Source organism: Lissotriton helveticus, chromosome 1_1 (genome assembly GCF_964261635.1).
Source record: "Lissotriton helveticus chromosome 1_1, aLisHel1.1, whole genome shotgun sequence".
Classification (NCBI taxonomy): domain Eukaryota; kingdom Metazoa; phylum Chordata; class Amphibia; order Caudata; family Salamandridae; genus Lissotriton; species Lissotriton helveticus.
Window position 1 is genome coordinate 2,102,541,224 of NC_136057.1, and position 72,089 is coordinate 2,102,613,312.

Sequence of the window (72,089 nt, forward strand, 5' to 3'; positions counted from 1 at the left end):
CCATTTTTTAGCTCATTGCACCATCCCAGTTTCAGAACCTGGCTGTATGCAAATTAGTCTGTCCCTGGCCCAGTGCATCATGGGAACAGGGCAGACCAGACTACAAAAGCCAATTCTTACACTGGGAAGGAAACAAGCTTCCGGGGACCGGTTTCTGGCATTTCAGCCGTCTTCGGCCCGGCTTGCTTGAATCCTGATGGTGCAATGAGCAAGGGACTCACATCTGAGTATACCCTTCCACACTTAGGGTGGACAAAATTATTTAAAACAAGGGGTGGTGATGGACAGAGTCTCTGAATTAAGCAGAGTACTCTCACCCAGTCAAGAGATCAGGGCTAGATCCAACACCATTTTTTAGCTCATTGCACCATCCCAGTTTCAGAACCTGGCTGTATGCAAATTAGTCTGTCCCTGGCCCAGTGCATCATGGGAACAGGGCAGACCAGACTACAAAAGCCAATTCTTACACTGGGAAGGAAACAAGCTTCCGGGGACCGGTTTCTGGAATTTTAGCCGTCTTCGGCCCGGCTTGCTTGAATCCTGATGGTGCAATGAGCAAGGGACTCACATCTGAGTATACCCTTCCACACTTAGGGTGGACAAAATTATTTACAACAAGGGGTGGTGATGGACAGAGTCTCTGAATTAAGCAGAGTACTCTCACCCAGTCAAGAGATCAGGGCTAGATCCAACACCATTTTTTAGCTCATTGCACCATCCCAGTTTCAGAACCTGGCTGTATGCAAATTAGTCTGTCCCTGGCCCAGTGCATCATGGGAACAGGGCAGACCAGACTACAAAAGCCAATTCTTACACTGGGAAGGAAACAAGCTTCCGGGGACCGGTTTCTGGCATTTCAGCCGTCTTCGGCCCGGCTTGCTTGAATCCTGATGGTGCAATGAGCAAGGGACTCACATCTGAGTATACCCTTCCACACTTAGGGTGGACAAAATTATTTACAACAAGGGGTGGTGATGGACAGAGTCTCTGAATTAAGCAGAGTACTCTCACCCAGTCAAGAGATCAGGGCTAGATCCAACACCATTTTTTAGCTCATTGCACCATCCCAGTTTCAGAACCTGGCTGTATGCAAATTAGTCTGTCCCTGGCCCAGTGCATCATGGGAACAGGGCAGACCAGACTACAAAAGCCAATTCTTACACTGGGAAGGAAACAAGCTTCCGGGGACCGGTTTCTGGCATTTCAGCCGTCTTCGGCCCGGCTTGCTTGAATCCTGATGGTGCAATGAGCAAGGGACTCACATCTGAGTATACCCTTCCACACTTAGGGTGGACAAAATTATTTACAACAAGGGGTGGTGATGGACAGAGTCTCTGAATTAAGCAGAGTACTCTCACCCAGTCAAGAGATCAGGGCTAGATCCAACACCATTTTTTAGCTCATTGCACCATCCCAGTTTCAGAACCTGGCTGTATGCAAATTAGTCTGTCCCTGGCCCAGTGCATCATGGGAACAGGGCAGACCAGACTACAAAAGCCAATTCTTACACTGGGAAGGAAACAAGCTTCCGGGGACCGGTTTCTGGCATTTCAGCCGGCTTCGGCCCGGCTTGCTTGAATCCTGATGGTGCAATGAGCAAGGGACTCACATCTGAGTATACCCTTCCACACTTAGGGTGGACAAAATTATTTACAACAAGGGGTGGTGATGGACAGAGTCTCTGAATTAAGCAGAGTACTCTCACCCAGTCAAGAGATCAGGGCTAGATCCAACACCATTTTTTAGCTCATTGCACCATCCCAGTTTCAGAACCTGGCTGTATGCAAATTAGTCTGTCCCTGGCCCAGTGCATCATGGGAACAGGGCAGACCAGACTACAAAAGCCAATTCTTACACTGGGAAGGAAACAAGCTTCCGGGGACCGGTTTCTGGCATTTCAGCCGTCTTCGGCCCGGCTTGCTTGAATCCTGATGGTGCAATGAGCAAGGGACTCACATCTGAGTATACCCTTCCACACTTAGGGTGGACAAAATTATTTACAACAAGGGGTGGTGATGGACAGAGTCTCTGAATGAAGCAGAGTACTCTCACCCAGTCAAGAGATCAGGGCTAGATCCAACACCATTTTTTAGCTCATTGCACCATCCCAGTTTCAGAACCTGGCTGTATGCAAATTAGTCTGTCCCTGGCCCAGTGCATCATGGGAACAGGGCAGACCAGACTACAAAAGCCAATTCTTACACTGGGAAGGAAACAAGCTTCCGGGGACCGGTTTCTGGCATTTCAGCCGTCTTCGGCCCGGCTTGCTTGAATCCTGATGGTGCAATGAGCAAGGGACTCACATCTGAGTATACCCTTCCACACTTAGGGTGGACAAAATTATTTACAACAAGGGGTGGTGATGGACAGAGTCTCTGAATTAAGCAGAGTACTCTCACCCAGTCAAGAGATCAGGGCTAGATCCAACACCATTTTTTAGCTCATTGCACCATCCCAGTTTCAGAACCTGGCTGTATGCAAATTAGTCTGTCCCTGGCCCAGTGCATCATGGGAACAGGGCAGACCAGACTACAAAAGCCAATTCTTACACTGGGAAGGAAACAAGCTTCCGGGGACCGGTTTCTGGCATTTCAGCCGTCTTCGGCCCGGCTTGCTTGAATCCTGATGGTGCAATGAGCAAGGGACTCACATCTGAGTATACCCTTCCACACTTAGGGTGGACAAAATTATTTACAACAAGGGGTGGTGATGGACAGAGTCTCTGAATTAAGCAGAGTACTCTCACCCAGTCAAGAGATCAGGGCTAGATCCAACACCATTTTTTAGCTCATTGCACCATCCCAGTTTCAGAACCTGGCTGTATGCAAATTAGTCTGTCCCTGGCCCAGTGCATCATGGGAACAGGGCAGACCAGACTACAAAAGCCAATTCTTACACTGGGAAGGAAACAAGCTTCCGGGGACCGGTTTCTGGCATTTCAGCCGTCTTCGGCCCGGCTTGCTTGAATCCTGATGGTGCAATGAGCAAGGGACTCACATCTGAGTATACCCTTCCACACTTAGGGTGGACAAAATTATTTACAACAAGGGGTGGTGATGGACAGAGTCTCTGAATGAAGCAGAGTACTCTCACCCAGTCAAGAGATCAGGGCTAGATCCAACACCATTTTTTAGCTCATTGCACCATCCCAGTTTCAGAACCTGGCTGTATGCAAATTAGTCTGTCCCTGGCCCAGTGCATCATGGGAACAGGGCAGACCAGACTACAAAAGCCAATTCTTACACTGGGAAGGAAACAAGCTTCCGGGGACCGGTTTCTGGCATTTCAGCCGTCTTCGGCCCGGCTTGCTTGAATCCTGATGGTGCAATGAGCAAGGGACTCACATCTGAGTATACCCTTCCACACTTAGGGTGGACAAAATTATTTACAACAAGGGGTGGTGATGGACAGAGTCTCTGAATTAAGCAGAGTACTCTCACCCAGTCAAGAGATCAGGGCTAGATCCAACACCATTTTTTAGCTCATTGCACCATCCCAGTTTCAGAACCTGGCTGTATGCAAATTAGTCTGTCCCTGGCCCAGTGCATCATGGGAACAGGGCAGACCAGACTACAAAAGCCAATTCTTACACTGGGAAGGAAACAAGCTTCCGGGGACCGGTTTCTGGCATTTCAGCCGTCTTCGGCCCGGCTTGCTTGAATCCTGATGGTGCAATGAGCAAGGGACTCACATCTGAGTATACCCTTCCACACTTAGGGTGGACAAAATTATTTACAACAAGGGGTGGTGATGGACAGAGTCTCTGAATTAAGCAGAGTACTCTCACCCAGTCAAGAGATCAGGGCTAGATCCAACACCATTTTTTAGCTCATTGCACCATCCCAGTTTCAGAACCTGGCTGTATGCAAATTAGTCTGTCCCTGGCCCAGTGCATCATGGGAACAGGGCAGACCAGACTACAATAGCCAATTCTTACACTGGGAAGGAAACAAGCTTCCGGGGACCGGTTTCTGGCATTTCAGCCGTCTTCGGCCCGGCTTGCTTGAATCCTGATGGTGCAATGAGCAAGGGACTCACATCTGAGTATACCCTTCCACACTTAGGGTGGACAAAATTATTTACAACAAGGGGTGGTGATGGACAGAGTCTCTGAATTAAGCAGAGTACTCTCACCCAGTCAAGAGATCAGGGCTAGATCCAACACCATTTTTTAGCTCATTGCACCATCCCAGTTTCAGAACCTGGCTGTATGCAAATTAGTCTGTCCCTGGCCCAGTGCATCATGGGAACAGGGCAGACCAGACTACAAAAGCCAATTCTTACACTGGGAAGGAAACAAGCTTCCGGGGACCGGTTTCTGGCATTTCAGCCGTCTTCGGCCCGGCTTGCTTGAATCCTGATGGTGCAATGAGCAAGGGACTCACATCTGAGTATACCCTTCCACACTTAGGGTGGACAAAATTATTTAAAACAAGGGGTGGTGATGGACAGAGTCTCTGAATTAAGCAGAGTACTCTCACCCAGTCAAGAGATCAGGGCTAGATCCAACACCATTTTTTAGCTCATTGCACCATCCCAGTTTCAGAACCTGGCTGTATGCAAATTAGTCTGTCCCTGGCCCAGTGCATCATGGGAACAGGGCAGACCAGACTACAAAAGCCAATTCTTACACTGGGAAGGAAACAAGCTTCCGGGGACCGGTTTCTGGAATTTTAGCCGTCTTCGGCCCGGCTTGCTTGAATCCTGATGGTGCAATGAGCAAGGGACTCACATCTGAGTATACCCTTCCACACTTAGGGTGGACAAAATTATTTACAACAAGGGGTGGTGATGGACAGAGTCTCTGAATTAAGCAGAGTACTCTCACCCAGTCAAGAGATCAGGGCTAGATCCAACACCATTTTTTAGCTCATTGCACCATCCCAGTTTCAGAACCTGGCTGTATGCAAATTAGTCTGTCCCTGGCCCAGTGCATCATGGGAACAGGGCAGACCAGACTACAAAAGCCAATTCTTACACTGGGAAGGAAACAAGCTTCCGGGGACCGGTTTCTGGCATTTCAGCCGTCTTCGGCCCGGCTTGCTTGAATCCTGATGGTGCAATGAGCAAGGGACTCACATCTGAGTATACCCTTCCACACTTAGGGTGGACAAAATTATTTACAACAAGGGGTGGTGATGGACAGAGTCTCTGAATTAAGCAGAGTACTCTCACCCAGTCAAGAGATCAGGGCTAGATCCAACACCATTTTTTAGCTCATTGCACCATCCCAGTTTCAGAACCTGGCTGTATGCAAATTAGTCTGTCCCTGGCCCAGTGCATCATGGGAACAGGGCAGACCAGACTACAAAAGCCAATTCTTACACTGGGAAGGAAACAAGCTTCCGGGGACCGGTTTCTGGCATTTCAGCCGTCTTCGGCCCGGCTTGTTTGAATCCTGATGGTGCAATGAGCAAGGGACTCACATCTGAGTATACCCTTCCACACTTAGGGTGGACAAAATTATTTACAACAAGGGGTGGTGATGGACAGAGTCTCTGAATTAAGCAGAGTACTCTCACCCAGTCAAGAGATCAGGGCTAGATCCAACACCATTTTTTAGCTCATTGCACCATCCCAGTTTCAGAACCTGGCTGTATGCAAATTAGTCTGTCCCTGGCCCAGTGCATCATGGGAACAGGGCAGACCAGACTACAAAAGCCAATTCTTACACTGGGAAGGAAACAAGCTTCCGGGGACCGGTTTCTGGCATTTCAGCCGGCTTCGGCCCGGCTTGCTTGAATCCTGATGGTGCAATGAGCAAGGGACTCACATCTGAGTATACCCTTCCACACTTAGGGTGGACAAAATTATTTACAACAAGGGGTGGTGATGGACAGAGTCTCTGAATTAAGCAGAGTACTCTCACCCAGTCAAGAGATCAGGGCTAGATCCAACACCATTTTTTAGCTCATTGCACCATCCCAGTTTCAGAACCTGGCTGTATGCAAATTAGTCTGTCCCTGGCCCAGTGCATCATGGGAACAGGGCAGACCAGACTACAAAAGCCAATTCTTACACTGGGAAGGAAACAAGCTTCCGGGGACCGGTTTCTGGCATTTCAGCCGTCTTCGGCCCGGCTTGCTTGAATCCTGATGGTGCAATGAGCAAGGGACTCACATCTGAGTATACCCTTCCACACTTAGGGTGGACAAAATTATTTACAACAAGGGGTGGTGATGGACAGAGTCTCTGAATGAAGCAGAGTACTCTCACCCAGTCAAGAGATCAGGGCTAGATCCAACACCATTTTTTAGCTCATTGCACCATCCCAGTTTCAGAACCTGGCTGTATGCAAATTAGTCTGTCCCTGGCCCAGTGCATCATGGGAACAGGGCAGACCAGACTACAAAAGCCAATTCTTACACTGGGAAGGAAACAAGCTTCCGGGGACCGGTTTCTGGCATTTCAGCCGTCTTCGGCCCGGCTTGCTTGAATCCTGATGGTGCAATGAGCAAGGGACTCACATCTGAGTATACCCTTCCACACTTAGGGTGGACAAAATTATTTACAACAAGGGGTGGTGATGGACAGAGTCTCTGAATTAAGCAGAGTACTCTCACCCAGTCAAGAGATCAGGGCTAGATCCAACACCATTTTTTAGCTCATTGCACCATCCCAGTTTCAGAACCTGGCTGTATGCAAATTAGTCTGTCCCTGGCCCAGTGCATCATGGGAACAGGGCAGACCAGACTACAAAAGCCAATTCTTACACTGGGAAGGAAACAAGCTTCCGGGGACCGGTTTCTGGCATTTCAGCCGTCTTCGGCCCGGCTTGCTTGAATCCTGATGGTGCAATGAGCAAGGGACTCACATCTGAGTATACCCTTCCACACTTAGGGTGGACAAAATTATTTACAACAAGGGGTGGTGATGGACAGAGTCTCTGAATTAAGCAGAGTACTCTCACCCAGTCAAGAGATCAGGGCTAGATCCAACACCATTTTTTAGCTCATTGCACCATCCCAGTTTCAGAACCTGGCTGTATGCAAATTAGTCTGTCCCTGGCCCAGTGCATCATGGGAACAGGGCAGACCAGACTACAAAAGCCAATTCTTACACTGGGAAGGAAACAAGCTTCCGGGGACCGGTTTCTGGCATTTCAGCCGTCTTCGGCCCGGCTTGCTTGAATCCTGATGGTGCAATGAGCAAGGGACTCACATCTGAGTATACCCTTCCACACTTAGGGTGGACAAAATTATTTACAACAAGGGGTGGTGATGGACAGAGTCTCTGAATTAAGCAGAGTACTCTCACCCAGTCAAGAGATCAGGGCTAGATCCAACACCATTTTTTAGCTCATTGCACCATCCCAGTTTCAGAACCTGGCTGTATGCAAATTAGTCTGTCCCTGGCCCAGTGCATCATGGGAACAGGGCAGACCAGACTACAAAAGCCAATTCTTACACTGGGAAGGAAACAAGCTTCCGGGGACCGGTTTCTGGCATTTCAGCCGTCTTCGGCCCGGCTTGCTTGAATCCTGATGGTGCAATGAGCAAGGGACTCACATCTGAGTATACCCTTCCACACTTAGGGTGGACAAAATTATTTAAAACAAGGGGTGGTGATGGACAGAGTCTCTGAATTAAGCAGAGTACTCTCACCCAGTCAAGAGATCAGGGCTAGATCCAACACCATTTTTTAGCTCATTGCACCATCCCAGTTTCAGAACCTGGCTGTATGCAAATTAGTCTGTCCCTGGCCCAGTGCATCATGGGAACAGGGCAGACCAGACTACAAAAGCCAATTCTTACACTGGGAAGGAAACAAGCTTCCGGGGACCGGTTTCTGGCATTTCAGCCGTCTTCGGCCCGGCTTGCTTGAATCCTGATGGTGCAATGAGCAAGGGACTCACATCTGAGTATACCCTTCCACACTTAGGGTGGACAAAATTATTTACAACAAGGGGTGGTGATGGACAGAGTCTCTGAATTAAGCAGAGTACTCTCACCCAGTCAAGAGATCAGGGCTAGATCCAACACCATTTTTTAGCTCATTGCACCATGCCAGTTTCAGAACCTGGCTGTATGCAAATTAGTCTGTCCCTGGCCCAGTGCATCATGGGAACAGGGCAAACCAGACTACAAAAGCCAATTCTTACACTGGGAAGGAAACAAGCTTCCGGGGACCGGTTTCTGGCATTTCAGCCGTCTTCGGCCCGGCTTGCTTGAATCCTGATGGTGCAATGAGCAAGGGACTCACATCTGAGTATACCCTTCCACACTTAGGGTGGACAGAATTATTTACAACAAGGGGTGGTGATGGACAGAGTCTCTGAATTAAGCAGAGTACTCTCACCCAGTCAAGAGATCAGGGCTAGATCCAACACCATTTTTTAGCTCATTGCACCATCCCAGTTTCAGAACCTGGCTGTATGCAAATTAGTCTGTCCCTGGCCCAGTGCATCATGGGAACAGGGCAGACCAGACTACAAAAGCCAATTCTTACACTGGGAAGGAAACAAGCTTCCGGGGACCGGTTTCTGGCATTTCAGCCGTCTTCGGCCCGGCTTGCTTGAATCCTGATGGTGCAATGAGCAAGGGACTCACATCTGAGTATACCCTTCCACACTTAGGGTGGACAAAATTATTTACAACAAGGGGTGGTGATGGACAGAGTCTCTGAATTAAGCAGAGTACTCTCACCCAGTCAAGAGATCAGGGCTAGATCCAACACCATTTTTTAGCTCATTGCACCATCCCAGTTTCAGAACCTGGCTGTATGCAAATTAGTCTGTCCCTGGCCCAGTGCATCATGGGAACAGGGCAGACCAGACTACAAAAGCCAATTCTTACACTGGGAAGGAAACAAGCTTCCGGGGACCGGTTTCTGGCATTTCAGCCGTCTTCGGCCCGGCTTGCTTGAATCCTGATGGTGCAATGAGCAAGGGACTCACATCTGAGTATACCCTTCCACACTTAGGGTGGACAAAATTATTTACAACAAGGGGTGGTGATGGACAGAGTCTCTGAATTAAGCAGAGTACTCTCACCCAGTCAAGAGATCAGGGCTAGATCCAACACCATTTTTTAGCTCATTGCACCATCCCAGTTTCAGAACCTGGCTGTATGCAAATTAGTCTGTCCCTGGCCCAGTGCATCATGGGAACAGGGCAGACCAGACTACAAAAGCCAATTCTTACACTGGGAAGGAAACAAGCTTCCGGGGACCGGTTTCTGGCATTTCAGCCGTCTTCGGCCCGGCTTGCTTGAATCCTGATGGTGCAATGAGCAAGGGACTCACATCTGAGTATACCCTTCCACACTTAGGGTGGACAAAATTATTTACAACAAGGGGTGGTGATGGACAGAGTCTCTGAATTAAGCAGAGTACTCTCACCCAGTCAAGAGATCAGGGCTAGATCCAACACCATTTTTTAGCTCATTGCACCATCCCAGTTTCAGAACCTGGCTGTATGCAAATTAGTCTGTCCCTGGCCCAGTGCATCATGGGAACAGGGCAGACCAGACTACAAAAGCCAATTCTTACACTGGGAAGGAAACAAGCTTCCGGGGACCGGTTTCTGGCATTTCAGCCGTCTTCGGCCCGGCTTGCTTGAATCCTGATGGTGCAATGAGCAAGGGACTCACATCTGAGTATACCCTTCCACACTTAGGGTGGACAAAATTATTTACAACAAGGGGTGGTGATGGACAGAGTCTCTGAATTAAGCAGAGTACTCTCACCCAGTCAAGAGATCAGGGCTAGATCCAACACCATTTTTTAGCTCATTGCACCATCCCAGTTTCAGAACCTGGCTGTATGCAAATTAGTCTGTCCCTGGCCCAGTGCATCATGGGAACAGGGCAGACCAGACTACAAAAGCCAATTCTTACACTGGGAAGGAAACAAGCTTCCGGGGACCGGTTTCTGGCATTTCAGCCGTCTTCGGCCCGGCTTGCTTGAATCCTGATGGTGCAATGAGCAAGGGACTCACATCTGAGTATACCCTTCCACACTTAGGGTGGACAAAATTATTTACAACAAGGGGTGGTGATGGACAGAGTCTCTGAATTAAGCAGAGTACTCTCACCCAGTCAAGAGATCAGGGCTAGATCCAACACCATTTTTTAGCTCATTGCACCATCCCAGTTTCAGAACCTGGCTGTATGCAAATTAGTCTGTCCCTGGCCCAGTGCATCATGGGAACAGGGCAGACCAGACTACAAAAGCCAATTCTTACACTGGGAAGGAAACAAGCTTCCGGGGACCGGTTTCTGGCATTTCAGCCGTCTTCGGCCCGGCTTGCTTGAATCCTGATGGTGCAATGAGCAAGGGACTCACATCTGAGTATACCCTTCCACACTTAGGGTGGACAAAACTATTTACAACAAGGGGTGGTGATGGACAGAGTCTCTGAATTAAGCAGAGTACTCTCACCCAGTCAAGAGATCAGGGCTAGATCCAACACCATTTTTTAGCTCATTGCACCATCCCAGTTTCAGAACCTGGCTGTATGCAAATTAGTCTGTCCCTGGCCCAGTGCATCATGGGAACAGGGCAGACCAGACTACAAAAGCCAATTCTTACACTGGGAAGGAAACAAGCTTCCGGGGACCGGTTTCTGGCATTTCAGCCGTCTTCGGCCCGGCTTGCTTGAATCCTGATGGTGCAATGAGCAAGGGACTCACATCTGAGTATACCCTTCCACACTTAGGGTGGACAAAATTATTTACAACAAGGGGTGGTGATGGACAGAGTCTCTGAATTAAGCAGAGTACTCTCACCCAGTCAAGAGATCAGGGCTAGATCCAACACCATTTTTTAGCTCATTGCACCATCCCAGTTTCAGAACCTGGCTGTATGCAAATTAGTCTGTCCCTGGCCCAGTGCATCATGGGAACAGGGCAGACCAGACTACAAAAGCCAATTCTTACACTGGGAAGGAAACAAGCTTCTGGGGACCGGTTTCTGGCATTTCAGCCGTCTTCGGCCCGGCTTGCTTGAATCCTGATGGTGCAATGAGCAAGGGACTCACATCTGAGTATACCCTTCCACACTTAGGGTGGACAAAATTATTTACAACAAGGGGTGGTGATGGACAGAGTCTCTGAATTAAGCAGAGTACTCTCACCCAGTCAAGAGATCAGGGCTAGATCCAACACCATTTTTTTTTTTTTTTTTAGCTCATTGCACCATCCCAGTTTCAGAACCTGGCTGTATGCAAATTAGTCTGTCCCTGGCCCAGTGCATCATGGGAACAGGGCAGACCAGACTACAAAAGCCAATTCTTACACTGGGAAGGAAACAAGCTTCCGGTGACCGGTTTCTGGCATTTCAGCCGTCTTCGGCCCGGCTTGCTTGAATCCTGATGGTGCAATGAGCAAGGGACTCACATCTGAGTATACCCTTCCACACTTAGGGTGGACAAAATTATTTACAACAAGGGGTGGTGATGGACAGAGTCTCTGAATTAAGCAGAGTACTCTCACCCAGTCAAGAGATCAGGGCTAGATCCAACACCATTTTTTAGCTCATTGCACCATCCCAGTTTCAGAACCTGGCGGTATGCAAATTAGTCTGTCCCTGGCCCAGTGCATCATGGGAACAGGGCAGACCAGACTACAAAAGCCAATTCTTACACTGGGAAGGAAACAAGCTTCCGGGGACCGGTTTCTGGCATTTCAGCCGTCTTCGGCCCGGCTTGCTTGAATCCTGATGGTGCAATGAGCAAGGGACTCACATCTGAGTATACCCTTCCACACTTAGGGTGGACAAAATTATTTACAACAAGGGGTGGTGATGGACAGAGTCTCTGAATTAAGCAGAGTACTCTCACCCAGTCAAGAGATCAGGGCTAGATCCAACACCATTTTTTAGCTCATTGCACCATCCCAGTTTCAGAACCTGGCTGTATGCAAATTAGTCTGTCCCTGGCCCAGTGCATCATGGGAACAGGGCAGACCAGACTACAAAAGCCAATTCTTACACTGGGAAGAAAACAAGCTTCCGGGGACCGGTTTCTGGCATTTCAGCCGTCTTCGGCCCGGCTTGCTTGAATCCTGATGGTGCAATGAGCAAGGGACTCACATCTGAGTATACCCTTCCACACTTAGGGTGGACAAAATTATTTACAACAAGGGGTGGTGATGGACAGAGTCTCTGAATTAAGCAGAGTACTCTCACCCAGTCAAGAGATCAGCCAGGTTCTGAAACTGGGATGGTGCAATGAGCTCAAAAACGGTGTTGGATCTAGCCCAGATCTCTTGACTGGGTGAGAGTATTCTGCTTAATTCAGAGACTCTGTCCCTCACCACCCCTTGTTGTAAATATTTTTGTCCACCCTAAGTGTGGAAGGGTATACTCAGACATGAGTCCCTTGCTCATTGCACCATCAGGATTCAAGCAAGCCGGGCCGAAGACGGCTGTAATGCCAGAAACCGGTCCCCGGAAGCTTGTTTCCTTCCCAGTGTAAGAATTGGCTTTTGTAGTCTGGTCTGCCCTGTTCCCATGATGCACTGGGCCAGGGACAGACTAATTTGCATACAGCCAGGTTCTGAAACTGGGATGGTGCAATGAGCTAAAAAACGGTGTTGGATCTAGCCCAGATCTCTTGACTGGGTGAGAGTATTCTGCTTAATTCAGAGACTCTGTCCCTCACCACCCCTTGTTGTAAATATTTTTGTCCACCCTAAGCGTGGAAGGGTATACTCAGACATGAGTCCCTTGCTCATTGCACCATCAGGATTCAAGCAAGCCGGGCCGAAGACGGCTGTAATGCCAGAAACCGGTCCCCGGAAGCTTGTTTCCTTCCCAGTGTAAGAATTGGCTTTTGTAGTCTGGTCTGCCCTGTTCCCATGATGCACTGGGCCAGGGACAGACTAATTTGCATACAGCCAGGTTCTGAAACTGGGATGGTGCAATGAGCTAAAAAACGGTGTTGGATCTAGCCCAGATCTCTTGACTGGGTGAGAGTATTCTGCTTAATTCAGAGACTCTGTCCCTCACCACCCCTTGTTGTAAATATTTTTGTCCACCCTAAGCGTGGAAGGGTATACTCAGACATGAGTCCCTTGCTCATTGCACCATCAGGATTCAAGCAAGCCGGGCCGAAGACGGCTGTAATGCCAGAAACCGGTCCCCGGAAGCTTGTTTCCTTCCCAGTGTAAGAATTGGCTTTTGTAGTCTGGTCTGCCCTGTTCCCATGATGCACTGGGCCAGGGACAGACTAATTTGCATACAGCCAGGTTCTGAAACTGGGATGGTGCAATGAGCTAAAAAACGGTGTTGGATGTAGCCCAGATCTCTTGACTGGGTGAGAGTATTCTGCTTAATTCAGAGACTCTGTCCCTCACCACCCCTTGTTGTAAATATTTTTGTCCACCCTAAGCGTGGAAGGGTATACTCAGACATGAGTCCCTTGCTCATTGCACCATCAGGATTCAAGCAAGCCGGGCCGAAGACGGCTGTAATGCCAGAAACCGGTCCCCGGAAGCTTGTTTCCTTCCCAGTGTAAGAATTGGCTTTTGTAGTCTGGTCTGCCCTGTTCCCATGATGCACTGGGCCAGGGACAGACTAATTTGCATACAGCCAGGTTCTGAAACTGGGATGGTGCAATGAGCTAAAAAACGGTGTTGGATCTAGCCCAGATCTCTTGACTGGGTGAGAGTATTCTGCTTAATTCAGAGACTCTGTCCCTCACCACCCCTTGTTGTAAATATTTTTGTCCACCCTAAGCGTGGAAGGGTATACTCAGACATGAGTCCCTTGCTCATTGCACCATCAGGATTCAAGCAAGCCGGGCCGAAGACGGCTGTAATGCCAGAAACCGGTCCCCGGAAGCTTGTTTCCTTCCCAGTGTAAGAATTGGCTTTTGTAGTCTGGTCTGCCCTGTTCCCATGATGCACTGGGCCAGGGACAGACTAATTTGCATACAGCCAGGTTCTGAAACTGGGATGGTGCAATGAGCTAAAAAACGGTGTTGGATCTAGCCCAGATCTCTTGACTGGGTGAGAGTATTCTGCTTAATTCAGAGACTCTGTCCCTCACCACCCCTTGTTGTAAATATTTTTGTCCACCCTAAGCGTGGAAGGGTATACTCAGACATGAGTCCCTTGCTCATTGCACCATCAGGATTCAAGCAAGCCTGGCCGAAGACGGCTGTAATGCCAGAAACCGGTCCCCGGAAGCTTGTTTCCTTCCCAGTGTAAGAATTGGCTTTTGTAGTCTGGTCTGCCCTGTTCCCATGATGCACTGGGCCAGGGACAGACTAATTTGCATACAGCCAGGTTCTGAAACTGGGATGGTGCAATGAGCTAAAAAACGGTGTTGGATCTAGCCCAGATCTCTTGACTGGGTGAGAGTATTCTGCTTAATTCAGAGACTCTGTCCCTCACCACCCCTTGTTGTAAATATTTTTGTCCACCCTAAGCGTGGAAGGGTATACTCAGACATGAGTCCCTTGCTCATTGCACCATCAGGATTCAAGCAAGCCGGGCCGAAGACGGCTGTAATGCCAGAAACCGGTCCCCGGAAGCTTGTTTCCTTCCCAGTGTAAGAATTGGCTTTTGTAGTCTGGTCTGCCCTGTTCCCATGATGCACTGGGCCAGGGACAGACTAATTTGCATACAGCCAGGTTCTGAAACTGGGATGGTGCAATGAGCTAAAAAACGGTGTTGGATCTAGCCCAGATCTCTTGACTGGGTGAGAGTATTCTGCTTAATTCAGAGACTCTGTCCCTCACCACCCCTTGTTGTAAATATTTTTGTCCACCCTAAGCGTGGAAGGGTATACTCAGACATGAGTCCCTTGCTCATTGCACCATCAGGATTCAAGCAAGCCGGGCCGAAGACGGCTGTAATGCCAGAAACCGGTCCCCGGAAGCTTGTTTCCTTCCCAGTGTAAGAATTGGCTTTTGTAGTCTGGTCTGCCCTGTTCCCATGATGCACTGGGCCAGGGACAGACTAATTTGCATACAGCCAGGTTCTGAAACTGGGATGGTGCAATGAGCTAAAAAACGGTGTTGGATCTAGCCCAGATCTCTTGACTGGGTGAGAGTATTCTGCTTAATTCAGAGACTCTGTCCCTCACCACCCCTTGTTGTAAATATTTTTGTCCACCCTAAGCGTGGAAGGGTATACTCAGACATGAGTCCCTTGCTCATTGCACCATCAGGATTCAAGCAAGCCGGGCCGAAGACGGCTGTAATGCCAGAAACCGGTCCCCGGAAGCTTGTTTCCTTCCCAGTGTAAGAATTGGCTTTTGTAGTCTGGTCTGCCCTGTTCCCATGATGCACTGGGCCAGGGACAGACTAATTTGCATACAGCCAGGTTCTGAAACTGGGATGGTGCAATGAGCTAAAAAACGGTGTTGGATGTAGCCCAGATCTCTTGACTGGGTGAGAGTATTCTGCTTAATTCAGAGACTCTGTCCCTCACCACCCCTTGTTGTAAATATTTTTGTCCACCCTAAGCGTGGAAGGGTATACTCAGACATGAGTCCCTTGCTCATTGCACCATCAGGATTCAAGCAAGCCGGGCCGAAGACGGCTGTAATGCCAGAAACCGGTCCCCGGAAGCTTGTTTCCTTCCCAGTGTAAGAATTGGCTTTTGTAGTCTGGTCTGCCCTGTTCCCATGATGCACTGGGCCAGGGACAGACTAATTTGCATACAGCCAGGTTCTGAAACTGGGATGGTGCAATGAGCTAAAAAACGGTGTTGGATCTAGCCCAGATCTCTTGACTGGGTGAGAGTATTCTGCTTAATTCAGAGACTCTGTCCCTCACCACCCCTTGTTGTAAATATTTTTGTCCACCCTAAGCGTGGAAGGGTATACTCAGACATGAGTCCCTTGCTCATTGCACCATCAGGATTCAAGCAAGCCGGGCCGAAGACGGCTGTAATGCCAGAAACCGGTCCCCGGAAGCTTGTTTCCTTCCCAGTGTAAGAATTGGCTTTTGTAGTCTGGTCTGCCCTGTTCCCATGATGCACTGGGCCAGGGACAGACTAATTTGCATACAGCCAGGTTCTGAAACTGGGATGGTGCAATGAGCTAAAAAACGGTGTTGGATCTAGCCCAGATCTCTTGACTGGGTGAGAGTATTCTGCTTAATTCAGAGACTCTGTCCCTCACCACCCCTTGTTGTAAATATTTTTGTCCACCCTAAGCGTGGAAGGGTATACTCAGACATGAGTCCCTTGCTCATTGCACCATCAGGATTCAAGCAAGCCGGGCCGAAGACGGCTGTAATGCCAGAAACCGGTCCCCGGAAGCTTGTTTCCTTCCCAGTGTAAGAATTGGCTTTTGTAGTCTGGTCTGCCCTGTTCCCATGATGCACTGGGCCAGGGACAGACTAATTTGCATACAGCCAGGTTCTGAAACTGGGATGGTGCAATGAGCTAAAAAACGGTGTTGGATCTAGCCCAGATCTCTTGACTGGGTGAGAGTATTCTGCTTAATTCAGAGACTCTGTCCCTCACCACCCCTTGTTGTAAATATTTTTGTCCACCCTAAGCGTGGAAGGGTATACTCAGACATGAGTCCCTTGCTCATTGCACCATCAGGATTCAAGCAAGCCGGGCCGAAGACGGCTGTAATGCCAGAAACCGGTCCCCGGAAGCTTGTTTCCTTCCCAGTGTAAGAATTGGCTTTTGTAGTCTGGTCTGCCCTGTTCCCATGATGCACTGGGCCAGGGACAGACTAATTTGCATACAGCCAGGTTCTGAAACTGGGATGGTGCAATGAGCTAAAAAACGGTGTTGGATCTAGCCCAGATCTCTTGACTGGGTGAGAGTATTCTGCTTAATTCAGAGACTCTGTCCCTCACCACCCCTTGTTGTAAATATTTTTGTCCACCCTAAGCGTGGAAGGGTATACTCAGACATAAGTCCCTTGCTCATTGCACCATCAGGATTCAAGCAAGCCGGGCCGAAGACGGCTGTAATGCCAGAAACCGGTCCCCGGAAGCTTGTTTCCTTCCCAGTGTAAGAATTGGCTTTTGTAGTCTGGTCTGCCCTGTTCCCATGATGCACTGGGCCAGGGACAGACTAATTTGCATACAGCCAGGTTCTGAAACTGGGATGGTGCAATGAGCTAAAAAACGGTGTTGGATCTAGCCCAGATCTCTTGACTGGGTGAGAGTATTCTGCTTAATTCAGAGACTCTGTCCCTCACCACCCCTTGTTGTAAATATTTTTGTCCACCCTAAGCGTGGAAGGGTATACTCAGACATGAGTCCCTTGCTCATTGCACCATCAGGATTCAAGCAAGCCGGGCCGAAGACGGCTGTAATGCCAGAAACCGGTCCCCGGAAGCTTGTTTCCTTCCCAGTGTAAGAATTGGCTTTTGTAGTCTGGTCTGCCCTGTTCCCATGATGCACTGGGCCAGGGACAGACTAATTTGCATACAGCCAGGTTCTGAAACTGGGATGGTGCAATGAGCTAAAAAACGGTGTTGGATCTAGCCCAGATCTCTTGACTGGGTGAGAGTATTCTGCTTAATTCAGAGACTCTGTCCCTCACCACCCCTTGTTGTAAATATTTTTGTCCACCCTAAGCGTGGAAGGGTATACTCAGACATGAGTCCCTTGCTCATTGCACCATCAGGATTCAAGCAAGCCGGGCCGAAGACGGCTGTAATGCCAGAAACCGGTCCCCGGAAGCTTGTTTCCTTCCCAGTGTAAGAATTGGCTTTTGTAGTCTGGTCTGCCCTGTTCCCATGATGCACTGGGCCAGGGACAGACTAATTTGCATACAGCCAGGTTCTGAAACTGGGATGGTGCAATGAGCTAAAAAACGGTGTTGGATCTAGCCCAGATCTCTTGACTGGGTGAGAGTATTCTGCTTAATTCAGAGACTCTGTCCCTCACCACCCCTTGTTGTAAATATTTTTGTCCACCCTAAGCGTGGAAGGGTATACTCAGACATGAGTCCCTTGCTCATTGCACCATCAGGATTCAAGCAAGCCGGGCCGAAGACGGCTGTAATGCCAGAAACCGGTCCCCGGAAGCTTGTTTCCTTCCCAGTGTAAGAATTGGCTTTTGTAGTCTGGTCTGCCCTGTTCCCATGATGCACTGGGCCAGGGACAGACTAATTTGCATACAGCCAGGTTCTGAAACTGGGATGGTGCAATGAGCTAAAAAACGGTGTTGGATCTAGCCCAGATCTCTTGACTGGGTGAGAGTATTCTGCTTAATTCAGAGACTCTGTCCCTCACCACCCCTTGTTGTAAATATTTTTGTCCACCCTAAGCGTGGAAGGGTATACTCAGACATGAGTCCCTTGCTCATTGCACCATCAGGATTCAAGCAAGCCGGGCCGAAGACGGCTGTAATGCCAGAAACCGGTCCCCGGAAGCTTGTTTCCTTCCCAGTGTAAGAATTGGCTTTTGTAGTCTGGTCTGCCCTGTTCCCATGATGCACTGGGCCAGGGACAGACTAATTTGCATACAGCCAGGTTCTGAAACTGGGATGGTGCAATGAGCTAAAAAACGGTGTTGGATCTAGCCCAGATCTCTTGACTGGGTGAGAGTATTCTGCTTAATTCAGAGACTCTGTCCCTCACCACCCCTTGTTGTAAATATTTTTGTCCACCCTAAGCGTGGAAGGGTATACTCAGACATGAGTCCCTTGCTCATTGCACCATCAGGATTCAAGCAAGCCGGGCCGAAGACGGCTGTAATGCCAGAAACCGGTCCCCGGAAGCTTGTTTCCTTCCCAGTGTAAGAATTGGCTTTTGTAGTCTGGTCTGCCCTGTTCCCATGATGCACTGGGCCAGGGACAGACTAATTTGCATACAGCCAGGTTCTGAAACTGGGATGGTGCAATGAGCTAAAAAACGGTGTTGGATCTAGCCCAGATCTCTTGACTGGGTGAGAGTATTCTGCTTAATTCAGAGACTCTGTCCCTCACCACCCCTTGTTGTAAATATTTTTGTCCACCCTAAGCGTGGAAGGGTATACTCAGACATGAGTCCCTTGCTCATTGCACCATCAGGATTCAAGCAAGCCGGGCCGAAGACGGCTGTAATGCCAGAAACCGGTCCCCGGAAGCTTGTTTCCTTCCCAGTGTAAGAATTGGCTTTTGTAGTCTGGTCTGCCCTGTTCCCATGATGCACTGGGCCAGGGACAGACTAATTTGCATACAGCCAGGTTCTGAAACTGGGATGGTGCAATGAGCTAAAAAACGGTGTTGGATCTAGCCCAGATCTCTTGACTGGGTGAGAGTATTCTGCTTAAGTCAGAGACTCTGTCCCTCACCACCCCTTGTTGTAAATATTTTTGTCCACCCTAAGCGTGGAAGGGTATACTCAGACATGAGTCCCTTGCTCATTGCACCATCAGGATTCAAGCAAGCCGGGCCGAAGACGGCTGTAATGCCAGAAACCGGTCCCCGGAAGCTTGTTTCCTTCCCAGTGTAAGAATTGGCTTTTGTAGTCTGGTCTGCCCTGTTCCCATGATGCACTGGGCCAGGGACAGACTAATTTGCATACAGCCAGGTTCTGAAACTGGGATGGTGCAATGAGCTAAAAAACGGTGTTGGATCTAGCCCAGATCTCTTGACTGGGTGAGAGTATTCTGCTTAATTCAGAGACTCTGTCCCTCACCACCCCTTGTTGTAAATATTTTTGTCCACCCTAAGCGTGGAAGGGTATACTCAGACATGAGTCCCTTGCTCATTGCACCATCAGGATTCAAGCAAGCCGGGCCGAAGACGGCTGTAATGCCAGAAACCGGTCCCCGGAAGCTTGTTTCCTTCCCAGTGTAAGAATTGGCTTTTGTAGTCTGGTCTGCCCTGTTCCCATGATGCACTGGGCCAGGGACAGACTAATTTGCATACAGCCAGGTTCTGAAACTGGGATGGTGCAATGAGCTAAAAAACGGTGTTGGATCTAGCCCAGATCTCTTGACTGGGTGAGAGTATTCTGCTTAATTCAGAGACTCTGTCCCTCACCACCCCTTGTTGTAAATATTTGTTTGCAACCAACGGTTGAGTGAGCCTGCAGACAAGTTCAGGGATCACTGACAAAATATCGACCAAGAAAATATCGACCTACAGGAATATCGATGCAGAAATATCGAAGGCAAGAATATCGACATCCTATCTACAACATGGTAAGTACAAAAATATCGGAAAAAAATATAGATGTTAAAAATATCGATGTTAAAAATATCGGTATTTTCTGTAAAAATATAAATGTAAAATAAAGTAAATAACACTAATAAATCAAATAAACATAGTTAAAAATATCTAATAATGTTTAAAATTAATAAATAATACATATATAATAATACATTAATTAAACATATACAGAAAATATATAATATATACATACTTAACAATAACTTGTAATATCTATTTTAATAATTTATAAATTAATACAAAATATTATCAATTACAAATACATTTACAAACATAAAACAAAAACATAAATAAAAAATAAAGAATTATGTTTCATAAATAAAAAATATATATACTTTCAATATTTTTAAAATGAATTATATACTACATTATCTAAATTTATACAAAAAAATTAAATAGCTAAATAAATAAAAATATTATTCAAAATCCATAAATTAAAAAAATACAGTAATAAAAATTACTATTAGCGTAGGGGTAAAAATTACTATTTCAACTCCAGAGAATGCAACAGTAGGGAAAACGTTGGATAGCGTAGAAGTTAAAATTACTATTCCAACTCCAAAAAGTGCAACAGTAGGGAAAGCGTTGGATAGCGTAGGGGTAAAAATAACTATTCCAACTCCAGAGAGTGCAACAGTAGGGAAAACGTTGGATAGCGTAGGGGTAAAAATTACTATTCCAACTCCAAAAAGGGCAACAGTAGGGAAAGCGTTGGATAGCGTAGGGTTAAAAATTACTATTCCAACTCCAGAGAGTGCAACAGTAGGGAAAGCGTTGGATAGCGTAGGGGTAAAAATAACCATTCCCACTCCAGAGAATGCAACAATAAGTCAAGCGTTGGATAGCGTAGGAGTAAAATTTACTATTCCCACTCCAGAGAGTGAAACAGTAGGGAAAGCGTTAGATCGCGTAGGGGTGACAATTACTATTCCCACTCCAGAGGGTGCAACAGTAGGGAAAGCGTTGGATAGCGTAGGGGTAAAAATTACTATTCCCACTCCAGAGAGTGCAACAGTAGGGAAAGCGTTGGATAGCGTAGGGGTAAAAATTACTATTCCCACTCCGCAGAGTGCAACAGTAGGGAAAACATTGTATAGCGGGAGGGTAAAAATTACTATTCCCAATCCAGAGAGTCCAACAGTAGGGAAAGCGTTGGATAGCGTAGAGGTAAAAATTACTATTCCCACTCCAGAGAGTGCAAAAGTAGGGAAAGCGTTGGATAGCATAGGGGTAATAATTACTATTCCCACTCCAGAGAGTGCAACAGTATGGAAAGCATTGGTTAGCGGGAGGGTAAAAATTACTATTCCCTCTCCAGAGAGTGCAACAGTAGGGAAAGCGTTGGATAGCGTAGAGGTAAAAATTACTATTCCCGCTCCAGAGAGTGCAAAAGTAGGGAAAGCGTTGGATAGCTTAGGGGTAAAAATTACTATTCCCATTCCAGAGAGTGCAACAGTAGGGAAAGCATTGGATAGTGTAGAAGTTAAATATAACATACTTTTAAATAATTGTTGTAAATAAAATAATAAAAAATTTAGGGGCCGATTATGATGGCGGATGGACCTGAGTCCGTCCGCCACCATAGAGTAGGAGGGAACCTCCGCATTGCCTGCCTGCGGAGTTCCCTCCTGTGCAATTAGGATGTGACCGCCACCCTGGCGGTCATATCCTCTATTTTTACCATTGCGGCGGGTGCGGCTTCAAGCTGCATCCGCCTCAATGGTAAAAATGCATACATTGCATTTGTATGCAGAAAGCGGCAGGCATAGTGCGGTGCCTGCTGATTGCTGCATACAAATGCAGGGGGGTACCATAGGTACCCCCCATGTGCACCCCCCACCCACCTTCACCCAGGGGGCCCGCAACGGGCCCCCGCAGTGAAGTTACACATGCTTTTCCACGGCGGAAAACCCGCCGCGGAAAAGCATTTTTTACAGCCCTTCCTAATATGGCGGACGGTGTCTGAGAGACACGGCCACCATATTAGAGCTTTTCCGCCGCAGTTGTAAGCCAACCGCGGCTGAAAGGCTGCGGATGGAAACCAGGACCCACCAGCCATCCTAATGTGGCGGTGGGTCTTTGGTGGGTCCGCTGTGGTTTTTCCGCATCCTCCGGGCCGGCGGTGGCTTCCGCCGGCCCGGAGGATGCGGAAAAACCGCAATTGTAATAGGCTCCTACATTTTTAAATAACTCTACATCATTTGCAAATACCCATTAATAATTACTAAAAACATAATTACAATTGAATAATTAATTACCAATAAATATTCATTAATAAATATAAATTACCAAATAATTAACTATTAAAAATATCAATTAACAATTAAAAAAAAATAATTACCAATCAAAAAAATGAATTACCAATTAAAAAACATAATTGCCAATTAAAAACCTTAATTAACAATTAACAAAATTATTTGCCAATAAAAAATGTAATTACCAATTACAAACCTTAATTACCAATTAAATTTTTTTTACCAAATCAAATAATTAATTACCAATTAAAATAATTAATTACCAATTAATTAGAAATAAAATAATTATCAATACCAATAACAAATAATTAATTACTTAATTACAATTAAATTACTTCCGACCCAATTCCCCTATAAACCCATAACCCGCTACAGAACTAAAACATAAAAGAGAGGGTTCCGAAGTGTTAGATAGTGGCAATAGTGGCAATGCTCTGCAGTGGGACTACTCCTTTACAACTGATACTGGCATGGGCGTTGAGGCAGCTAAAGAAGATACATCAGGTCCGCCGGAAGAGATATCACTTGCCTTGATTTACTAAACTTTAATGACCCATAGGGAGGAGACACAGTCAGAAAGTCAGTGGGTACAGAGCTGTTGTCGTAAGATTCAGAACTCGGTGTGCCGCATTGCCAAGACCTGCACAGACTTTACCACTAGATTTAGTGAAGCAGAGGCACGGATTTCTTCTTTAATAGATGAACTTGTAGTACAGAAGGCTTTTACGGAATCTCTGCGATCTTTAAAAGAGAACACTCAGTGGAAACTAATGGACCTAGAAAATTGTTCCCGTAGGAACAATCTTAGAGTACTGCAGGTCCCGGAAGGCATGGAGGGGCAAGACCCTCACAAGTTTATCATTGAATTATTCACCGAAGCCTTCCCTGAACTATCACAATGGGACTGGCACAGAGAACTGCAGAGGGCACATTGTTTCTCCTTTTCCATCCGTCCTAGTCCAGGTCAAGGATCAGCTAGACCAGTGATTCCCAATCTATGCGCCGCGGCACCCCAGTGCGCCGTAAAAACTACCCAGGGGCACCGCGCACCAAACGCACAGTTAGGGAACCAAATTCATTTGTTAATCCCGTCCTGTCAATAATTCAAGTCCGTGATCCACAGTAGCATTGCAAGCCTGTTTACAGGGAAATACTGCCGAGGGGTGCAGTACCTATATGGGCCGCCGGGGGTTGGCCAGCATCACTCCTAGAGTTTGTAAATAATCTCCGGTGGCAGCTGCTGCGGGGAGACCTGGGCTGAACCTGGTAAGCTGGGGTTAAAAGAGCAGGCTGAGTCTGAGGAGAAAGATGCCTGGGTGGAGAGAGGGGCTGACAGGAGAGGTTTTACAAGGGGAGCCGGGAGGTAAGAATTCTACAAAGCTTCCCGATTAAATACCATAAGCTCAAACCATAAAAGACAATAAAAACTGGATTAACACACTGACTAAAGTACTTCATGTGCACAGATTTGAAGATTCAAATAGGAAAGACAGGCACGTCCCTCCCCCCCCACCCCCACCACCCCCTCCAAAGAACTTGTTGGGTACACAAAGATGTTGGTTACAGGCACCTTAAACTCATTTTATTTTAAATTGCAGCACATTTGCAACATTTAAACATGCAAGAACACATTTACTAGCACATTTGTTCTTTTTGCAAATTTAGTTGCAGCAGTTGTATATAGATCCTGCAAAGGCCCACTATTTAACAAAAAAAGCACTTTAAACAAGATTTTTCCTTTTAAAACAAATATGTTCAAAATCTTATAGTTTAAAAACAGTAATGCTTACTGTTATATTTGGTAATTGCATGCTCATTCATTTGTGGTCTAAACTTGTGCCAGCACTGGCTCAACCTACTTAGAACTGGAGCTCTGCGTTATCACCTGAGCAGTTTCTGCAGGTGATCACTTTCTGTGTGTCTCCGGGTCGCAGCTTTTGCTTTTCTCTGCTGTAGGGGCAACAGTGCCCCTGTATTGGTCCTACCAATCCGCTTGTAGTAACACCACAGGGCAGCGAGTACCTGACCCAGATAACAAAGAAAACTGCAGAGAATATGTCCTGGCAGCATCTTGGTAAAGTGAGTAATGCACTGCACTGGACAGGGAGAAAAGTAGAAGTACTCCCGAGGCTGGGATTACATCCTCCCCACCTGTCCAATAAAAGTAACATGATGGGTAGCCGTGGCCAACGGACAACAGGTCAAGGGAGCCGGGGGTCAAAAAAGTTTGGGAACCACTGAGCTAGACCCAGAGCAATTTTAATATCCCTTAATAACTTTTTGGCACGGGAAGCGGTGCACGAGTTGGCTCGCCCTGATAGAAAGAGGGCTGGGAAAGGGATGGAGTTTTTTGTGTGCCCAGATTACTGTCACTGTACTGTAGAAAAGCATTGGCAGCTTTGTCAGCTTTTTTTTCATTTCAAGTGAAAGGGGCTCAAGCTTTTTTACTTAACCTTGCGAAACTAAAAGTGCTATATAAAGATCATACCAGATTTTTTATATCTGAGATACAAGCCAAAGAGTATTTGCAATAATTGTAATATCCAATATGTAGTCTTGGATCTATTTGGTGAAATGGAGCGTTTTTCTGCGTGATTATAAATGATGGGATAGGTCATGTCAGGTGGTATGCTCCGACTCCTTGTCTGGGTTTTTTCTATAGCATTTTGGGGGTTGTGTATTTGTGTATAAGAAAATTAGATACAACACTGAAAATTGTCAAGAGCTATGTGCTATGAAGAGTTGATGTTTTTTTTCTTGTTCTATTCTGTGACGGGTCTTTAGCACATAAGGATGTATATTGGTGTGGGCGTGGTTACCTGGGTGGCGGGAGCTTAGCATCAGTGGGAACTTGGTTCCCATTGTCTCATTAAAGGGTGGGGGAGAGGGGCAGAGGGAGGGGAGATCTCGGGAGTCGGGTCGGTTCAGGGTTAGGGTTCCGGTGGGGAAGGTAACTGGGGGTAAAAAAGAAAAATATTCCACAGTATTGTTAAGTTTGTGAAATTTAGAGATATTAAATGCTACTTAAGAGAATTAAGCATGGGATGGTACCCATCTCTGCTTCATGGTTAATCTAGGGCTCCAAATGTGTTCAATCAATGTCTGTGGGCTTAACAACTATAATAAAAGGCAAAGAGTTGCTGCAGAGCTTAGGGTGATTCACCCAGATCTTGTATGCATTCAGGAGACTCACATACCTTGGGGAAAATGCAAGGTTCTATCAGAGTTGAGGTTTGCAGTTTTAGCCACCTCACAGCAGACAACTATGAATCGTGGGGTTGCTGTGTTGGCTAAATCGATGATACAAACTTCTGCACGCACAGCTGTAGACAGCCAAGGGCGATGGGCAATCCTGGAATGTATTTCGTGGTGCTCTAGATTCATGGTCTGTACAGTATATTGTTCCAATCTGGATGAATCCCCTGTACTTGAACATTTAAATCTTGAACTTGTGTTATGTGGGGATTTTAATATCAATCTGGTACAGGGTGAATCACAAACAAGCATTCAGAGTTATAGTGGTAGGAAACCTAGGGTGTTTAAGGTACTATGGGCCCGATGTAGGTCGCCAATTACCGGTCAGTAACGGCCGATTTTGGCCGTTACCGACCGGTATTTGGGTTTTGCTATGTAGGGGGCTGAAAATTACAGAATCGGCATATTTAGCGATTCGGTAAAATTACCGATTCGGTAAATTACCGAATCGGTAAATATACCGATTCTGTAATTCCAAATGTAGGTGGCACAGTTTACAGTGCCACAGGCCCTTAGAAATTCGTTATTTACCATGTAATACTGTTATGTTATGTTATGTTCTGTTAAATGGGATTTGTAAAGCGTGCTGACACCATGGGTTTCCTGGCGCTGTAGGACAGAGGTGAGGCTGAGGACGGAAGGAGCGGGGTTTAGCAAGGTGAGGGAAAAAGGAAGGTTTTGAGCAGTTTCCTGAAATGAAGGAGGGAGCTACTGGATTCGATGGTCAGGGGCAGAGGATTCCAGAATTTAGGGGCCAGGAGGGCGAACCGACGGCCACCGAATTTGTTGGTTTTGGTTTTGGGGGCAGCAAGCAGGTCGAGGTGAGCTGAGCGGAGGTTGCGAGTAGGGCGGTGTGGGTTGATGAGTGAGGTCAGGAAAGCAGGGCTGGTACAGTGGAGGGTTTTGAACGTGAAGCAGCCTAGTTTGAAGGCCGCCCTCTGTTCTATAGGCAGCCAGTGCAGCTTGTGCAGTAGGGGTTTAGCCAACTGCCATTTGGGGGTTTTGTAGATGAGACGGGCTGCTTGGTTCTGCAGGACCTGGAGGCGGTGTAGTAGTGATTTTGGGAGTCCGTGATACAAGGAATTGGAGAAGTCCAGGCGGGATAGCACCAGGGAGATGATGACCTGAATCAGAGCGGCTGGTGGGAGTAGATGACTAACTGTGCGGATTTTGCAAAGCTGGAACGTACATGATGAGATGACTGTGCCAACTTGGGTTCTGAGGGAGAGTTCGGCATCGATAGTCACACCGAGACTCTTTACCGATTTCGCAGGCATCGGGGGGGCTAGTTTGTTGGGCCAGAACTGCGGGCCCCAATGGGAGGAGCTGGATCCGGGAAGAAGGAGCTCAGTTTTTCCCGGATTTAATTTTAGTTGATTGCAGTTCATCCACTCCTGGATGTGTATCATGGCGGAATGGAAATTGACCACAGCGTTCGAAGAGTTGAGTGGAAAGATGATCTGCAGATCTTCAGCGTAGTTGTACACTGTGATGTCCCAGTTTTGAAGCGAGTGAATCAGGGGCCGAAGGTAGAGGTTGAGTAGTGTGTTCTGCCGGTCAAAAAGGACTGAGTCCATTTGAGGGCAGGACCCTGGAAGCCAGCCTGCTCAACACGGTGAAGAAGGATGTTGTGGTCAACCGTGTCGAACGCGGCTGACAGATCCAGGAGTACGAGGGCCTGGGGGATCCCTGTATCAGCTTTCCTCCTTAGCGTGTCAAGGACTGCCAGAATAACGGCCTCGGGGGAGTGGGCTGGCCTGAAGCCAGCCTGGTTAGGTTCCAGGTGGCGGGAGGTCTCGATGAAGTTGGAGAGACACCGGGTGAAGTGGGCCTCCATTCGTTTTGAAAAGTATGGCAAGAGAGATATGGGGCGGTAGTTGGCGAGTTCCGCTGGGTCCGCGCCAGGTTTCTTCAGGAGGGGCACTAAGATGGCCTCTTTGAAAGAGCTGGGGACAGTACCCGTGCTGAGGGAGCCATTCAGCAGAGGTAAAATGCAGTTGGGTAGATTGAGGCAGACGGTCCTTAGGACCGAGGGAGGGCAGCAGTCATTCGGAGAGCCTGATTTTACCCGGTTCGCGAGTTCAGCTAGTGAGTTGGGGTTGAGGGTGGGGAAGTGGGTGAAGATCGATGAGTTATGCAAAGGAGTGTCTAGGGGGAGTGTCTGGGGAAGGTGGGGGATGGAGTCCTTGATTTTATTGATTTTCTCAACAAAGAAAAGATTGAGAGCATCGCAAGTCTTTTGGGTGGGGGTCTGGCCTGGGAGAGTTCTGTCGTCTGAGGTGAGTTCGTTCATGATTTTGAAGACCTCTTTTGATTTATTGTCCGCGGACGAGATTCTGTTTGAGAAATGTTCCGATTTAGCTGAGGAAATCACATTTTTGTATTCTCTCCAGGCAATAGTGTATTGTAGTCTGTCAGGTTCGGAGTAATTGCGTCTCCATGTCCGTTCCAACTGGCCCACCTTCAGTTTGTGTCGCTTAAGGTCGTCAGAGAACCATCTATGGGAGTGGAGGTGTCTGGTGGGGGGAAAGTTGGTAAGGGGGCAAATTGGTCACTGGCCGATTTTAGCCAGGTGCCAATGTCGCTTTCCATCCTGTCGATATTAGTTAGCGGATTGATGGCTGGCCGGGTGTCGGATAAGGTCCAGAGAAAACCTTGGGTGTCGTGAGAGCTCCATTTGCATGAGAGGCCGCCGCCCATCAGAGGGCCAGAGGTTCTGATGATGCCGGTGAGGGTGGTATCGACTAGGTGGTGGTCTGACCAGACGCAGGGGGAGACAGATGAGAGAGTGTTAAGTTTTGGGTCCAGATCTGGTCCAGGATGTGGCCCTTGATGTGGGTGGGCAGGGAAATTTGTTGAGTCATGTTAAGACTATTGAGGACTTCAAAGAGTTCTGTGGCGTGGGGCCCGGCATTGGCGTCGTTGAACCAGTAGTTGAGGTCGCCAAAAAGAGCTAGTCTGGGATGCGATGTAAGTAGGTCAGACAGCTGTTCGATCAAGGTGACAGCAAAGGATGGCATAGAGTGAGGGGGCCGATATAGGAGAAGGAGTGTCAAGGCTCCTACATCGGTTTTTAGGCTGATGATTAGGTTGTCTACTTCCGGGAGGACAAGGGAAGATGTGGAGATAAAGTTGAGGTGTTTTGATATTATGGCTGCCACCCCACCCTCAGGGCGATCTCCAGGGCGATCAGCATGGAGGATGTAGTAGTCTGGGGGGAGGGCCGCCAGGATGTCAGGGAGAGAATCGGTGGTCAGCCAGGTTTCTGTAAGCAGAAGTATGTCTGGCTTCTCATTAGACAAAAGGATATAGATGTCGGCTTGGTGTTTTACTAGGGAGCGGGTGTTCAGATACAGCACCCGGATGGAAGTGTCACTTCTGACCGGTGTAGCGGGGGCGTGCTCTGACTGGGGGGACGTAGGTCTGAGCGCGTGAGGCCGGCTGTGGTGATGCGTCTGGTGGTGGTGGGAGAGGGTGGGCGGTGAGGGAGTTGTAGTTCTCTGAGCGAGTGGGCCGAGTATGAGATGAGATAGCCAGCTTGGCTGGCCCCTGGGCCCGGTCTGGCGCGGACGGGCGCAGACGGGCTCGCCTTAGGCGCGCCATCGGCGCGCCCGCTGCGCTCGTCCGCTGCGCGTCCGAGTAATACACATTGTTATAGGGTGAGAGGAGGGGCATGGTAAATTACGAATTTCTGTGTACATGCACATCTGTGCATGTACACCTGTGCAATGTGGCACACATACATACCCTAAGGTCATGTATGTGTGTCACATTGCACACAAGGCAAAAACTGGGGTGCTACAGGGTGTCAAAGTGACACCCTGTCCCCCTTGGCAATTCGGTATTTTTACCGATTCTGTAATTACAGAATCAGTATTTGCCAGTGATTCCTATGGGCTTCAAGGCCCATAGGAATCAATGGCAAATACCGATTCTGTATTTTTACCGAATGAATACCTACATCAGATTTACTGATTCATGAATACCGAATCGATAAAATTCGGTTTTTATGAAGCGGTAAATCTGATTTATCTACATCTAGCCCGTTATCACTTAATGTTGGATCATGGCTTAGTTGATGTCTTGGGTGTACTTAAAACGCCTAAATCTGGCTACACGCTTTATTCTCATCCGCATGGTAAATTAGTGTGTCTTGATTATTTTTTATCTTGCCTCTATTACTGACAGAAGCCGAAATACAGGTCTTCCTCAGATTTACCTCTGATCATGCTCCAGTTGTCTTGGATATTCCAGCTTTGGGTATCAGTTTTGCATCAAGGGGATTTACCTTAGAAAGAAAACTTCTTCTGAACAGAGTTTTTAGTGAGTATATGAGAAATTGGGTTAGGGATTTTTTTTCAAAACAATCATCTCTCCACAAACTATGGGAATGTTTGCATGCCTTTAAGGCTTGCTTTAGAGGAGAGGTGTTAAGCTTTGAACTACACAATCAGAAACAGGCCAAACGTAGAGTCCAGGAGTTGTATGATAAATTGAAAGTTGCAGAAGAAAACCTAACACATTGGATTCTGTCTGGAAGTAATATCATTGAGTTGCAAACTGAAGTGACTAGATTTAAAGTTAACATTAATATGACAGGGAGTAATGAAATTGCCACAAAATACCAGCTCTTTAGGAAAGACTGTTACAAATATGGGGAGGCGACTTCGTTCCAAAGAAGCTTCACAAAGAATGGAAGGCATGATGAATGCTTCTGGTAGCTTGGTACATGATCCTCAGAAGATTTTAGAGATCTTTCATAGCTTTTATCAAGAGCATCATACAGAACAATGAGCCTTGCTCATGAAGAAGTAGGAGTATTAGATAGCCATATATCAATGGAGGAGTTGTAACAGGCTGTTAATGGTATGATTCAGGGGAAAGCCTCGGGCCCGGACAAGCTCCCATCTGAACTCTATCAGATTTTATTTCAGGAACTTAAAATTGATTTTTGGGCTGTTTGTCACGCCGCTCAAATTGGTGAGGCACCACAGTCTTTGGACGACACGTCATTATTGTTTTTAAAAAGAAGGGCAAGCCATCGGATCTCCCAGGGTCCTATTGCCCAATTTCACTTACAAACTGTGACGGGAATATCTATGCAAAAATTCTCGCTAAGAGACTGGCTAAGGTCATATCCCCTCTAGTCTGGCTTAGACAGCACAGGTTTATCCCAGGCAGGGGGCGGTGAACCATAAAGCTAGAGTTATCGCCATACTTGATATTCCTCAAGTAGAGGCCAGAGAAGTAGGAAAAGTGCTGCTCGATGCCGAGAAGGCGTTCGACCGCGTCTCATGGAATTTTCTTTGGGGAATTATAGTTATGATGGGCTTTCCTCAGGGTTATATCCAGGCACTGCAGGTACTATAACGCTCTCCTGTGGCTCAAATATGTTCTATGTGCTTAGCATCTAAAGGAGTTCCGATTACTAGAGGCACACGTCAAGGCTGCCCATGCTCTCCACTCCTGTTTGCGCTTTATATCAATCCTTTTGTGGATATGCTTGAGCGGAGCGCTAGGATGAAACCGTTTATGGTGGGGCAAGATCAGTTTTGTGTATTCGCATATGCGGATGATATTGCCATAGTAGCATCTGATCTAGTAATAATGGCGCTACCCAAAATAGAACATCTTGCATATAAATTTGTCAGTTTGGCCGGCTATAAGTTCAATACGTCTAAGACCCAGATTCTTTGTATATGTCAAATTACTAATAACGAGCCTAGAGTTGTTAAAGAGGTTATTTATCTGGGTATTAAGATAAGAGTCTGTCTGAAAGATCCGGTTGATGTTAATTGGGGGGCCATCATTGGAAATATTAAACATGCTCTTGAGAGATGGCAAAGTCTTCACTTGTCTTTGGTTGGGAGAGCCAATGTTCTTAAAATTAATATTTTGCCGAAAATCCTATGTTTCATTAGATGAGTACCTTTGGAAATATCTCATTTGCAGTTACAACAACTACAATCTCTGTACTCTAGATTTATGTGGGCTCCTGGGAAACTACGTAGAGCGGCACGATTCATGACTTTACCCCGAGATAGAGGAGGATGGTCATATTGCGGTATATTACTATGCTTGTACCTTAGCTAATATCTGACTTTTGTTAACTGGAGAAGAAGTAGATAATCTTGCTGAGGCTCCATCAATATATCAAATGGTGCTTGGAACTGAGGCTAAAAATTGTCTGTTCCAAAGAATTGAAGACAGCTATTACAAGAGAACACGTTTTAAGATTTTGGGGGCAGTCTATAAGGTATGGAAGACAGTCCGAAAGAATTTGCAGATTGAGGGGCTCTCATTTTACACACCTTTATCGGCCGGGATTCTCCCATTGATATTCCATGATTATGTGACCGGGAGATGGAGAATCACTGGCATCACACAATTGGGACATTTTACGAAGGTCGGGGGGTTGTATCTTTCCTTCACTGATCTAGCGGATAAGTATCACCTTCCCAAAGGTCAATTTTTTAAATATCTTCAGATACGTGATTTTCTAAATAGGCATGTCTCGACGTTAAAACCACATAAGATAGTTGACGCTATCAGATCTCAGGAAAGGATGGGGTTTCTTTATAAAGTATTACAAGCTTCCAAAACAGACGACCTTGAGAATCCCAATCTCAAGTGGGGGAACTACCTAGGAGTGCAAGGTGTGTTCTAGGAGGACTCGATCGATCTGGCAGGGAACATTTTTATGGCTGCGAACTTAAAAACACACAGCATTATAAAACAATATTTAATTTAGACCACACACCTGCAATGATGAAGAAATGGGGGGGCCTGTACGATGGGAAATGTTTCCGCCGTGGTGCAGATGATGCCGATACTTTACATGTTTTTTATTCTAGCACTTATTTGGCTATGTATATACAGCATATTGAGAGGTTTTTATCAGAGGTCACCAGAGTGGATATAGAGATTTCAGCCCCTGTCATGTTATTAGGTATTGGGGAGGAATTGTCTCAGGGGACAGGGTTGTATAAACATAGGTATCTTATTGGTGTTGCTATGTGGGTAAAACGGTTATGTATCGCATTCACATGGCTTCACCCTGAGGCACCTTCCTTTGAAAGGTGTTGTGCTAGGTTTTACAATATATTCAACCTGGTATTTAGTCTGTACTCTGTTAAAGGTTCAAGAAAGCGAGAGCTGGGTTTGCAAATATGGGGTTCTATGCTTGATCAGTTGACTTTTTGATAGTTTCTTTGTAGACGGAATGTACGTGACATTAGATTTTGTTTTACAATTGTGTATGTAATGGTTTAATAATGTTTTTCAAGACTGTGGATTCTTAATAACTGAAAGGAATAAATGAAAATGGGTCCCTTATATGTAAGGAATCCCCCAATAATACAGCAGTCAACACAAACATTTGCACTGGAAGTATAAATCACCTATTTTAAGGAAATAATACCTGTCACAATTATACTGATTTACTACCTCCAAACAATGACTATGGATGCGTTGTAACGTCCTCCCCAAGTATAAAGGCATATAAGGGCCTATTTTTAACAGAACAGCTACCTCAGTTAATAAATTACTGAGTGGCCTTACAGTGGGAATACCCCCCACTTGGGATAGCACACAATAGCCACCAGATAAATGTATTGGACAGACTGATAGCTTGTCAGTGAAGACAACTGCTGCATTAGGCAAAATTCCAGATTAAATGGTGGCCATACGAATTAAGAACAGAATGGCGGTAGACATTATACTAGTAAAAGAAGGTAAAGTTTGCAAGGCCATCAGGCAAACAATGCTGCAGATATATCCCAGATAACATTGGAAACATCTGAAATACCATAACTGCGATACAAATCATTGAGCAGGACGGAAGGGGGATTATAGAATTTACTGGCAGCCCGTCTGGGTGGATGTAAAACATAGATATTGTAGGCAATCCTGTTATGACTTGGCATTTTAGTACTTCTCTGTATAATAAAAACTCTTGTGCTAGAATGTGTGTGCTCCATCCCAATTAGAAGGCACAGGACCCAGGAAATACCTGATGGCCATTTAGATTGATTAAGTGATTCTATTAAGTGGTAGAGGAGGGAATGTGGAATCCATCATGATTTCAGGTTCCATTTTGTAAAACTTAATAAGAGCTTGCAGAATGTCCAAGTCATCGATGACCTGTGCTGAGCTTGATGCAAACCACAAGGCCCTGAGAAATGACAGTAATCATGAGAGTATGGGCCAGATTCCGATCTCGGTCGGAAGGGCTCCGAATCAGATTTGTTTTACCTACACCGATCCGGTCCAACCGACTTGTTCCCAATTCCGTGCGACCAAGTACGATGCCTGGAAACCCTTAGCGCTGACCGAATCGGTTCCAGAGTGCATACGGAGAGATAGAGGCCTCTGGAGCCAAATCGTACAGCTCAATGGAGTAGGTTTTCCAAGCGAGCAAGTACGATGAATGATTGGACAGCCTTGACAATTTGTTTTTCCGAGATCAAACAGGCTGTTGGAATCATTCTTTGGGGGCCTGTAGCAGGCCCCATTCCCCCGGGGCCCTTCAAATCATGCCCGTGCGGGTACCCATGGGTCCCCCCTTTCAGACCATGCACAGTGTGAGAGGCACCAAGGGGTGCCCCCCACAGGGTTCACGATGATCCCCAACCACCACTTTTGCCAATGGGAGCCTGTGTACGCATTCAGTACACTGGCTCCCATTAAAGTCAAGGGGAGTCCGACCGAATCGTATTCTGGATGCATTAAAATGCATCGTACTTGTTTAGTTGGACTCCCCAGACTCGAGTTGTACAGAAAGCATGCCGGACACGAGTCGTTTGGTTTGCTTTCCATACGAGCTCAAAATTGGGCCCCATGTGTCTACATTTTAATCTGCAGCTTTGCCTCAGTTGTATATTTCACAATACAATATACAAATGCAGTTAAATGTCTGTTTTCGATTAATCATTGGATAAATGTTTGGAAATCCCGAACACTAGCAAATGCCAGATTGGCTCTGATAAATAGGCACAATTTATCAAAAGTTATGAAAACCCATGTGAGCCATTGTGCTTTGATCCAGCCAACTAAAGATGCTGGTTCCACACTGATGCATTTTATAACATTATTACTTTGAATCTTACAGTGTGTTGTTTTAATGGCTTCTACGATATAGTGTGATTCTTGACCCTGCCAGCAGGTAGGTCGCCCCCCAGCCGCCACACGGCCCTCCTGTGGCGCTGCCCCGCTAGTGCTCTCGCTGCTGCCTGAGTAAGTCCTTCTGTGCCTGATCACTGCTGTCTCCCTTCGTTTTTCTGTGCCCTTGTGCCCCATCTCCCACGTTTTTTGCATTCTGTGCCCCTGATCACTGTTGTCCCCCTTTGTTTTTCTGTGCCTCCCTGCCCCCCTCCCCTGTTTCCATTCCGTGCCACCTTTTCCCGCCGCTGCGTCCCTGCGGCCCTGCCCGCCGCTGTCCCATTTGCCACCCCGCTCCCGCCTCCCAGCTGCTCTTCCCTCTAACAGCCCCTCATATGGAGGCCACCAAAGGCAAGCCCGTCCGTGCCCGTCCGCGCCTGGACCGCGCCCAATGCCAGAACCCCTGACCCCCGCCGCACCCAGAGTACCCGACTGAGATATGACTCCGCCACCCTCAACGCACTCAACACCGGACACCCACCCGCCTGCTACCGAGTCACCCCGAAACGAACCCACAGACCCTTCGCCTGCAAAGCCTGCAAATTTACATGCCTTTGAACCTGCCCCCCGCCAACCAAACACAGCAGCAAAAGCAACAACAACCTCAAGTGCATCCTCCTCAACACCCGCTCCGTCCACAAACGCCGTCGAACTCTGGGACCTCCTCGACACAACAGCACCGGACGTCGCCTTCCTCACGGAAACCTGGATGAACTCTTCCTCGGCCCCCGACATCGCCATAGCCATCCCGGACGGCTACAAAATCACCCGGAAGGACCGCGCCAACCAAACCAGAGGAGGAATCGCCATTGTCTTCAGGAACACCTTCAACATCACGACCAACATCGAAGACACACTCTCCACCGCCGAACACCTACACTTCCAGATTCACACCGACCCCAAGACCACCATTAGAGGAACGCTCATCTACAGACCCCCTGGCCCGCGCACACAATTCAGCGAAACCATTGCCGACTTCATCAGCCCGCACGCCCTTACCTCACCAGAATACATCCTCCTAGGGGACCTGAACTTCCACCTGGAGAAAAACAACGCAACAGCACCTCCACCGTGCTCGACAACCTCGCCAACCTCAGACTCAAACAACTGGTGAACATCCCCACCCACCTCGCCGGCCACACGCTCGACCCCATCTTCACCGCCAGCAACCACGTCTCCTTTAGCCACTCTACCGTACTACACTGGACCGACCACAGATGCATCCACTTCACCTTCGAAAAGAATACATCGCACCACTGCACACGACAAATCCCCCAAAGATGCAGGAGCAAAATCACCACAGACCAGCTCCTCTCATCACTAAACCAGAACCCTCAAGCCGACACCACGAACACCAACGAAGTAGCCCACAACCTCGCACGGTGGATCACCTACTGCGCCGATGACCTCGCCACACTGAAGAACCCCCCAAACAAAACCGGCAACAGGAAAACATCATGGTTCACAGACGCCCTCAAAGAATCAAAGAAATCCTGCCAAACCCTCGAAAAAACATGGCGCCAAAAACGGACAACAGAAAACCTGACAGCCCTCAAGAACGCCACTCGCGAACACCACCAGCTGATCCGCACAACCAAAAGGGCATCGTTCAAAGAGCGGCTAGACAACAACACCCACAACAGTAAGGAACTCTTCAGCATCGCCAAAGAGCTCTCCAACCCCAGCGCCAGCAACAGCGACATCACACCACCACAAGACCTCTGCAACTCCCTCGCCACATTCTTCCTCCGCAAGATCATAGTTATACATGACAGCTTCGGACCCCAGACTCCGCCTCCAGTCACCGAACCAACGACCACCACCCTCAGCACCTGGACCCCCATCAGCACCGAAGACACCACCCACGTTATGAACACCATCCACTCCGGCTCCCCCTCGGACCCATGCCCCCATCATATCTTCAACAAAGCCGACATCATCATCGCACCCCACCTCCGGAACGTCATTAACAACTCCTTCACGTCAGCCACCTTCCCTGAGAGCTGGAAGCACGCAGAAGTCAACACCCTTCTGAAGAAACCCACGGCAGACCCACGGCAGACCTAAAAAACTTCCGCCCCATTTCTCTTCTTCCCTTCCCGGCTAAAGTCATCGAGAAGACCGTCAATAAACAGCTGACTGCATTCCTCGAGGCAAACAACTCGCTCGACCCGTCCCAGTCCGGATTTCGAGCCAACCACAGCACCGAGACCACCCTCATCGCAGCCACTGACGACATCAGGGACCATGATGGACAACGGAGAAACAACCGCTCTCATCCTCCTGGACCTCTCGGCAGCCTTTGATACCGTATGCCACCGCACCCTAATACCCCGCCTCTTCAACACTGGGATCCAAGGAAAGGCCCTGGACTGGATCACCTCATTCCTCTCCGGCAGAACCCAGAGAGTCCGCCTCCTTCCCTTCCGCTCAGCGGCCACCGAGATCATCTGCGGCGTCCCCCAAGGCTCCTCGCTCAGACCAACCCTCTTTAATATCTACATGACCCCCCTCGCCGCCATCGCACGCAAACACAACATCAACATCATCTCCTACGCCGACGACACCCAGCTGATACTCTCTCTCACCAAAGACCCAGCCACCGCCAAAAACAACCTTCAGAAAGGAATGAAAGACGTCGCAGAACGGATGAAGCTCAGCCGCCTGAAGCTGAACTCAGACAAGACGGAAGTCCTCATCCTCGGACAATCCCCATCCGCCTGGGATGACTCTGGGTGGCCCACAGCGCTGGGCTCCGCGCCGACACCCTCGGACCACGCTCGCAACCTGGGATTCATCCTGGACTCCTCCCTCTCAAAGACCAAGCAAGTCAACGCCGTATCATCCTCTTGCTTTAACACCCTGCGCATGCTCCGAAAAATCTTCAAGTGGATCCCCACCGAAACCAGAAAGACCGTCACCCAGGCCCTCGTCACCAGCCGACTGGACTACGGAAACTCCCTATACGCAGGAACCACCGCCAAACTCCAGAAACGACTACAACGCATACAGGACGCCTCCGCACGACTCATCCTCGGCATCCCTCGCCACAGCCACATATCCGCCCACCTGAGAAACCTGCACTGGCTCCCAGTCAGCAAGAGGATCACGTTCAGGCTACTCACACGGGCCCCGAATACCTCAACAACTGCCTCTCGTTCCACACTCCCACCTGCCAGCTCCGCTCCGCCAGCCTCGCCCTCGCCACCGCCCCACGGATTCGCAGAACCACCACTGGAGGAAGATCGTTCTCCTACCTGGCAGCCAAAACATGGAACTCCCTCCCTGCACACCTACGACTGACCCAGGACCACCTCACCTTCAGGAAACACCTCAAGACCTGGCTATTCGAGCAGTAGCAGCACCCCCCCCCCCCCCCCTCAGCGCATTCAGACCCTCCCGGGTGAGTAGCACGCTCTATAAATGCATCGATTGATTGATTGATTGTGATCCCAGAAAGATCGGTTAGTCTGCCAAGCTAAAACATGCCTTTCAGGTGACCCCTGATAGCGTGTCTGGCCTGACATTTAAATTAAAAAATCCTGTTGTGCAGCAACCCGAGAGAAAGATATGTTTGCACTTCCACATATTTAATACAACCTGTGTGGCCTCCCATACTGGTGGATTCCTTAAAAAAAATTCCTTAACTCATGAAGAAAAAACTTTAAAAGAAATTGGCAAAAAAACGCTGGAAATGTTAAAAAACCAGCAATTAAAGGGTCCCCAACCCTTTCTGCAATAAGAGCTACTTATGTTCCCTGAAAATCATCCACAGTTAGCAAATATTACGTTCTAATAGCGGTCATTTCAGAGAATATTACATTAGTGACCAGCATGTGCAATCTTATCAGCAGTGATCACTTCAATGCACCACGTAGGGTTGCCAGCAATGATGTCAAAAAGCTTCATCACTGTGGAATGAATCTACATAGGTGTAACATAACAGCAATAACTTTAATTCCCCAGTACCAAGGTTATATTAGTAATACATTTCCCAAACATAGCATTATTTATTACTCAAATATTAAATTTAAGAATATTTTGGAAAGTCGGTCATTTTTCTCTAAAAATCAGCTTATGAGTTCATATCAATTCAACTAAGCATTTTTTTTTATTTAGTAGGCTGGGATTCACGTAGCATAGCAGAGCTACTCCTCGGGGGAAGCCTGCACTATTGTATTAATATCCACAAAAGACGTAAACACAATTTAAGAGATAAATAATACGGTCTCATTTTAAAGCAGAGTAATTTAATTTTTCAAGATGGGGAACATTGTAAAAAACTTTACCAAGCTAAGAAAGGTATTATCACTGACCGCTAACATCAGTAGAAAAGGGTGCCGTCCACTAAAGTTGAACCCGGAAATGCTGAAATGGAGTTGCACCACGGCAAATCCTTTATAAATCTCAGCCCCTTCCTCTCGTTTTCTGTTTACTTACCAGCCTAATAAAATGACCACAAATTTGACAACGGGAATAACTCAGGTACAAAAATGCCACATTTGTACAAATGGTGCATTAGGCAAAGGGAGTTTAAACCGTACTGCTGTTTTGGTATTTTTAGTGCAGAGTAGGTGGTTTTCTTAAAATGCACCGACTCAGTGATTAAGGTAACTCCCATGAGTGCATCTGGCCAAAGAATACCCACTAGGACACACGAATCCTTAAATTCACCTTCCCTGTATCTGCATTCCCATTCCCAATGTCCTCTAACAAAAAACAAAATAAATAATAAAAGAGGGAGATATGAGTGGTGGTGCCCCTTAATCATGCCTGAAACATCATCAAAAATAAATATTTTACAAAGAACTTACTTGATTTCTCTTAGAAATGCAAGAGATAATGCAAACAAAGGATCAGTTTTGCTCTCCTTCTGGTATCCAGATCCAAAGCGATCAAGGAGTCAATAAACTTCTGCAATGAGTCGTTGGGACAAGGGCAGGAAAAGGAATTTCCAAATGTATCGACTACAGTCTCCGTACCACCTGTACTTGAAAAAAACTGAATATCAGTAATCATGTGAGAAAGTTCTACATGCAATGCTTCAGACTAAAAATATACGTGCAAATTATTTTCACTAAATAATGCAGTTGGACAAAAATACTCATATATGCACCCAGTTTCGTTAAGCTGCACAGTGTACACTGCTGTCAAAAACATCCAGCATACTTGCGGTTTCACATTCCCTGCAAGATGTGTTCTGATCAAATCATATTTTGCGTTACTAACTCTGCATAACTACGTGCACAAAAAACACACCATAGGAAACTATGCGTGATGGGCATACCCCCAATAAATGGAGCGTATTTCAGACTTCACTCGTATAATAAAATAGGAAATACAATGGCATACAAAGAAGTGCAGCAAAATAACTGAATGAAAGTGACACCCTTGGAATATCACAATTGCCAAGTAGTCTCCAACATTTAGTATCATTCAATTTCTTGACAGGAGGCTTAAGAATAAATCCTAATTGTGCATTTTTCCTATCTTTGAAAAATGTCCTCCAGTCCATTTTCTCCTCTTCTTGGGAAAAATCCTCAAACCAACCTTGTAACCTCATGTATGCGGACTACAGCTCCACACAAGCATTGGATGACATAGACAACCTAACTGCCCTAGGATGCAACCCAATAGTGTAACTGATCATCCTGTAGACAACAGTCTGGGCACTCTGTCCATGTTCACTGTCAGGGTCACAGTACTCTTGGAACCTCCGCCAATATGATCAGATCATTCACTAATTAGTGTCTCTCTAAAACATGCTGAGCTATATCAAACAGTAATGATGACCCTGAATCCTATGGGCAGCTACTATAATGAAAATAATTAGAAACAATATAAATTTACTAAAAAACACACTCAGCAATAACCCCAAAAATGCATTTAGTGTCAAGGTCTTGTCACAAGTTTGAACTGAAACATTAATAAAATCCTCCACAAGATTTTACATCAAAAATTGATAAAATGTAACACCAGGCTGGAATCTTTCTACCATCGGATCACATAAATACGTGCCAAAATTAAACGAGACAAAGGAGAAGCTACTATAGTGCCATAAAATGCAAGGAAGAGACCTACATACCCAACCAAATCAATCAAAGAGAATATTCAGCAGCATCAAATGAGCAACTCCTAATTCTAAAACACACCTCCTGGAGCCTCATGAAAGATAAGAGAGGGTCTTCTATGTTTCTTTGAGTAAAAAATTTCAATTACCCTAGTATCCATCTCAATCAATCATAGACCATCACTGCATGCTTCCACCAGTCCCCTTAGATCTTCCCTCCTCCTAAAAAAATTGGAATTTGTTGTGCAGAGATTCTTGTACAAAACAAATGAAACTTTTGACTTACAGGCTGCAACATGTCCTATAGCCTGTGTGAAGTAACTGTTCACTTGAGTTGCGGACAATGTTACAGGCATGATAAACTCATCCCTCCGCAAAGCTATCGGTTTGAAATCATGAAATGTGCAGTTATTACCTCATCTGATTTAACCCCTAGCAAATTTACAAGAACTAGGAAACAACTGACTAAATTCCAACCTACTTTATTAGTAGAAGTATAAATGTTTATTTCGGATTACAAATCCATAAAACATACTGTAAAATATAGCAAATAGCTCATATGTGACAGCTACAACGCACACAACACCAATATATAAAATCAATTGTAAAAAAACAGTTGATGCTACAAACCAGCTGTGCAAGACAGAACAATTGCACTATAGTAGATTTCCATGTTCCATTTTGTACTTTTTCTCAAATAAAATACATTCCGTTCTGTGCAAATCTAAGAATATGTTAAAATAACTACATCCTTGAAAGATCTTGGTCAACATTTTGAAGGGAAAATCAAGAAAGTGGAAAAGAGACAATGAACGTAGGATATTTTGGCTGATTTGGCTACACTGACCACAACCTCTTCCCGTGTATCAGACTTCAGGATCCTTAGGGCTACGCAAGGGGTCCTTAGGCTTAGAAGTTGACGCATTGGAATAATTCACTTCTTCTGTGGGAGCCTGTGGGTAAGGCAAAAGAATACAAGATGGGATCTTGTTTCAGGAGCACAATTTTATGCTGGACAAATGGTATTGAGCCTCCTAGAATTTTCCTATCTCGCTGTAAACTGCCACGGGATGGTAATACAGCCAGAGCTGTCATGCCCATCATCATCGCCCACATCATTGGTTGCAGAGTACTGCTCGGCAAAATGGTCAAGCTACTTATGTGGATCGACATGGAATGCTACTGAGCTAACTGCAGAGTGGCTACCGTGTGCTACAATACCCCAGAAGGCCTTGGAGTCCCCTGTTTTGGCCTCCACCTCCTAGTCAGCTTTTGCTTGTTAAAGCTCTTCCTTGTAGTTTTTGCGTGCCTCTAGCATGCCATGGTCTCTTGCTTTAATAAGATCCAAGATGAAGCTTTTGCTTTCCCTCAATTTTGTTTTAAACAATGGATGCTGCCTAGGTCTGCTCTTTTCTATTTTCCTTGGTTCTCTTGCAAGCAAATCCTTCAAAGCCACAAACCAGTTCTCATGGACCTTTGCTATTTGGCCTCATTTAATAAGTTGTTCATTTTTTCCATAGCCTCACCCACATTTGTGTATACTTGCTTCAAAATATCCGGTTGGTCCTGCATATACTACCATTTTAGAGCCTTTTTATTATTTAAAAAGACTACATAAGCCAAAAGGTAAGGTTTCATTACTTCCAAACCGTAATTTGAAAGCCCAGTGAGCTCCAATTTCAGGGCATGACAGTCAATGTCCCCCCTTTCTATTACAGTCATATCTCTCATAAATGACTAAACATGCAGGGATAAAAATATATAATCAATTGTGCTGTTCAGTCGGCTATAGGTGATGACGTGATCATGATCTGATAAAGATCGTCCAATACAGGCCCTTAGCCCTGATCTCAATGTAATACCCAGCAACTGTAATGCTAAAACGGAGTTTCTCTTCACTAGGGAAATACCTACTTTTGGAATGTGCCATAGTAATCCCTCCTCACTAGTTAAAGACGAGACACAAATGTCCAGCGGTTCCAGTGTCACCTTAAAATCTCCAGCAACTATTGTAACGGCCTCAGGGTATATGATACTTAGCTGGTCTAAAAAGCAAGAATAAAAGATTCCTGTAGCGTACCCAAGTGCCTGTTTATGAACATTATAAAGATAGACACAAGTTTTATGAACCAACCCGGTAAGGAGAACGGGACGGGGATCCGATCCAGGATCTTTTCAGGAGAAACACAGTAACGACGGGGTGGTTCTTAGCAGCTGCAGGCAAACATTGTTGATGGACTCGTCAAAGAGTTTCACAGTTTCCGCATATGGTAATTCTCGGCATGCATTGGACCCTGTGGAAACCCTCTAGAGAGACACTAACACCGATAAAGAGCTTTAGGCACGTGTTGGTAATGCATTTACTTTCCCCGCAGGCTAACAAGAAGTAGCACTGGGAACTGACCGCTACAGTGACAATGCAAGGGGGGCACCGGTATGCTCAAGCAGGGCATTGAAGCGGTAACTATGCAGAGACTGGTCGTGCGGCTAATGGGATAAGGATGACATTTTTGTCCCAACATGTGGTGCTGACAATATGCTGATATTGTGTTGTCAGTGTTTTTAATATGTTTTTAATATGTTCCCTAGGTATTTATCTACTTGTGAACAGAAAGCAGAGTGGTGAAACTGACACTTGCCCTGAAGAAATTGCCTGAATACATTATGGCAATGAAACATGTTGGCCCTCTATGGAGATAGAAGGCAACAGAGTGTCTTTTAATGTGAGCAAACCCACGGCATTGAATAAAAGAGGACAGCTAGTGTAGGTTTCGCTCGTTTTTATTGTTAATAACGTGGTCCTAAAGTCACAGGTTCCACTTTATTTTGGGGGTTAGAATTTATAAGCACTAGGGAGACACGTCCTAGCACCTATCACCAGTATTTCCACGACTGGTTCACTATATGCTCACTACACCTGCACATTATTATTTTTGTTTATATTTAATTCTTTTTGGTATGGTTGTGCTAATGATGAGAACCTGAGCCCACTGGTGAGAACCTACCAGTGGACTCCCATGGTGTTACTTCCGTGAGGCACTCCATACCTTCGCACACATTTTTTCACGTACTTTATTTCAGTAGAATTTGTGTTGCACTACACGTTGGGGTGCACTTGAAGGGAACATTATCACGAATAGAACAGGGACTCATGGTGGAAGACCGCGTATAATTAACCGCCCATGTAGCATACAAAGATGTGGAAGCTATAGATACACATGAAGTCCAAGTGCATCTGTTCTGATAGCGGGGGCAGTGACAAGACCACAAGACCTGTCCTTGCTAGTAATATTCTCCTTGTTGTTTCCTTTAAAGTAACGTGTGCTTTTTGACCTCCCACTTGTTCCCTAGACCCGAATTGACTCATCACCCAAAATACCCTCCGCCTCCTCAATTAACACATTGATGGCATCTAGGTACTGTTCTCATCAGCATACCTTTTAGCAGTCTTCCCCACTTGGCCATACTCAGCTGCGTAATCCGGCATTTTTCCCTTCCCTAATTTCAGTCTTTTTTTGGATAGGTCAGGTACTTACAACTGGAAGCTGGTAGGGAGAGCAGTTTAGATGATGGGGCCAAAAGGGTTTGCCCAGCCCTGCCTCTTCCTTATGCTAAAGGGCGCAGAGGGGTCAGTCTGTGGCCGGGCCCCACCTGGAAGCGGCCTGCACACGCCCCCTTCTGTGGGAGATGTCAACCGCACCATGTAGCGCTTTGTGCAGGTGTCAGTGACTTCAGGGGCCACCTCCTTGGTACCTGTATAGGCTGGGATATGGAGTTCTGCCCTGGAAACATGCTACAGAACCCGCGCTGTGAGAGATGCCGACAGTGTTGTGTAGCGCTTAGTGCAGGTGTTAGTGATTGCAGGGTCCACCTCCTGGAGCCCTGTGCAGGCTGAGACATAGAGTCCTGTCCTGGAAAAACGCCACAGTAGTAGAAATTGTGACAGAGGGTTGACTAATCAATTACAATATTACATTGTGCTTATTCATCTTCTCCAAAACCTGTAATGGACCTTCAGAAGCGTGTGGAGAACAGAAATGACACTTGCCAACATATGCTCAAAGCTAGAATTGTGGGCACCAGTACATGCCCAGGTACAAGAAGGACGTTTGGGAATAAGCAGGTGTTCCAGTTTAGTGGCAGTGCAGGTTAGTATGGATAGAGACAAATAGATGTAAAAGAGAGAGAAAGAAATATTGCAATCAGGCAAGCTTCATACATACACCTCTGTAACTTGTTCTCATTGCCACACTGTAACACGAGACGACTAGTGATGAGGGCAAAAAATGGAACCCATGTTTCTACAATCAACATCCATCACAAGCAGCACAGCAACAGCAGCTGGCACGAGGTTCTGATGCCATCTGACAAAAGTGAGAAAGTCCGATGACTCAGTGTTGTGCATTCATAGAGACACAATGGCATCAGATTTGAATTTGCAAAATTGCTACCATGTGGGGTGAAAAGACAAGGAACTTAGAGCATCACTACCTTCTGCATCTGTAGATCTAGTGCCAGAATTCAAGTAGACACATCAAGTACAGCTGACATTACAGCATTTTAGGATGTATAGAACTGTGAGAAACAAAGTATTGGGAGGCACACCTGGGGTAAGAGGAGCAACAGGCAATGTACAGGGTGCAGAAGTAGTGGAAACCCAGAATGAGCCATCCATGCGACAACATATGGCCTGACAACAGTGTGTAGTTTTGTGGTGGTTATCATAAAACTAGTCGCCACATTAACACAAACAATGTAAAATGGCTTGGGAGTTAGTGGGAGCGACTGCTTTCTTGGAAAGATTTGCTGCTCCCATTGAATGAGATCTTGTGAGACCAAGGGAAACTTGGTAGACATTTCAAAACAGGCTGCTAGCCCATTAAGGACCACAAAATCGAGAGATTTTCAACATGGGAAACATAGCAAATCTTGCAATATTATAGGGGAGAGTGAGGTGACCATCTTGGTATAGGCCTATAGAAGGAACACATGCAAAAAAATGGGGTAGTCACCTTAGAAGATTTTAATGTATGTATTTTCCTGGTGCATTTCTGAATCAGATGCAGATCTGCGTCTCCTAAGGTAATTGTCTTACATAATAGCCTTTGTTTAACCTTTCTGGTTTGTTTGGGATGTGTTGTGAAAGGTTCCCCGCTGCAGTCCCCAATAACATCCTGAAAATAATGTTGTTTCTTTATACATTTTGTATCAGGGTAGTCCTAGACATTCAGGCTATTGTCTTGGAGGCGTATCATTGCCTTGAAGATCTTACTGTCCACTCAAGATCTAGGTCTGGTTTTGCTGAACTGTGTGGTGGTGTTTATATAGATTTCTATAGGGTCAGGTGAAGGATTCATCTTAATGGAAGCTGTAGGCCAAACCTCTTCTACAGTTTACAAGTCAGAGGATGTGTGTTCTTTATTTGGCTTAAGCCTGCTGTGTGGTTTCAATCATCTCATCCATCCTCCTCTTGTTTCTTCTTGGTAATATTACTTCGGGGTTTTAAGGGGCTGCATCCATTGTAATGTTTAAAGTGGGAGAGGAAATCTTTCAGAGAAGCTCCCCGTCCTCAGCAACTGGAGGAGACTCCAGATGATTTTTAGCTGATTTGCTGTAAGTAATGAGGCCTTTTATCGAGCTGAGAATACTTAGCACATATCTGTTTCTGCATGCTTCAATATATGCTGAGGTGGGGTTACTCATTAATGTAAATTCTAGTGGTTATATGAGGAATTGGAAACCCAGAGCCAAAAACGCTCCAATGAGCTAGATGGCTATGATTCTCCGCAAACATGCACAGAGGCTTCCTTCACTTGCTGTATGCTTCCTTGATGATGATGGGCATTCCCAAGTCTATTTTGCCCATTTCAAACCTCATTATAGGCATGTCATTAAATTGCTTGCTCTTGCTTTTTTTAGTACTCTGTGCCAACTGATTATACACCTTCAGTTTTCAGGGGAAATGCTGAAGAAAGCATGCTGCTCTCCTGTTACAGCTAGATTGTAATAATTATATTAAAGGTTGTGTTCTTATATAATCAGATAATCATCAGGGAACCTTTTCTGGCTTCAGGCAGTGGTTAGTTCCTCTTTGCCCCTCAGTTTATTGATCACAGGTGTAGCTCAGTTCATCTGAGACTCTTACTTCTCTAGGTTCCTATGTCTGTTATATTTTTGGTAGTCTACTTTGCAGGAACTTCACCTGCAGATTTTGGTGTTAGGTGTGTGCATAGTTGATTGAAAGACTCGCTGTTTTCTTAGTTGATATTAATAACACTGCCTTTTATAGTGCTTATTCTAAACTACAAAAGCTGGCAGTCAGTAATCTACAAACGTCTACACTGTTATTCACGTGTGCCCCAGTTCATTTATTTTACGTGTTTTACTCATATGGAATGGTAATGTTTCTATGATTGATGTAGTTTAAACTTCTCTAATCCTAGAGTATGCCTGGTATAGTGTTTGCTGGCATCCCTTTCTGTCCTTGCAGTGGCAGCTTTTGGCCTTCTGATCCTTTACTAATTGTATGGCTACGGATAAAACAGCACTCCTACAAGTGGGTAGTTTCATGAATGAATATGGGTTTGCAGTGGCATTCTGATGATTCCTTTCTTTATGGTGTGAAGATTCATAATACAATTGCTTACCTACAGAAGAGTTATTTTGAAACCATTGCTCACATGGGACCATGGGAATATTGACCTATGCATGACCTGAGGATAACTCCTGATGGCTGTTGCTCAGAACTCACAATGCTTGGAATACCCTTGAACGTAAAGAGCTGTGTCAACGAAGACGGGCAAAGCAATAACACTTCCATTACTAAATAGTAATCCTCAATATGCTGTGTCCTGTTCTTCCTTATCACAGTCCAAAGTTCTCAATTGTGGTCTGCCCTCAACCATTTAAGTAATGCTTGGGTATTTAAAACAGGTCCTCTAGGTGGATTAGCGGGGATCTATATCCTCAGGCCAAAGAGTGGGGCTAACATGTTTTGTTAAATTTATGTTAGGTTATGTTATGTTATATGGAGTTTTATAGCGCGCTCAATTACTACTGGAGTATCCTGGCGCAAAGTAAAAGATACTAGAGGCCAGAGTTTAAAGAAGAAGAGCAGAGCTTAGAACGCCAATTTAAACAGATGGGTCTTAAGTACTTTCTTGAAAAGTGCGTAATTCGAGTTGGAACGGAGGGCCAAAGGAAGAGAGTTACAGGCAGTGGCAGCTTTGACAGCAATGGAATGGCCTCCTAAACGGGCACGCTGAAAGCGTGGAACCGCCAGCCGATGTTGTGTGGCAGAGCGCAAGGACCGATTGGGAAGATAGAAGGAAAAACGTTTCCTTAGATATAGAGGGCCCTGATCGTAGATGGCTCTATGGGCAAAGGTGACTGTCTTAAAGATAATTCGCTGCGAAACTGGAAGCCAGTGCAGGCTGCACAAATGGTGCCGGACGCTAGTTCGCCTGGAGATGTTAAACAGGAGTCTGGCAGTCGCATTTTGAATTATCTGGAGACGATTGATCAGATATGCCGGAGAGCCGCTCAGCAAAGCATTAGCATAGTCAAGACGCGAGAGAATAAGTGCTCTAGCCACCGTTTCTCTCTTCAATTTAAAGTGATATCACAGGTCCCATATTTTAATTACCTTCCTCTTCTCATAAGGACTGTGAATAAGAAAGAATAGGATTCACTGTAGTCAGGATTTTCATTAAGTAATCACAACATGTGTACAACTACTGCATGGTGAGATGTATTTATTGGGATGATTGCATCTTTGTTCTGGAAATCAAATAGATCATCGCCTACAAAGTAGTACATTCCCATACACCTTGTAAAACCCTAAACTGTGTTGCAAAGGATCATGCTCACAATATTGCAAGCAATACATTGTGCAACAAAAATATCACAACCCCAACCTCGACCTAACCACTACATCACATGGTAAGAAGTCTAGGTGAATAGATGTTGAGTTAACAAAAGAGAATATATGATTACTCTGCAATGTAGGGTGGGAGATGTAGTGGATGGGTATTTTTGTAGGTTCCCAACTGTCGTCCTCAATATAGTGACAGGCAACTGCTCCAAAGGTACAGTTGGATAGTGGAAAAAAACATTCATTCGCTGCTCTGAGGTTCATTGTGTACTACTGTGCCTGAAAATGTCGCGGTGTGTGCTTTTCTTCAGCTTTGCCCTGTAGGTTACTTTAGGTAATGTTTGTTTAATAAATTACTATCTGTTTTATTAGTTCTTAATTAAACTAGATCTACTTACGCAATGTAGGCATCCCCACATCAAACTTATCAATAGCTTTCACTGCTGGCTAGAATAATTTGGTGAAAACTGAATAACATTAAGGGATTGTCAACCGTCCAAGTAGGATGTATGACGTTACAACGCATACTTTTACTCCGCATACCATTACAACGCGGTATTTACAACGAATACCGTTACAACGCATAGCGCTTAGAGGTGCTGGATAGTGGTAAGTATAATTTTCTATTCCAACTCCAGTCCCCGTGGACACTAGGGAAGGTGTTGGATAGAAAATTAAACTTATTCCCTATCCTAGAGCGCCCCCCAGCGCAATGCGTTGTAATAGTATGCGGAGTAATGGTCGCGTTGTAGTGGTAGTGCGGAGTAAAAAATGCGTTGTAACAGGTGTATACCGTCCAAGTACATCTCCCAGGTGGCAGCAGGTTGCACCAACACGGCCCTCCAAATTTAATTTCAGAGTTCTCAAATAGCATTTTGCTATATTTTGTCCAAGCATTAATCCATCACATTTGTCACTGCATAAAACATGCAAACAAAAATATGCATAATGAAAAATCTATTAATGCTAAGAAAACTTCACTCTAGCTTCTTACCAGTACGGTTCTTACTTTCTGTGATTTAAAAAGACACATTTATTAAATGTCTCTTGTACGTGTATTTTAATGAGCACTAACGTGTTCTGTGGGAAAACATATTACATAACCTTATGTCACAATTGATTTATTTAGTATATAGCTGTGCTCAACGTACAAAATTACGGAGTGAGATAAAAAATGCGCTGCGAGCATAAATTTACTTTTAATTGTGAAATAAAATACTTTTATTAAGGTTCTGTTTGTAACTGGCTGTACTTTAAGCTGGAACTTCATGTAGTGTTTTTACTAGTAGATTTGCAGCACAATTAATCAATCATAGAAAGTAGTTTAAAACCATATCTGTACCTCATTAGTGCTTTATCAAGTAAAAGGTAAACTAAGGCGGGGTTTTGAAAATTGAGAAAAGTATCACCGTTGTCATATTTTGTTATGCTGAATTCACAAGTTTATGTATTCTTTTAATTAATGCTGTGACAGAAAGGACATATTGGGACTATATTGATGAGGGAGACAGATAAATAAATAATGCCTGTCTTTAGAATTATCTCTGCTTATTCTTTGCTGAACCATTTAGGCAAATACATACGTTTAAGGGATGGTGACAATATACACCATGCCAGTGTATTTCAAACCCCCCACCAGGGGTAATTAGCTATATAAAATTCAGTGAGTATAAGTGGCTTTTGCTGAAACAGTTTTAAGCATTTATTGAAAGCTCAATGGTACTTTCTGCAATATGTTTGTCTGGTGTTTTTATAACCCCTGGGGCCAGATGTAGGAGCCCAAATATCGGTCGGTAGCGGCCGATTTCGGCCGTTACCGACCGGTATTTGGGTTTTGTAATGTAGGGGGCTAGAAAATTACAGAATCGGTATATTTACCGATTCAGTAAATTTACCGATTCAGTAAAATACCGAATCGGTAAATTTACCGATTCTGTAATTCAATATGTAGGTGGCACAGTTTACAGTGCCACAGGCCCTTAGAAATTAGTTATTTACCACCCAATACTATTGGGTGGTAAATTAAGAATTTCTGTGTACACCTGTGCCATGTGGCACACATACATGCCCTGAGGATGTGTGTCACATGGCACACAAGCCAGTAACAGGGGTGCAACAGGGTGTCAAAGTGACACCCTGTCCCCCTTGGAAATTTGGTATTTTTACAGATTCGGTAATTACCGAATCGGTATTTGCTATTGATTCCTATGGGCTTCAAGGCCCATAGGAATCAATGGCAAATACTGATTCGGTAATTACCGAATCGGTAATTTTTTTTACCGATTTTTTTTCTTACATAGCAATTACCGATTAGTAAATACCGAATCGGTAAAGTTCAGTATTTACCATTCGGTAGTTTGCTATTACCTACATCTGGCCCCTGGTGCGCATTCATGCGCTGATACTAACTTCCCCTGGAGGAAAATGCATTAAAATTAACAATCTGTCTTTATGGTAGGCTGCTTCTCTGTTTTTTCAATGTATACTTTGCTGCCGCCTAAGGACTTGCCAGGGATGGGGCTAGGCTGTATAAGGCAAAAGAAGGGAAAGTGGCCTAAATGTTGTAGTGAGATATGCAGTAGGGTGCCCGCCGTGCCATGGATCTGGAAATGTACTTTTGTCAGAACACAACATTCAATCTTTGATTGTCACAAAATCCTTTTTGATACTTTTTTACTAGAATAAATTGCCTAGACTCTCTGCATGTCATAGCTCATGTGTAATGTTTAAAAATATGTATCCTAAAATCTATTTTTCAGAATAAAATTGTGAAATAACGATGTATTTTTGTAACACAGTAACAAGGTGTAAAGGTATAATACCACTAAATTTGTAGTCTGTCACTGTCATGAAGAACCTAAGCTCTGGTAATACTGCAATTTGAGCACTTATTCCCCATTGTTCAGAGCTATCTTTTATATCAGTCTTACTGTTTTTAAGTCCTATTCACTGACCAATGGGAGTTGACACACATTTTACATGAACAGTCTTTGGTGTTCATTGAAATCTCCTCTGTTTTTTTTTATTATCATTGATGTTCCTTCTGCTTCTATGTTGTGTTTTGACCTTGGGGGGCTGCTTGCTTAGATCTTCATCAGGACTTGGTCCAAGGTTCTGTTGTTGTAAAACATGGTTTGAGCATTCATGTTATGCAATATGGTGTTTCAAGGGCTTTGTCTCTGGCCCCTTTGAAAGCCTGCCTCAACGCCGCCGCCAGACTCCTGACTGACTCAAAGAAATTCGACCACATCTCGCCCCACCTTAACCACTTCGACGCTAATGACAAAGCCAGCTCGTCATGGGCGTTACCTGCCCTGCGCTCATGACGAGCTGGCTTTGTCACAAACAAGCCATTTGCTCCTCCACCAGCGCAGGGCAGGTAAACGCGGTAGCGCTGAAGGTGTTAAAGCTCTGAACTGGCTTACCCTGGAGGCCAGAATCTAACTTAAACTGGCCTGCATTACTCACAAGGCTCTTTACTCCAACTCCCCTGCATTTCTCGCCCAGAAACTCGTGATATCTGGAGGAGCCAGAAAGTACGGATCGTCCAGAAACCTTTTGCTCCAGAGAAAAAAAACCTACAATCGGGCCTTCTCGGGGGCCGCTGCAAGAATGTGGAACTCTCTCCCACCCGCCATCACAAGCCTTCCATCTTTGGCTCGCTTTAAAAAGGAGACCAAAACTTTGCTAATGGGCAAATTCCTCGCATAACAATCATATTACAATTACCTCAGCTACCTGTTCCACCCTCTACCTCGGCATTATCCATAGCTTTTATGCATGCTACCGACCCTGCACTCCTAAGCATCCCACGCAAGAGTTTAGACTGCATGTCTTCTTGTATAATGTATCTACCTCTCGTTTTTATTCCAAATTTATCCGGGACTTCGTACTGCTTGTTTTCCTTGTATATTGTATCTACCTATTTTTACCCCACTCTTTTACCCCACTGTTACCCACTGTTACCCTCCCCTCCTAAATCTTTTGTATACCACCCTTCAATCGTTTAAAGCCCTCTAATACCCTGACAGGTCTGTTTCATGCTCTATAACACTTTAAAATAAATAAATAAATTAAGAAGTGTATTCATTGCTACCATATGGTTGTTTTTTGTTCCTGTTGTTCAAGGTACCTCTCCATTACTTCAAAGGCTATGTCTTGGGGTATACTGGTGTACAGTACTTGGATGTCTACAGTGATGAGCAGGTATGTTTCAGCATTGAATATCTTTCCACCCAATTTGTTAATACTATTCTTTGTGTCCTTTAGGTAAATGGTAGAGGCATTTTGATGGAAAAGGACACTGTACATCATCAGATGGTATAAACTTTTCTACCTGCATGAGATATTCTCCAAAGAAATGTATTTAGGCTTCATGTGTGGTTCACTGCATTGGTGCTGCAACTTAATAGGTACATTAATATGCGCGGAGTGATTCATAAAGAATTATAGTATATTTTCATCTATGCACATATTCTTGTGCATGGAAATACATTTTTGACGTTTGGTAAACCACAAACATTCTCAGAACAAGATTCAGCTTTCCAGGCATACGAATGGGAATGTCATGGGACACCTGTGATTTTTTTACAATGCAGAGTTGTACAGAGGGTATTAGTGTGCATTTTTACCTTTTCTTTTTCATATTTTTCCTCAACTTTGAAAGCATTTTTCCATATCGAGAAACCCTTCCCCTGCACCCCAAGAGGTTTGAGGTTGTTCTATTTCCCTTCCTACCAAGGAACGGAAGTTAATCTATTTCTTTTCCTGAATAAATCTCCAGCCTTTTCCAGGATTGGAACAGTCAGAAAGGAGTTTGGTATTGCCAACAAACTGATAAGTGTGTAGGTATTCACAAATGTTCGATGCAAGCCATGTCTTCAATATTCAACTCCATTTACCTCGCTTGGGGTTTTGTACAGTCATAGAGTAACAATTATGCAGTAGTAAAGCCATTTACAGTTGACAGATATCACTTTGGGGATAGCTCTGATGTGTAATCATAGGTTTGAGGCCACAAATTACTTTGTGGCTTGACACAGGATTATTATATATATTTTTTTATTAAACTTTTTTTTTTAGTTTTAAGAAAGAATATCACAGCGATCATATAAACCCCCCCCCCAAAGAACATACACAGATCAGTGCTTAGGCGTCAAAAGACGCAGTACCTTCTGTCAGCATATACACTGCCTTATAGCCAACAACCCAACCTCGGGCAGGCGGCGCTCAATGCACTCTACGTTATCAGCTCCAACAAGCGAAATGTCCCACCCCCGAAAGCCTCCCTTCACACTCCCCTCTCAGAACACCCTGTGCGTGTCACCACTCAGCCCCCCTACCCTTCCCAGCCCTACTAGTGTGTAGCCTCTCTCGCACCATTACCCCCTTCAAGAAAGAACACCCCTCTTCTCCTCCCCCCGCCTCCCCGCCACTCAGATGTGTCTGAAACAGCCCCCAAAAGTTTTTCGGGCGGCTTCTGGGAGGCAGTAGCTCATTATGATGTTCGGATTGTGTGCAGCAATATAACATATCTTGAGTCCATCGTTGGATTGTAGGGGCTGGTCCTCTCATCCAGCAAAGAGCAACCACCCTTTTGGCTATGAGCATACCCATATTCACCAGCCTGCGAATGGCCCTAGGCAGCTTCCTTGAATGACCCAGGAGCGCAGGGTCCCCGTCCAACTCGACCTCCACTATCTTGCTCAACTCTTTATAAATGTCCCCCCAGTAAGCCTGAACTCCCGGGCACAGCCATGCCAGGTGTAGAAAATCCGCCACTGGCGCATGGCACCTCTCGCACTCCACTACCGCGCGGAGGCCGTATCTGTGCAGGCGTTTGGAGGTATAAATCACCCTGTTAATGAATTTAAAATGTACCAGCCTATGTTTGCAGTTTAGCAATATCCGCCTAGTGTTCACACAGCAGTAGCGCCACATATCGTCGTCTATCACAGTCTGCAAGTCTCTTTGCCATGCCAGCCTCACCTTCGTAAATTGGTTCTCCCTGTAGGACAACGCAATTTTATAAAGATTGGTCACCATCTTGCGGGAGGTCTCCGCCTTAACCACATAGGTGAGCTCCAGAACCTCTGGGGGTTCTGCCAGGTCCTCACCCAACTGCTCTAGCAGGGCTCTACGCACCCTGTGAAACTGGAAGCCGTCAGTTAGGAGGCAGCTCCCCCATTCTCAGTGACTTGGTCCCAGGTCTTAACCTTCTCGTCCCGGAATAGGTCCCCTGCCCTGCCTGTTTCCCAGCTTGTGCAATGCACTAATCACTCCCTTATCTCTGCAGGGCGCCAGCCATTGGGCCCATTCCACCGGCATACTGGGCGAGTACAGCAGTGCCTCTCCCTGCTGTTGCAAGAGGCAATGCCATGCGTGGTTGGTAGCTGTGATGGAATCTAAAATCCCAGTTCTGCGGTCCACAGGTAGAAAAATCATCGCTGGGAGGGGAAGTGGATCTGCAAACACCATTTCCATGCGAACATGTGGAATTTGTGCATCTCCATGCACCCAGGAGTGTAAGTGCACGTTGCTGCTTTGCTAATTCTGAAGTTATATCGCCTGCGCTGACCTGCGCTTTGCATTGCGAGAACTTCTGACTGTTGTTGCTGACCCCGGTATCGTCGTGTTTACCTTGTTTGTTTCTGCCATTTTGTTGTGCCCCCAGCCCGTCCCTCCCCCCACGCTACCGCCTCCCTGCTGCCCCTCCCACCCACTGGATAACTGAATAGCGGTCCGGCGCTCCTCTGTAACCAGCCTGTCTTCGACAGAGGTGGTCGCTCCCTTCTGGCCCCTGGCATCTCCTCGCTGCTGAAGCTGTGATCCAGTGCCTGTGCCCCCTGGTATCGTAGCGCTGTGCTCCACGTTGCTGCTTTGCTAATTCTGAATTTATATCGCCTGCGCTGACCTGCGCTTTGCATTGCGAGAACTTCTGACTGTTGTTGCTGACCCCGGTATCGTCGTGTTTACCTTGTTTGTTTCTGCCATTTTGTTGTGCCCCCAGCCCGTCCCTCCCCCCACGCTACCGCCTCCCTGCTGCCCCTCCCACCCACTGGATAACTGAATATCGGTCCGGCGCTCCTCTGTGACCAGCCTGTCTTCGACAGAGGTGGTCGCTCCCTTCTGGCCCCTGGCATCTCCTCGCTGCTGAAGCTGTGATCCAGTGCCTGTGCCCCCTGGTATCGTAGCGCTGTGCTCCACGTTGCTGCTTTGCTAATTCTGAATTTATATCGCCTGCACTGACCTGCGCTTTGCATTGCGAGAACTTCTGACTGTTGTTGCTGACCCCGGTATCGTCGTGTTTACCTTGTTTGTTTCTGCCATTTTGTTGTGCCCCCAGCCCGTCCCTCCCCCCACGCTACCGCCTCCCTGCTGCCCCTCCCACGCTCCGCCCCCTCCACTCTCCATTTGAGACAGATGTCTGAACGCGCAGCGTCCACACGCTACGGCCGCGCCGAAGGTGCGCCAAAGGTAAGCCCGTCTACGCCCGTCCGCGCCTGGACCGCGCCCAGCGCCAGACCCCCTGGTCCTCGCCGCTCCCACCCCTCCAGAATCGCATACGATGCCGCTATTCTCCTCGCCCTCAACCCCAGACGCTCCCCACTATGCTGCGAGGCTACCCCAGGACGTACCCACGGCCCATTCGCCTGCCTCTCCTGCAAGTTCAACTGCTTCAGGACCCTCACCAAACACACTTCCTCCACACACAGCTCCGAACCCAACCACCTGAAGTGCATCCTACTGAACACCCGCTCGGTCCACAGACATGCAACAGAACTCTGGGACCTAATCGACACTGCGTCACCTGACATCGCCTTCCTTACTGAAACATGGATGAACGCATCTTCTGCCCCTGACATCACCATAGCCATACCGGATACTTACAAGATCATTCGAAAAGACCGCACCGATCAAACTGGAGGAGGCATCGCCATCGTCCATAGAAGCACCATCAAAATCACAACCAGCTCTGACGACAATCTTGCAACCGCCGAACATCTCCACTTTCAGATCCACACCGACCCCAGGACAACCCTTAGAGGCACCCTCATTTACAGGCCCCCAGGCACCCGATCTCAATTCAGCGACGACATCACAGACTTCGTCAGCCAGCACGCCCTCGCCTCCGAGAACTACATTCTTCTAGGAGACCTCAACTACCACCTTGAAAACATACTCGACAACAACTCCACCACCCTGCTGGACAACATGGCCAATCTCGGACTCAAACAACTTGTTGACACCCCCACTCACACAGCCGGACACACACTCGACCCTATCTTCACCTCCAGCAAGCACATCTCCTTCGATCACACTACAGCTCTCCACTGGACGGATCACAGCTGTGTTCACTTCAGCTACAAAACCATACTGACCCACAACTATCCACAACCCATTCCCCGGAGAAAATGGAACAAAATCACCACCGACCAACTCCTCACATCACTCAACCAAAACCCTCCCACCCTAGCAACGGACCCAGACCAAGCGGCCACCAACCTCAGGCAATGGATTACCCTCAGTGCGGACGAACTAGCACCCCTGAAAAAACACCAGCTGAAACCATCCAGCAAAAAGGCTCCCTGGTTCAATGATGACCTTAAAAAATCCAAGCAGACTTGCCGCATCCTGGAGAAGAATTGGAGAAAAGAACAAACCTCAGACAACATGGCCTCCCTCAAGACAGCCACCCGCAAACACCACCAACTGATTCGATCCGCCAAGAAATCAGCACTCAAGGACCGTCTCGACAACAATTCTCATAACAGCAAGGAACTCTTCAATATCGTCAAAGAATTCACCAACCCTTCTGCAGCATCCAACGACATCACTAACTCCCAAGACCTCTGCGATGCGCTATCCTCCTTCTTCTACAACAAAATTGCCGACATCCACAATAGCTTCAAGAATACTCCTAGTGACCAACCCGCCCCACCTCCTTCAGATCCCACCCCTCTAACTAACTACCTCAGCTCCTGGAACCCAATCACCACTGAAGACACCATTCGCCTCATGAACTCAATCCACTCAGGCTCGCCTTCTGACCCCTGTCCCCACTACATCTTCAACAAAGCTGACTCCATCATCGCTCCCCAACTCCGCGATGTCATCAACTGCTCTTTCAACTCTGCCACCTTTCCAGAAATCTGGAAACACGCCGAACTCAGCGCCATTCTGAAAAAACCCACAGCAGACACCTCAGAACTGAAAAACTACCGACCCATATCCCTCCTCCCTTTCCCGGCCAAAGTCATCGAGAAAGCCGTCAACAGCAAACTCGCAGCCTTCCTTGAATCCAACAACTCCCTGGATCCCTCACAGAACGGCTTTCGAGCCAAACACAGCACCGAAACCGCCCTCATTGCGGCGACCGACGACATCCGAGCACTCCTGGACAACGGAGAAACAGTGGCCCTCATTCTACTCGACCTCTCCGCCGCCTTCGACACTGTCTGTCACAGCACCCTCATACAACGCCTCAACAACATTGGCATACAAGGAAAAGCCTTGGACTGGATCATCTCGTTCCTAGCTGGGAGAACCCAGAGAGTCCGACTCCCCCCATTCTACTCAGAGCCCACCGAAGTCATCTGCGGCGTACCTCAAGGTTCCTCACTCAGTCCCACCCTCTTCAACGTCTACATGAGTCCTCTCGCCTCCATCGCACGTCAACACAACCTCAACATCATCTCCTACGCCGATGACACCCAGCTAATCCTTTCCCTCACCAAAGACCCCAACACCGCCAAAACGAATCTTCACGAAGGCATGAAAGAAGTTGCCGAATGGATGAAACAGAGCCGCCTAAAACTCAACTCAGACAAAACGGAGGTGCTCATCCTAGGATCCTCCCCCTCTGCCTGGGACGACTCTTGGTGGCCTTCCGCTTTGGGATCAGCACCCACACCCACAGACCATGCTCGTAACCTTGGCTTCATTCTAGACTCCTCTCTCTCAATGTCCAGACAAGTCAACGCCGTATCGTCCTCCTGCTTCAACGTCCTTCGCATTCTCAAAAAGATCTTCCGCTGGATCCCCCTCAACACAAGAAAGACTGTCACCCATGCACTGGTCACGAGTCGACTGGACTATGGCAACACACTTTACGCCAGAATCACAAAAGAATTGCAGAAAAAGCTCCAGCGCATCCAAAACGCGTCAGCGAGACTCATATTAGACATCCCGCGCCAAGAGCACATCACCGGACACCTAAAAAACCTCCACTGGCTTCCCGTCAACAAAAGAATTACTTTCCGCCTTCTTACCCACGCACACAAGGCCCTTTATAATCTAGGACCCGAATGCCTCAACACCCGACTGTCCTTCTACAATCCCACCCGCCAACTAAGATCATCCAATCAAGCCCTCGCCGCAGTCCCGCGCATCCGAAAAACCACCATGGGTGGCAGATCCTTCTCCTTCCTGGCTGCCAAGACCTGGAACTCACTCCCCACCCACCTCCGCCTTACTCAGAACCACATCTCCTTCAGAAAAGAACTGAAAACCTGGCTTTTCGACAAACAGTGAACCCCTCCCTCTAGCGCCTTGAGACCCTCTGGGTGAGTAGTGCGCTATATAAATGCCCGAACTTGAACTTGAACTTGAACTTGAACAAGTGCGACCCCTGCGCCACCCTATAGTAAAGCTCTAAATCTGGGGCCCGAGTCCCCCCATACTCTATGGCAATGTGAGGATCTTCCATCGCACCCTCGGTTGCTTACCCGCCCACGCTAGTTTTATCATGAGTTGAGTTATTCTTTGGAAGAATACGTGGGGTAACACCATCGGAAGGTTCATGAACAGGAACAGCATTCTCGGGAGCACTACCATTTTCATGACTGAGATTCGGCCCAAAAGGGAGAGCGGGAGTCTGCACCAGGCCTCAACGCCATCCTCCTGTTTGCTAACTGCCACGCCATAGTTTTGCCTAAACACCGTCTCAGAGTCAGTGTGTAACCGTATGCCCAAATATCTGATCGGTTCGGTGGTCCACTGTATCGGGAATTCATGTCAAATTCTTGTGTGACCGGAGTGAGGGGAAAGGCCAAGGATTTCGTCCAGTTCACTTTCAATCCAGAGAGAGCGCCATAGTGCACTACTTCTCTGAGTACCGCCGATAGATTATTTTCTGGGTCCCGGACGTATAGCAAGGTGTCATCCACGTACATGGAGACCACTATCCTGTAGGTGGGGAAGCCTATGCCCTCGTAGCCGTGGTATTCCCGCAGTGCACAATCCAAAGGCTCTGCCACTAAGGCGTACAGAAGGGGGGGACAGCGGGCACCCCTGGCGGGTCCCTCTGCCTATTGGGAAGGAGTCTGTGACCAAGTCTCCAAGGCGAATTCTCGCCTTAGGCCCATTATATAGCGGACCGATCATTTGCAGGAATGGCATTCCCAGACCCATCCTCGTTAACACCTGCCGCATGAAGGGCCATTCTACTGAGTCAAAGGCCTTTTCCATGTCAAGGAACTCTGCCACAGCCTTTGTGTCCTGCTTAACACGTTGCATAGAGCCAAATACTGTGCGCAGGTTATATGTGAGGTTCCTGCTCGGTCTGAACTCTGCCTACTCCGGTGCCACCAGCAGTGGGGCCAGGAGCGCCAGCCTATTCTTCAGCACTTTAGCAAATATCTTCGTGTCAACATTTAATAAAGACAGTAGTCGGTACGAGCTACACTCATCTGGCGCCTTCCCCGGCTTGAGAATAGTCACCATGATCGCCTCTCTCATCGACTGTGGCATGCATCCCTCCACGCAATTGTCATCGAACAATGTCGACAGGTGAGGGAGCAATAAGTCTAGGAACGCTTCGTAAAAGCAAACCGTAAGCCCGTCTGCCCCCGGGGCACTTCCTGATCGCATGCTCGTGAGGGCCTCCACAATTTCATCCTTTTCGATGGGGAGCATCAGGAATTCCCTGTGTATGTTTGTGATTGTGGGTAGCTCTACATGTTCCAGATAATCTAATATTTTGCTGTCTAAATCGTCACTCTTGGATGAGTACAAATCTGTGTAATAGCTTCTGAACCTCTGTGCTATGTCGGCTTCCTCGGTGAGGACAACTCCCTCGTCCGACTTCACCCCTGCGATCTGTTACCTGCCCCGTCTACTCTTTAGGACTCTAGCTAGAACTGAGCTTGGTCTATCCCCCTGTCCATACATGCGGGCTGTCGCGTATTTCCCCAGATATTTGACCTCCCTGTCCGCCTCCTCATGGAATTCCGCAAGCAGAGCTTTAATTTCATTGTCTAATGTTGTCTTTAGGTCCCTTCGCTGCCGCTCTTCTAATTGTGCTAGTTGTCTCTCTAATTCCGCCAACCTTTGTCTGATGGACTTAAGGACCCCTGAGTGCTTGGACATAGCGACACCCCTAATATAGACCTTAAATGCCTCCCATATTGTTTGGAAGCTGTCGACTGATCCCACGTTTGTGTCAAAGTACATGTCAATGGCTTCCGCTAACTCCCCCTTAAATAGCGGGTCAAGGAGCGAGTAGGGAGGGAATCGCCATCTGAATGGTGGTATACTTTTCTTGGGGGTAGCCAGCACTAACAGGACAGGGGAGTGTTCTGAAAGGGTGCGTGGGAGGACCCTGCAGTCCCTGAGCTGCCCCATCAGTGAGGACGTTGCTAGCCAGTAGTCAATGCGGGTGTGGATGTCGTGCTGGGCAGATTAGTGCGTGTAACCTCCCTACGTTGGGCTGCGTGCTCTCCATACGTCCTCTAGGTCCAGGCTAGTGAGAATGCTATTTTTCATTTTCGCAGCCACAGCAGGCCCACGGGCCGAGCCCGCTGACCTGTCCAGTGACAGGTCAAGAACCAGGTTGAAGTCTCTGCCCCAGAGGAACTGTACATTGAGGAGGGCCTGGGCCGTCGCCGACAAAGAGGCATAAAACTCTGGGCAGTCATAGTTTGGGCCGTACACATTGACTATTGCTAAGTCTAACCCCCACCCCTTGCACTTTGCTATCACGTATCGGCCTGCCGGGTCCGCACTCAGCAGCTCCAACATGAATTTCGATTTAGGGTTGACCCATGTCAGAACTTCCCTTGCGTGTGTCATATGCCCGCTGAGACAGAATTCCCCTCCAATCCCCTGCTGCGTAACATTTTACTCTCTTGTGGGAGGTGGGTCTCCTGCAGGAGTGCTACATCTACGTTGTGTCTTTGTGAATAGCTCAGTACCTTCCGCAGCTTTCGGTAGTCATTAAGACCCCTAACATTCCATGTGAGGGCCTCATCGTATCTGTCTGCTTCTGGTCCTCTGACTCAGCCGTACCCGCCATTGCGTTCGCTTTCAGCCTCGCATGTGCATGCTCTCTGGGTTGTTCAGCACTTTGCTCTGTGTGTGTAAACCAGAACTGTCCCCCCAAACGTCCCAACAATCACACCCAACATTCAGGCGCCCCCACCCCCCTCCCACAGCTGACCGCCGCCAACCTGGCCACGCAGAGTACCCGACCTACCCTACCCCCCAAAACCACTACCCTCAACAACTTGACCCTCTGTGGGTCATTTGGGTGCATAGCACGCGGGGGCCAAGGTTGCTTCTCGACCAACTTGTAGTACATCATCCCAGGTAGCTGGGTGCAATCCTCCGTTCTCCCGCTGTGCCAAGCCTCTCGCATCATAAGGACTAGATAATACTTTCCCCAGTTTCACTCTATAATCTCAAGTTGCTGCATCCTGCACTTCTACCCCCGCTATCTGTAATGTCCTTAGTTAACTAGCATAGGACCTAGCGCAGCACTTAATCAGCAGCTTACACATATATCTTACCCATATTGTGAGGATGCTCCGCCGGGCTACACTCACCAGCTTTCAATTACCTAATCTGACCATCCCCCTCAACCCCCCCGCCGTAGGATCCCGAGTCGAACAGTTGCAGTGACCCTGCACTCAGAACCTGTCCACTCACAGAGACTCTTACCCCCTCATGCATCTAGGGTCATACAAGATCAGTCCCGTTCATCCAGCTGGCTCACGCTCGCTTCGTCATTCGTATGCTTGGCAGCATCCCTGCGATGTTCCTTTGACCATCCCTTAAGTGATTGCTGCAGCGCCTTTGGGTCTGTGAACAAGTGCGACTTCCCCTGCAAGGCCTGCATGAGTTTCACAAGTTTTGTGTGGTCAGTGTCTAATTCCGTGTGCGCTTCTTCCACTTCGGTAATCCGCCTTTCCGACATGTCATGTCTTTCTGAGTGCTTGTCGATCCTTTCCGCCATTCTGTCCATTCTATAGGTCAAATTGTCGATTTTCATGCCTAGGGACGCCATACTGCTCTGCAGGCCTTTCTCCATAGCCATAAGTAAGCTTTTTATGTCTGTACCTGGTGTGTCGCCCTCGTTGTCCTGCGCGCTTTCTCTGTCCGCGCCTCTCGTATCCTGCGATTTCGAGCGTCTTTGTTTGAAGTAGAGCTTGCTCTGCGTCTTGTCACCTCTGCCCATGCTGCCCAGGGGACCCTGTGGGTCAGTTTCCGGTACACCAAGTTGAAGCTGTTTGCGTCCGTCCGCTTACTACCTGAGCCCCTGGGTTAGTAGGTGACAAGTGCTCCTCGGGGTGTCTGCCTCCCTTTCTCTTCAGCACTGCTGCAATGATCTTGTCGCCAAAGGGTTGCTATCTGGCCCCCATCGCAGTGCTCCCAAGATCTCTAGCTGGCGAGCCTGCACCCCAGGGCTGACAACCCTGCCTCCTTAGTTCGCAATGCGTTGCGTCCGCGTTTCACCTCTCTTGACACCACCAATTGCTTCGCAGCCCCCACTCGTGATTCACCGTACCACTCGGTCCCTCCGACACAGGTCTGGAAAGTGCCAATCCAATGCACTCCCCGGGTGTCAGGACACACACTTCCGCACTGCGGGGCTCTGCGCCAGCCTCCGTCCCATGAACTACACGTCCCTGTCCTTGCCCCCCGAGGGCCGCCTGGTGACTCCTCTCTTCCGCCTCGCAGTGCCTGCCCCTGTGATGCCTCTCAGCCTTTAGCCGTGCACTCCTGCAACCGTACCTCTCCTCTCCTGTTCGGGCCACACCAAGTGGCTACAGCACACTCCAAGGCCCCCTCGCTCCAGGCTCTGCGCCGCGGCGCACCTCTCACGGCAGTGCCGGGCGACTCTCCTTGTCTTTCGCGATCCCCCAGCCCGGGTGGTGTGGGGTGGGGGGGAGTCGGGGATCAGGGGGGACCTCACCCACCGCTGCTGCCAGGCAAGGCTCCTGCTAGGCCCTCCGCTCTGGTCGCTTAGTCTCTGTCTCCAGGCCAGCCTCGGGTGTCCCCCTCAGTCTGCTCCGCACGCATGGTGACGTCCCCCCGGCTCGCGTCTTACTCTAGGCCACGGTCTCACGGCCCTTCACGCCTTCTCTCTCCTCCGCTGAGTTTCTGCGGGCTCAGGGTGGCAAACGCAGTCCGCCTAGCATCCACCCGAAGCTCCTTACTTCCGCTCGTCTCGGGGATGCGGCGGCTGGTCTGTGGTGTCGTTATGATGCAGGATAATGAAGAATCTTAGGCACAACGGGACAGAGCCCCGGGCTCAAGCGGCCATCTCAGTCACTGGCAAGCTCCGCCCCCCGACACAGGATTATTTTCATTTGCTTCAAATGTTAATCTGACCTCTTAATTATTATTAGAAGGTCACTATTGTGATTGATGTATTTCACTTTGAATATAGACAACAAAATCATATATGGATGAAATAAAAAAATTATTGAAGCTGTCACTGTTAAAATTTACCATTAAATAGCAGACAGTCCGTACACTTTAAATATCTACTTGGCTCCACATTCTACAAATTTCTGGGAGCACAGTTGCACATGGATAGATTATAAAACAATGTGATGGCATACCATACTCTTGGATCCATTCCAAGAGGCATAATGAAGTTCAGTACAAAAGTGATAGTCTACATTCAGACCATGTACAGGACCTGACTATCTGCTTTAGTGTGAAGATACAGCCCAATGTTGTCAAGGAGGAAGCAGATGTTTCACTTTCAACCCCTTTTCTCCAGGAACACAGTCAAATGTCAAGTATTAATTGGGCTTTCTGATTTCTCTTACAAAACCCTCTTGCCCTCTATCTAAATGTGGATTCCAAGAGCGCAGTTATGCTGTGACTTGAAAGCAACCTCCGCTGTTGTGGGTTCAAATGAAAATAGGTTTCAAATCCTTGGTCCTTAAACAAGCAAGCAGAGTGACCATGGTAGCAGTCTTCTAGTCCTTGATGTCTTCAGCAGTCTAACGATTTTCAAGGGTATGTAGCTTACTTTATAGTACCACACTGCAGTGATTGATGAAAAACTTTGAGCCTGCCCTGGCTAGGTTCTCAAACTGTTTCCTCCTTTACCTCTCCGCATTTCATTGGCTTTACAGTAATAGCTGTCCCAAAAAATGATTCCAAGATGGAGCCAGAAGAACCTATCATGCTGACTCTCTGAGCTCCCTAATCCAAATCACAGATTTTACCCAGAATCATAGGAGGCTTTCCCCTCCGTTTCAAAGAGAAACCTCCGCTCATTCTGGACCCCGATATTGTTAATTCTTCCAAATGCAAGAATCTAGGGTTGATGGAGAGAGGTCTACATCAAGGGGCCCTCCCCTTGTATATGGCTTATTTAATGCAGGTAGGTAGGCCAGGATGCCCTTTTTGTCTTTGTATAACTGATGTCCACTCTGCCCTAGTTCCCTTTATCTCCCTTCAGCATCCTTATCTTAGCAGCAGACAATCCTTGTGACAAGAGCTCTGGGATCAGAGGAGGCCAATTATAGACACTGGCAGAGAAGTTTGGCCTTCGTAAACTGACCAGCCAGCTTCCAGTTCATAAGACTGACATTCACAACCTTTCTAGAAATCATATTTGAAGCATTGGTATGCCACATCTTTGTTTTCCATTAGGTTTTACTTGATCTGTGTGGTACATTAGCACATAGATCTAGTGGTACATTAGCACATAGATCTAGTCTGTACTCCACCCGAGGCCAAGATAAGCATATGCTATTTAGAAACACCTAGCTAGAGTTGTCATTTCAAAGCTGCCATCAGTCATGCAGTTAGGGAATTTGGGTGTTGTAACTCTGAAATGTGGAAATTTAGCACAACTGGCAGGTTTCACTCTTGAACACTATGCCATGCGCCTCGAGGGTTTGAAGTACACTTTAAAGGTGACTAAGCGAATATTGAAGATTACCACTCACAAAGCAAAGTGGATTTTCAGGTTAACACTGGAGGTCCACAGAGCTTATCGACAGCCATTCAATTACATTTTTTAAATGCTCCTAGGCGGTAGTGTAAAACTCCTACACATCCCACAATAATAATTTGACCTGTATTCTTCAGATTCATGATATGCACACTACGACTGTGGAATTACCTAAATGTCAAACTAGCACCTTGACATTTGGAGATTAAAAGCAATGTTTTAGGGGTTGAACATATGCAGTGGGAAGATGTTTAGCAGTCTCCCACTGGCCAGATCTAAATTATACCTGTTCTAAAAATCCCAAGGGAACCATGCAAATCAATCCACTTTCCTACACTATGTTTGTAAACTGTGAAATGAATTCTACTACTCAACAAACTCACATTTCCATGCTTCCCATTTTTGTTGAAGAACTAGATGAGACTTTCTAGTCCAGTGAGATTGTAATGAAACTTGCAAATCTTACAGAATTTGGGCATCACTTTAGTGCTCAAAGGGCTCTATAAGTAGAAGCATTCTTTTGTATCTCCACACTTCCCACCTACAAATCCATGCAAGTAGGGGATGGCAAGAGGATTTCAATTTCATAGATACTTACCAGACTCAAGTTACCGGGACTCACTGTTTCTCCTGTCCAAATCCGCAACCCCCTTTGTCACTGAACCTTCTTGATTCATGTTGGCATGGGCTACTCTATGCATCTTTGTACCACAGACAAGAAAATTGAAACCAATATTACAAATAAACAAATATATGGTATTTTGTTTACTGTAAACAGCCAGCCAATTTGAGAATTCTCTGCAAATCAAGTCAGTGATATGTGATATCTGCTTATCCCTTCTTAGTAATGATTCTAAGACACAGCAAAGCCACTAACAAAACAGGTATTTAGGCAGAGTAATCATCGGAAGGGTTGACCTGGAGGAAGTAGCACTGTACAGGCACACTGAGGTTAACTATTGTAATACCCTACGTATCATTTGGAGAATACCTGCATGATGAAATCAGTACAGGAGCAGATATACTCCTTTCTTCCAGATGCCACTTTATCTCATTTCTCTTTTTATCTGGAGACACAATGACATTTCGTAGGAGAGTTTTAGTGGTCCTGTGGAGTAGTACAGCAGTTTGCGGATTCCTGATACCTCCATTGTACATTACAGGTATTGTGATGGATATTTTCTGTCAGCAATGCCATAGTTATAAGATAACCCCAAAAACTTTATGAACCCTCATATAGCATTGTATTTATTGCTTGAGAATGACCTGTGGAAGTGACGGACAACTAAAGAAACAACTACAAGATGTTAAGGAGTACTTCTATTAAGGAGGCTTTTAACCTTGACAATTCTGAAAAAGCAATGTTTGAAAAGGACAGACTAAAACTCACACCTCAACTTGGATGAATACTTTAGCACTGGAGCACTTAGCCAAAGGAGAGCTTATAAACACTTACAGATACCCAAAAGCACACAGGCCTCAAAGAAGCTGTGAGAACAAAAGTCAGCAGAGAATATTACAAAAGATGAAAACTACTTATGTAGAATTTGTTAACAGTGCATTTCAAAATATAGCCTGCACCCCATCAGAACTAAATGCAGAGCAGTCTATACCAAAACATGCCACTAAACAGAACACAATAGTGCTGCAATACGAAAGGAACTTAACAAATCACGCCGGAAGTGATTCACTCACCATGCTAAAATTAAAAGAAACTATGTCAACACATAGTTTCTCCTAAGCATACATGGAAAGTACTATCTACATGACAGGTTATTGCCTCATTCTAAAATAACTGCAACCAAAATCCTGATGCTAATTGGATGATTATTTTAGAATTTAAAGTCCCAGTAAATGAATTAAATCACTCATGGGGGCTGTTCGGAAAATTCCATTGATGTTATCAAAATAATAATTCACAGTTTAATATATATTACAGATCTAACATAGGAAAAAGCTGGCATAACTAATATTTTTACTATATTAGTATTTTGAGCACAATCTGGAAGAAAATGTTTAAGGTTTTGAACCTATTAAATGCTACATGAAAATAATATATATGCTGGTTATTCCAACTTGGTTCACCATGCCCTTGGACTAATAAATGGCATAAATCTGAACTAAAAGACTCGCAGAAATATTTTAATACAACGCAAGGTTACTTTAACAATTAGTTTTTTTATTAATTTATAGTTAGATATTAGATGATGAGATGCGAATACTGCCTATGATGAATCACTTATGCCAGTAAATATTGCTCCATACAAAGGGAACAAAACACAATCTGATGCTGAAATCCACTCTACCAAATACATATAGGTGCAATTGCTGCTGAGTCTAGCTGCATAACCACCGGGAAAAGAAATCCCACATAAAATTAACAGCTTTTATTGCCTGAAAAAAGATCTGCTTTAAGTAGGACACCTAATGGGCAGCTTCCACCTCATTCTTTGTTGCCTATATGTGGTCACTAAACACCTAGTAAGTGAGACACAAGTTTTTAATATGTTTGCGTGCTTTTATATAAGAATATGTATTCCATCATCATGATGACCACTTTCAAACAACTTTGCAGAACTTTGAAATGTTATGGTTACTAGGACCTTGTGGAATGGAGGGCAAAAATTAAATAGCGAGGTAATCTAAATTATGCTGAAAACACAAAAATTATGCAGCACATTCTCTAGTTGTATTCATTTCATCCATTTTAGTTTGAATACTTTTTTTTTTTAAAGCGGCAAACTAAGTAGCAAAATAATTGGTAAATGTAGTTTATGGGATAAAGTAACCCCTGCCATACATTATGTGATTTTTGCAAGAGGAGTTCCTTGACTATATTAAGGAAATAAGGCTGAAGGCCAAGATTCTTTACAAGGTCAATGAACTCTGAGGTGACTTGAAATATCCTCATAACATACAGCAGAGGATACTTTATTCTTTATAATACACAGTCACACCATAATTGCTTCCAAAAAACCACTAAAATACTTGGTGTAGTGCTTTTTAATATGAGGTAGGACATTTTAAATATAAAAAATGTAATTAGAATCTCTAGTGTAATATTAAATACATCAAAAAGCAGCTCAATAGTTGATGCAAAAAGATATTTAAATCAGTTTAATACAAATAAGATTTTTAAAAAAAGCTGTAGCTCAGAATGCATAGAAAGATGCAGCCGACTTCTATAGTTCCTTTAATTAGCTAGTGAAAAAAATCATCACGTTGCCATAAATATCTTGTTCTAAAGATATTACTTATCACTTTACATCTAGAAAAATTGAGCAAAATAAGAAAAAGTTACATTTTGTTTTTGTTTTAATCTGCAGCTTGAAACATGCATACTGCCCTGCCTTTCCCCTTGACAATTGGTTCAGGCAGCAGGCATTGGCAAGTCGGAACTCAATTGTAATAACTTATTATATATAAGCGACTACCTAACTTCTTCTAGTAACAGCGATTTGTGACATCACAGATCAACCGCATTAAAGAAATTACCGACAGGCTACTGAACAAGGTTTTCAGGCTCCCATGTATTGTAAATCCATGATTATCCAGTAAACACTCTAGCCACAGAATCACATAAGTCCACTGGACACCACCATTGTTTTATCAGCAAATGATTCATGAAAGGTAAGACCTCTAATGCTAATTCCAGTCATTGATCGTTGTTAGCATCACTGTACATTTACATAGCCCAGGCCTTCGGTCTCAAGGTTTATGTCACCATAACTTTAGATGGCAATACTGGACAATATTACGATTAACCATTATTTCTCCTATACACACAGAGACAAACACAGATAGTGATGACACCTGCGTAGCTATAGTGAGCCCAGAGTTTACATCAAAAAGTTATTTTTTGTTTTCTTAATACCTTTGGCACCATACTTTGAATCTTCACAAAACATTGCGATAAAATGTGATCTCTGGATTTGGCATTAAAGAGATCTCTAGAAGATGCTCTAGGAGGCTCTAGAAGTTGTAAGTCCCATGGGAGTAGTGTCTCTCTGATACAGAAAAAAGGAATTAACACCAAACTTGGCACAAAAGTAGATCTTTAATCAAAGAAGTGGCATTGCTTGCTTTGAAGTAAATCCGTTAAGTAGTTTTTAGAGACATTAGTATTCAAAGCGTATTTGTGGGTTAGAAATGTTTAAATTAAAGAGTTATCCAGAATGTTATTCCATGGAGGTTCATGATCCCGGTTCCATGGACCTTCCAGGATCATAGTAATATTTGTAAGACATATTAAAATCTAATTGGATGAGTGGATTTTTGTATTCCCTTGACCACATTGGGTCCATGAATTCAAAGCCACGTCCATAGACCTGAAGCTCTCTAAATGGCTGGCAACGACAGAAGAAACATCTGCTGCAGCCACCATTAAAGTACTCATAAAAAATAAATGGATAAGAGCCAAAAAGGTGCAGTGGTATGGTTCTCTGAACCCCTCACTTAGCATGAGTTGGTATGAAAGAGACCCTTTTTAAGTCAAAGGTAAAACAAAAGTGATTTTGCTGTGTGGGTCATGACCCCAGGCCTGGGATTGAGGCCTTGCGCACAGCCCCCAAGGTCCACAAACCCTGGCCAAGTGACTGAGAACTAACATCAGGTGGATCTTTGGCAGTCATTTTGCGGGCTCTTCAGTTTGGGAACCTGGTTTCTGAACCCTGCAACCAGTCCAAAATGGGTCTATGAGTCAGTCAGGGTTTGCAACCTCTACAGCAGGGCATGTGAATTTATGAAAAGCCAAAGGTTAAGTCAAATTGTGGTTGCAAAACAAAACCCCAAAAACCCTGAATTTCTGCAGTGATTTCACAATGCAAAATATCCCAGATAATCATGAAAGTGTTTTATTAGCAGTGACATAATGTTTAACACTGCAACTGAAATCATACATTCCTAAACATTTTAAATTTTAGATTCCAAATGAGTCCTGAGCTTCTTGGTTGAGTAATCATAATGTAAATCATAACTCTTCGTTACAAAATAATGTAACAGTCCCAATAAATAATATTATACACACATAGCATAATACGTATGCCAGACAGGGTGCTTCCACATGCATCTGAAATGTATTTTTTCTTCACTCTTCCCCTCACTTGAGCTTCACTGTGGAATAATTTATGTGTAACAGTTATGGTTAGGTAAAGTAACCGTCACCATGGCCACATCATGCACTGCTTAAGAGTTCATATGAAATCACTCCTGACATGTTAAATGATATTTACTGAAAATATCATCATTTGGTAGCAATACTCTAAATTCCCTTTTAAGTAGATCGTTATCTACTTAGGGACTGATTCCGATCTGGGTTGGAAAGCTCTCCGACCGAGCCGGATCTGGAGTGTTTTTCAACCAAGCCGGAGTCCTGCAGTCTGACTGAGTGAGTACTATGCGGCCGTATGCTGCCGGACTCGGTTCGGTCGGACTCCCATAGAAATCAATGGGAGCCGGTCGTACGACGCGTACATGGGTTCCCATTGACTGAATGGGTACATCTCGCACAAGGGCCCTACCTACAGTGGGTATGCATCATGCCATCTGCACCGTACATGCCTGTGTTGGGCAGACCCTTGGGTCTCCCCGTGTGTCTGAGTCGTAAGGCTGTGAGTGACACGGGGTGCATCTACAGAATCTAGACACCACCAATAGTTCACACTGGATATTATGTACCATCGACGTGACATCTTTGTAAGCGTCTATTCCCCTTAAAGAAGGAATTGAGGCAGTAGAGTGGGCTCTATTGTGAAAGCAAGACATCGGCGCATACAGAGTCTTTTTACTGGAACTACTTATGTTTTGTTTGCAACACAGCTATTTTTGCTGGGAAGAAGAGTTTTATCTACAAATAAGTGGAACCAGCATGGGATTTGGAGAGGCGCCCACTTACACCAATATTTTTATGGCTGCCTTTGAAGGCGAACACATTCTTCCAAAAACTGAATGGAACAAACATCTAATAATATATCGACGGTTGATGACATATTCTTGATATGGTCCAACACTAAGGAAAACACTGGAAGCAAACATCAGAGAACTGAACATGAGATATACCAGGATCAAATTCACTCATCATACCAGCACAAAAGAATTGTCATTCTTGGACGTACTAGTGTCCATAGACAATGGAACAATTGAGACACAGATGTTCATCAAAGCGACAGACCGCAACAATACATTGCTGTACCAGAGTTTTCATT